The sequence below is a fragment of the Pelmatolapia mariae genome, linkage group LG6, assembly GCF_036321145.2.
Source record: "Pelmatolapia mariae isolate MD_Pm_ZW linkage group LG6, Pm_UMD_F_2, whole genome shotgun sequence".
In the NCBI taxonomy this organism is placed as follows: Eukaryota; Metazoa; Chordata; class Actinopteri; order Cichliformes; family Cichlidae; genus Pelmatolapia; species Pelmatolapia mariae.
The window spans coordinates 43,727,585-43,799,673 of NC_086232.1; the positions used below are offsets into that span (position 1 = coordinate 43,727,585).

A 72,089-nucleotide genomic window follows, 5' to 3' on the forward strand; every position below is an offset into this window, starting at 1 on the left:
CGCTTCCTCTCCTGCTGGGTGCTGTATTAGCTTGCTGCGCCATCATGTGATACAAAATGGTGTTACAGAAAAGTCTGGCTCTCATGCTCTGATGTTTTCACCTGAAGTTCTTTCACATTCTTGTTAAAGTTCAGCTCATGATGGAAGCTTTAAGTGAAACTGAAGCCTCACAAGTGTAAGACGTTTATTTTCTCTCCTCCTCCCAGCTGACCCTAACCATCGAAGCCAGGCGGCGCTGCGACTCCGGTCCTGGAGCGTTCATCTTTGAGACGCCGCAGGCTGAGAAGATATTCGCTCTGATTCAGAGCACCATCAAACTGAAGACCTCATCGACCAACCAAAACCCAGAGGGAGAGAAGGTTGTGGTAACCAACATACAGGCTCATTCGCCCCTCCCCAAAGTCCCCGATATGACCAACATGGCCGCCATCCTGGAGAACAAACTGAGGACAGAGGAGAGCAGAGAAGAGGGCGCACATGCTCGAGAAGATCACCCGCCTCCTATCACCCTCATGCCACTCCCACTGGTCCCTGACGGCTCCTCTGCAGGTAACCATGGAGACCAGTCAGAGGCCATATACGCTAATCCGACTGACTGCATCCGGCCTGTAACAAACCCCCCGCCTGTCAGAGCCACGTATATCGACCCTGCGAGCGTTCTTCCTCTCAAACCCCCATGTGCCGCTCCGCATCCCCCGCCTCGCGCGGACGACCCGGATTCGGTCTACTCGGAGGTGTACGACAAGATCGGCCATCACCAGAACAAAGACAACGTCCTCCAGAAAAAAGAAGAAACGAAGGTTTCAGCAGAGGGTGACGCGGTCTACGCCCAACCCAGCAGACGGAGCAACGTGTCTCTGAAAAGCGAAGCCAAGGCCGACCCCTTCGCTCATCTTTACGCTCACGTCTGTAAGAAAGCACCATCGTCCAGCCCCTCGTCATCCAATGAGAGCACCCCCTCCTCCTCCTCGTCTCCTATCGCCAACAGGAGAACAACAAAAGCCTCGGATTGTTCGCTTGATGATGTAATCTATGAAAACCTGGGCATCATTTAACTCTGATGTTTAGAAAACATCTGAAACCATCACTGACATTCTTCATAGCAAAATTGTTTGAAAACTCTGTTAAACTTGTTACCGCAGCACATGTGATGTAGACTGACCACAGACTGTAGAGCTTTGGGACGGGACGTCGGAGGAACTGTAAGGTCAGGGATCAGATGTTTGAGAAACTTCTTGCTTGCTTCCTAAAATATGAATATTTAATCATTAAGACAGGTAAATAAATAAACCTGCATGAATGTGATTTATGTTAATGTATATTCTGCATATTTATAAGTTTAGCACTCCTGTGTTGCAAATTCATACTCTGACTGATTTTTCCACATAGAAAACTTCTCATACGCGATTTTTTACATATAAAACTGTAAACACGCTTGTTTGGTTACGATGTACAAATGTATGCTGCAAAAATGTCCCCGAGTCATGTTACATACATGGGCCTTACTATGTTTCTGTGTAAATATAGGAGCTATGACAGGTATCGCCATCATCTGTTACCGTCAGTGTTATTGTGTTTTATTCTAATATTGTGCTTTAAATAAAACAAATATATGACATTTTTGTTCCACTGAATGAATCCTGGTGTTTTTAACACTACGTGATACAGATATAAGAACAGAAGATGTTACTGGACAGTTTGTCTTGTGTTCTGCTCACTGTTGTGTGGACAGATGATTTTACGTATTTGTACATTTGGGAAATTCACATAAACAATCGGGAAAGTTGGAGTGTTGGCGTCGTGTTCAAACACCTGATGAATCAGGGTAAATATTTACCACACTGCACCGCCCCTCCCCCACCCGTCACTTTCAGTCAAGACCAGGTTCAGAGACAAACGAGAAGCAGCAGACGGGGTGAGTCCCCATGTCCTCGAGACCCCCCATCTTTGTGGAGTCTTTCATAAACCGTTCATGTTGAGTCTGAGTCTGCAGAGGGTCCCAGTGCTGTGGAAGACATCACACCTCGTCCCTGTACCAAAGACGCCACGTCCCAGTGGCCCCCAGGATTACAGCCTGTGGCTCTGACCTCCCACGTCACAAAGATCCTGGAAAGACTCATCCTGGACCATCTCTGACCTATCAGACCCATCAGGACAGATCAGGATCCCCTTCAGTTTGCTTACAGAGCCTCAGAGCTGAGGACGCCATCATCTACCTGCTCGATTGTGTCCATGTCCACCTGGACCAGCCGGCGAGCGCTGTGAGGGTCATGTTTTTTTACTTTTCCAGTTCATTCACTGGAGAGGAGGATGTTGTCCAAGATGAGGACAATGATGGATAACACCTCCCGCCCACTCTGTAACATGCTGGACAATCACAGGTGCACGTTCAGTGAGAGACTGAGATTACCCATAATGCACCACTGAACGACACAGGAAATCATTCCTGCACAACTCCTCCATCTAATGCACAGCACACAGTGCAGGAGTTGCAGCCTGCAGCACGTCCTCCACAGTGGAAATAACAAAGTTTCTCTGCAATAATCTTTATAACTAACATATTTGTACATATTAGATATATTTCTTATATATTGTAAACTTTGTAATATATTGTATTATTTAATTAGTTCAGTGTGTTACTGTGTTTGTTGTTGTGACTGTGACCACAAAATTCTTTGGGGATTAATAAAATATGATTCTGATTTCATTGTTTTAAGTCACACGTTATACATTCATTTATTTCCTTTAAATTTAATCTACGTAACAACCTAAAGCAACAAAACCAGCAGCGTGAGGATGGGAGGGTGGAGACAGCCTGATGCACTGATGAACTTTGACCAGCATCTCTGTGCTCTGGTCTGGTCGCACACCTGAGGGCGTCGAGGGGAAACATAACCCTCTGTAACTTCAGCCTTTCTTTTATAAATCAAATGTTGGTCACATTGAGGTTATCGTGTGCAGACATGCTGCAGAGATGATCCGCTGACAGCTTTCTGTGACTGAAGCCGAACTAATGCGCAATAATCCTAAAAGAGGTTCTAGATGCAAAACCATCAGGTAATAATACGAAACGGAGGAAACATAAACGATGGTGCAGCTTTAGTCCTTGTTTCTTAGAAGACGTCAGCGCTCACTCAGAAACCTGCTGACTGCTCAACGGCAGCCAGTTTTTTTTGACGCTGTAATGCATAAATGTGACCACAAGACGGCGCTGTTACAGCCTTTATCAAGAAGGGCTTGGTCCTCGCGTTCAGTTAGGCCTTCAGAGTTTTCGTGTCCTCCCTGTGCCAGCTTGTTGTTTCCTTTCTTTGGATAAAGGCCTGCATGAAGCAGGTGAGATCACGTGACTTCTAGCTTTACCTTTGGTGTGAGGCCTTCGTGCATCCTTCATAACTCTGATCAGATTTATTGTATCTATCACCAAAAATATTAATCACAGCAGCTTCCATCGTGGATGATGATCCGGCCGCGTGTGATAAAGCGTCTTTTATTCATCCTCTGCGCCACACGTTGGTCTGTTGATGTTTCATCACTCAGCGTGAGGACGACGTAACATCCTCATTATCCTTTTTTCATTATTTCTAATGACTTTGTGAGAGAAATGAAGACACAAACTCAGGATGTTCCCTTATTAACAAGTACACAAGTGTATTATTTCATTTTATTTATATATGCAAGCAAGTTTATGTCTTTACAAATAAAAAAGCCACTGTCTGCCCAAGCTGTTGGCACACATATGTACAAAGATGGAGGAGTGAATCAGATGAAGCCTGCTACTAAGCAACCAGAGTGAAGTACAAAAAGTCTAGCACACTATAGAGAAACAGAAAAAAAACGACCTCCAACGTCCAAGATGTCCAACCTCACATAATGCATGAATCTGAAACACGTGATGATCAGTGGAAGGTCACGGACTGACATCATCAGCTTTTAGATCTGCAGCTCACTTCACGATGGACAAGAGGCACAGAGGGTCTGATCTCCCCCCCTGTGATTCAGAGCTGTGGGAACACGGCAAACCTCCTCACAGCGGGTTGGAACTCAGACGTCATGTCATTGAAATTCATGCTCGATCGCGCCGACGCGCTCGGGTTTCTGATCCCGCGCTCGGGATCCTGGAATGGTTCAGCCGCGGTCAGCGAGCAGACAGAGAGGACGCAGGATCAGTACGTGTCATCACACGCGTTCGTCTTTACATGTGGGTTAGACAGTAAGATGAGGAGACTTGAACGAATGGAGAGAGAGCTGCTCACGTCCTCCTCCACCCGACTACAACAGCGGGCTGAGCCTCTCGGGTCACCTGTCTCAGGTGTTTTGGTTTCATTTGGGCCAAATCTATTCTGTGCCACACTGACAGCAGTCGGGAGAAGCCGACAGTCTGGCTTCTTCCTTCTTCACCTTCAGACTGTGGACGACCAAAACTGCCATCATTCAGATTATTAAGTATTTCTGACAGTTTTGCATAAACTAACATTTGAGTTTGCATCTGTGTTTGTGCCCCGAACACAAGCCAAACTTAACACGACTGATTCGTTTGCCTTGCAGAGACCGACCCTGGTTCGGTGACCAGGAGGAGTCGGCACACCGTCGCTGACCCAGAGACGATTCAGCGGTGCGTTTGGTCACCTGGATGGCGACCGAAGGTAACACCCAGGTGAGCAGAATCAGCTCTCTGGGTCTTGTTTGCATAATGAAGCAGAAACACAGAAAGAACCAAAAGGGGAAATAAAGTAAACAGATGACTAATTCCAAAAACAATTAAGCTAAGAAACCCTATTTTGTATAAATATTATTTTTGCATTAAAGACGTGTTTGTTAATTTATTCACGTCCTTTTTAACCAGTGGCCGCTGTGGTCCTCCACACCCAGCAGCACTGGAAGTTTGAATTCTGCGTTTCCGATCATTCGTCTGAAATCCATCACGTGGGCTCTGAAAGCGTCCGAGCCGTGTGTTTGGAGGAGGACGAGGAGGAGGACGTGAGCAGAGCTGGGTGCAGGGAAACGGGTGGCCAGAGCAATACATTACACCACATCTGCAAATCCGCTTTATTAGGATAAACAATACAGAACACCATAATCATATCACTGAAGACTTGCAATCATAAATTCATGCACTTGTATGCCGTAAATTGAAGAGAATGGACTTGTTGTTTTTAACGTCTCGATTTTGTCAAACTGCTACAATATATTGCTCTGGTGGTAAACAACTGAGCAAGCAAGCTAGCTTAGCAACACCATTAGCAACAGGAACGGCAATACTGCACACGGAAAAGTGGAAAATAAAAACAGCAGAACAGCGCCAGTGGAAAAGAATGACTTTTTTTTGTCTTGTTTTAATCGTTAAAATTATGACCATTGAATGCATAACCATGCCACAAACAACAACTAGAGTCACTGTCTTTTTTATGTAGTATAAGATTATCTTCATTATTATGAATTCATTCGTTTTCATCATTGTTATTTCTTCAGGTTATAACCAATGCTGCAAGACTATACACGGGTCCCACAGTGGGGATCTCAATGCACTTACACACCAAGAATAAGAGAGAGAGCTCACGATGGTCAATAAGTGCACAAAAAACTATTTTTTCTTTTATCTGAGGTTAAAAACACTGACAAGACATCCATTGTCAGGCAATGAAATGATAGAATACTGTTACTGTAAAACTAGACCCTTAAAAATACTGACTGTGTGCAGCCGGGACACACCTGAACAGGACGCAAGTCCGGCGGAGGCGCCCCTCGATGACGCCGTAGTGGTTTTTGTACTTTGGTCAGCTGCAGTTACACGACACGAAGCAGCGAGCACGACTTCGACGCACAGACGCCAACTGGTCTTTATTTCTTCTGTAAACACAAATGCTCCCAACACGTCCTGATTGGATGGCGTCCTTGTTCCGAGGCCCGCGAATGCTTCAGCCAATCAGCATCTGTGCTGCCTAACATCAAAGCTTTTATCTGAGTTTAAACCAATCAGCTAGCACGCATTTTTTAAATAAGTGAAATTAGTTTTTTAGCATTATAAGGTCAGCGAGCACCACTTTATCTTTCATCGTTTTAAAGTATTTAAAACGCACGAGCAGGACGTCGAGCCACAAAGCTGGCGGCGAACAACGTTTTCCACGTGCTGATTGGCTGAGGCAGATGGCGACCCATCGTTGAATCAGTCAAAATAACTGTTTAGAGAGTCACAACAAATCAGGACGACCAACGTGTGAAGCCAGCTAATCTGGACTTTGGTCATCGTGGTTATTAGAGCCGAGGCGCCGATTTAAACCTTTCAAATCCAGCCGGCTTGGGAGCGTCGAGGTGTAAGTGCAGCTGTGTGCGGGGAGCAGAGGATCAGGACATTGGGACTGAACCGCCGCCCCCTCCGGACTCTGTAACCCATAGGAAATCCTCCTCCCGGCTGCTCACCTCGACTGTTTCACATATATGTATATCTTTATACAGAGTTAACGTCGGTGCAGCGCTTTAGCCCCGCCCACACGCGAAAGGAAAAGAGAAAAAAAAACACATTTCTTTTTTCTAATTAAATGATTTCACATTTAAAAAGTTTCAAAGATTAAAAGTTGATAATAAAATAGTGAAATGTCATCGTGAAAAGTAAAGAGTTATGGCTCAGAGTGATGGCGGTGGTGGAGTGTGTGTGTGTGTGTGTGTGTGTGTGTGTGTGTGTGTGTGTGCCGGTAGTCTCATCAAATCAAACCATCATGTCATCATCTTCATCTCGCTCTCAGTCATCTCTACTGGCAGATAGAGAGTCATCACCATCCTCACCTGCACGCTTCTTCTTCTTCTTCTCTTGCTGAACACAGAACAAAGACTGAACAGCGTTTGGATCTGAGCCCACTGCGTTAGAAGGACGTCGAGCTTATTAAATGTGTTGACTGCATTTTTATCTGCTGATAAAACCTCGCGTGGAGAACTGCGACTGTGGAGAACTGGGAAGCTCTGCTGGTCCAGAATAACCCAGCAACCCGAGGAGAGCGTTACAGGACACGAGAGCAGCCGGCAACCACAGTCCAGCAGGTCGGCCCTGAACCATTAGCTTATTCGCTGGAATATCATTCCTCTTCCTCGCCCTACAATCTGCTTCAGACACCACCACCTCCACCTCTGACGAACCACCTCCACCAACACACAAACACTACCCAGAATTCCTGCCGATCCTCCGCTGCCGTCAGCCTGCGGTTGGTGTCGCTGATTTTTCTGACTCAACTTACAAATAACGTTTTGGTCGCATCAGGGCGTCGCCAAAGAACGCAAAACAGGAAGCATGAAAACAACGAATCGCTCGAGATGACTGGTGTATACGCTAGTGTGTGTGTGTGTGTGTGTGTGTGTGTGTGTGTGTGCAGAATCGCTGAAATACTGAATCATCACCTGGTAATGTGACAGAACCCCCCCCCCCCCCCCCCGACCCCGGCCCCGTTTAAATACCCCGGTGCTAAAATCACACAGAAAGAATCCGAATAAAAATGTGGCAAAATCCCTGAAAAGTGAGAAAACGTTACGTAACAGACGGATGAGATGATGACTAAAAGACTTTGTGCTGCTAAGATGTGCTGTTTCTGAGGACGAATCACAAGTTTGTACAATCAGGGGACGAAGAGGGGAGGAGGAGGAGCCCCGTTTCACTAGCTGCACCCCGCTGCCACCGTACGTGCTGTCAGCCTCACAATAATAATAATAATAAAGATACGCAGAAATAGTGACGCATTGAGAGAATTTGGTCGTGTTCGTGACTTCGATTTTTCTGCGATCATCGGCGCTCCGTAATTAACGGGTAAAATCTCTCCTGCAAGTCGTCGTGATCGGCCCGTGGTTATGGTTGAAAACGTTATAACCAAAGCTCGAGCTCAACGCTAACCTCAGGCGGGTCTCCGACCACCAATCCAGTGCTTTTTGTTTCCAAAACCCCGCCCCACCCCCCACCGCTGCAAACGACCACACGGGTCAGCGAGCGCGACGAGAAACTACGAAACAACTAATGAAACTGGGCTCAACGTGAAGAGGTCAGAGGTCAGGGAGGGAGAAAGGAGGGGGTGGGGGGAGTTGGCAAAGCTACCCATTTGTACCCGGGAGGCACAAATTTCCTCGGGGACCTTATTTCTCTGTGACACCATCATCATAGCGTGGCGAACGACACAACACAGCATGACACCACCAAACAACACCGACCATTCAGTCACATCTACATGTCTCAGTGTGTGTGTGTGTGTGTGTGTGTGTGTGTGGGTTGATGATGAGCTCACGGACGCCGTCCTCATGCGTCTGCTGTAGATCGTTGCTGTTTGGAGTCTTTAGGCGATCAGATTGAAATAATTCTCCTTCTTTGGGTTCGTCCGTTGTGATTTTTGGCATTTCTCGTTACGCTGGTTTGTGTTATGCAGTGAGAACTTTTGTTTGTGCAGCATTTTACTCTGAAAGGCCTGAAAACTCACACCATCACATTCAGAAACCTTCAGACTAAAATGTCTGACCGGTTTAGGTTCGGTGAATCTGGACGATTTATCGTGTTAAACTTGGAGCAGACCAGCAACGATCGACTGCAGAGCTGAGGATGAGGAGGGCGTCGGTGATCTCATGGGTTTCTTATCCTCTAATTTCTGCCTACTCGTGTCTGTAAATTTGTTTGAATGAATCTTTTTCACCCGTGTGTGCGTGTGTGTCTGACAGGTAAGTGTGTGTGTGTCGTTCCTCGTGGCGGCGTGTTTATGTGTAGGCATTGAGGCGTTCTTTGGAGCGTGTAGAGTGGATGTCGTGCAGCTCCTGCTCCTCCTTCGACTTGATGTCCTCGTACTTCTGCATCCGACTGGCGTCCTTCAGGTAGCCCCAGTTAGCGGCTAGAGCCATCAGGAAGTGCACCTGAGGGGAAACGCAGGAGACTGATCAAACATCACCGACTCGTCCGCTGCACGCCGACGCTGCAGACAGACTGAGCGGCTTATCTGAGATCAGCTGGTTTGGACTGTTCCTACACCATCACATCAGTGCTGCAGGAAAAGGAGGGGGAGGCCAGATGAGGGGGTCACATCTCGCCTTTAAAGGCAGAAGGAAGACAGGATGTGTTTAGCTTGTTTCTGCTACTCAGGGCTAAAAACAGCCGCTGTATGTTTTTAACAGGTTTACTTGAATTTAATAGAGGAAGTGCACATGTAGTCACCTTCCTGGAGCAAACACAGGTACAGCCCACGAGCTGATACTGAACACGGGTCGAGTCTAATGCCGTTAATCCCACACTGTGCACACGAGCCGCTCCCTCTGGCGGCACCTAGTGTTAAAGCACGGCACAGCAACTCACTGCTGTTGCTGCGCCGTGTGTGTGATATACTCTTCATTTTAGCATTTCAGCATTCACATCCAGCACCACACGGTTTCATCCCCTTCAGTAAGTTAACAAATGAAACGTCCTTCACGCTGCTTCATGCCGCACAACAGATTTGTGTGTGTGAGTGTGTGGACGAGTGCCGGTGCTTTGGTTCTTGCACAGATCTGTGTCTGTGCACGGGAAAGATTGGAGATTATTCAGAAAGGCTCAGGTTTGTGAATGTGTGCTTGGAGTGAGGATGGAAGGACGTGAGCGTCTCCACGCCTCGGATCTGGAGACGCCGGTGACTCACCGTCTGTGTCACTGCAGACGTGCAGGACTGGATTTTACACTCTGACTCTTTTCTCTCCCTGTTTGCAGGGACGATGTCTGTTTCCTTCGTTTGCACCAATCATTAAAAACCATAATGGCAGAACAAATTATAACCAATCAGCTATGAGAATGATGGTTCTTACCATGGCGATGACAGCAGCTCCTGCTCCTGCTAGTGCGCACACGAACAGATGGAAGGTCAAGTCCAGCTGCAACACAACACACGCGTGATGCGGTGGATTTGTGCTGACAGGTTATCACTTGTACGTGTTTTTGCTGCGTTCTCACCTCGTTGGATTCGCACATCTTGACGAACTTCTCGGACTGCGTGCACAACTTCCTCTCCTCGGAGATGGTCACCGCTCCTGAGAAGCACAAACGCTCTGTTAGCCTCTCCTCGTCCTCTGTGGTTGATGAACAAACCGGGGAATCTCTGCCTATCGCAGCGCTCAGACGGTCCCTGCGTTTCTTTAATTAAGCTGACCGAGATCAAGGCTTCCCCGCTCCTGGACTGTCGGCCGCTGGGAACGGCCTTGAAGTAATCACAGTCCAGAGCGCAGCGCCTCATGAACCAGGAGTTCATCTTTAATGTTTTTCCTCCTGAGAAATCTTCATTAGTTTGCTGACTGAGGCCTGCTGCAGTCTAAATGTTGAACAGCAGATGGCAGCGCAGTGAGCGAGCGCACACAATGCCTCTGGTGGTGCCTTTTGTTTTATTGTAGGCATCCTGAGAACAACATGGTGGGCAGTGCTGTGACTGCATGTGTGCACGATTTGATATGAAGTGTTGGCCTCCACCATGGAACACGGCCGAGTGCGAGAGAGCAACAGAGACGCACATCACGACATTACCGTCACTCATTACCGAGTTTATTCTTATCTCCTGATAACTAATGAACTTCAGCAGACACGCAGTGGAACGTGAACACAAGCTCAGTCATTTCACGGCTCACGCCATAAAACTCACCCGCGTGAAGCCGTGCTCGTGTGAGAACAGACTCGTGCTGTGTGCTGGAGCAGCATCCACCAGCTGAAGTCTGTCTGTGTGAACATTTAAGGAGGTTTTGAGCTAAATCATGCTAACATGCTGTTTGGAAAGACAGGTGATGATAATCAGGCAGAAAAATAATCTGCACAAAGAACCCGGACAGCTGGCACCTCTGGGCCTAACCGGGCCAACGTCTGGCACCTTAAATGCCGAATGACATCTGACATTGTACTGATTTAAGGTGGAGCCGTGGCTCCTGAGTGAATGCAGGCAGAGACACGCTCGGCCCAGAGACAAACATGTCCCGTTACTGCTTCCTGACATTTCTGTGATGTGGATTTATTTCTGTGATCTGTTCTCAGGATGTCTGAAGAGAGCCAGACCGCCGTCGCTGCTGTTATTCAGTCACACCCACATTTCACACGGGCTCAGCTGTCTAACCCCTCAAACACGTTCAGGACTTCATCAAACACCAGAAACACCGACCGACAGGCTGAGCTTGGACGTTTTCTGTCATTAATGAATTTGCAGATATTTCAGCTCAATGTTTTTCCTCTCGAGCGTCCGATTCTCGGATGTCGTTGCAGCGCCTGGAAGGCTTTGGAGCTTTCTGCTGGTATTTGGCACTTCTTCTGCACACACACAGGTTTTTCCATGATATGTGCCAGTTTGGTGTTTTGGTGAGTCACCATTAACCTGCCTGCTCTAAGCAGCGATCGGGTGATCCAGGATCTTACTTTTAATCACAGAACAAAGAACAGGCTGAGTTAAAAATCTGAACAGCAGCGTATGAAGAACATTTCCAGTCTGTTAAATCCAACAAAGTGAAGGAAAAGATGTTTCACACATAAATTAGAGGTACACGGATCAATGGGAGGGGCAGGTCTGAGCTCGGAGCAGCAGCACGGAGAAATTACAGTCATTTGTTTAAAGGCAGCTGAGCTCATCAAGCTGAACTCGTCAGTCTCACATAAACTGCATCAAACTGGGAAAACCAATCCTCCTTGTTTAACTCAAACTCAGAAAATGCGTTGTGCAAAGCCTGCAGAGGTCTAACCACAAAGAAACGAAATTCTTTTGTAAATTAGAAATGTAGCTGTTCATGATTGGAAGTTCATTTAACATCAGGGTGCAAAAAGCAAAGGGTCCAAAGTCTGCGTACCAAACTGACGCAGGTCCAGGCAGAGGTTGGTTCCCTCCACCGAGCTGGTGTTCTGACACATGGACCAAACGTTGAAGTACATGAAGACCGGCAGGCTGGTGAATGCCGTCACCCCGAGCCACACCAGGAAGAACAGGTAGGCCAGGAACATCAGCTGCAAACACAGGCACACGTTAGTCTCGCACTGCTGTGCATCGCGTTCAGCAGAGCTCAAAGTCTTTATTCAGGTTGGACTAAAAAAGTGCAAAATGCACATTCATCTTCATCAGCCGCTGAGCTGAGTGGCTGCACTAACGCATGCACGCCACTCTAATATCTGTCACAGTTTCCATAGCTGACTAGACGAATACAAACCTCAGAAACCAACAGTACTTTTGTGATGCCCACGATGAACATGACTGTGCTGTTTACTGCAAACATTTATTTGCAGGAAACGTTAAAGTGCCACAACGACATCACTTAAGTTATAAGTTATAAAGTTATCCATTTGCAAATAAGTGTTTGATCCAGACAAAAGCAACTGTAGATGTTTAAAAAGGGCCGTAATCACTGTGTGTGTGTGTGTGTGTGTGTGTGTGTGTGTGTGTGTGTGCGTGTGTGTGTGTGTGTGTGTGTGTGTGCGTGTGTGTGTGTAAAACAACTTTAATGTTTGTGCAACACTTTATCTTCTGGTCTTAGACCTGGTCAATATGAATCATACTACTCTACACATCCAAGTAAATATCAGTGGTGCTGACCTTTTGTGGTCATTTATGGTCATGTGACATCAAGCTAATTATTGGCCCTCATTAGCAAAGTGGAGTTTGTATAAAATAGGAAAGGGTCACCACGTCTATCCGTTCAGCAGCTTCTTTGTTTAAATGAACACTAACTTAAACACAAATATGTCTTGATGAGTTTTAGGAGTTTTGACTCACGAATGCAGTAAGGCAGCGTCCGCAGGCAGTGATCTTGAACTCTCCGTAGAGATCGCGGATGGCTCCGGTGGTGAAAAAGCCCTCCACCAGCAGCAGCACTCCAAACACAAAGAATCCAGCTGCAAGGCCATAAATGATGTACTTCAGGATGTCGATGCTGCGGAGAGGACACACATCACAGCGTTGCTAATTAATGACTGCTTATTTATTTTCATGCTTCGAGTGCTCTTCAGACTTCTTAAGCATCTTCAGCTAAATCAACACGAGGAACTGCCAGAAACCAGAGAATCATGGAGGATTTATTCACATTAAAAATGTAAGTGGTGTAAATGTAGCCATTCCCAATTTTGTCTTTATTTTCTCGTTTGTCTGTTTACATTTTTTTTTTAAAACACTGAAGAGCCAAAAACTGCAGTTCCAGTAGTGTCCACTAGAAGCTCCAGCAGTGAGTCGGTCTCTACACTGTTAAAAGGTTACAGCAGAAATAATCATGTTTACAGCCGGCATGACTGCATGCACGGTTAGGGGCGTGGTCTCTTTGATTGACAGGTGGATGGCAACACAGGCAGTTGTAGCTGCTAACTGACTGCTAGCCCTCACCTCGGCTGACTGGAGTCTGGACGATGATGTGAATGAAACACTTTTAATAATAATGAAGCAACCGGCTAGCCCAGAGGCTACGAGCTAGCTCAAAGGCTGCAGGTTGGAGACCACGTAATAAAGGAAGAGGTGCGGGTTCCCGGGCCTGGAGGGGCGGGGTAAGAAACTAGAACAAACAACTGTGTGGGCCAACAAGGGATTTATAGATGTACAGCAGGAAGGGGCGTGGCCTGAACTTGAGATAAACTGTACCCAATAATACAGTTTCCTGTGCCATTAGTAGCCTACGCTTCATTTCTGGTGAGTGAAGTTTTAGAATTTTATATTGGATATTACTAGCGACGGGATGCACCAATTAGGACCCATTATCAATTTTTTAAAAAAAGAGAAAACACTGAAACCAATGGCTGCGTTCATCTTATATATACAGGGTATGGCTTTGCGCTTCAGTTGACTTCAGCTCGGTCTGTTTGGGGTTCGTGATTATTAAGAGTGATTATTAATACTCCGTACAGAGAAAAGATGAAACACTCACATGGTGAACACATCCAGAGTGTCTCCCGGGGCTCTGATGACTTCAAAGTAGTTCTGGAGGATGGTGACGGTGCCGCTCAAAGCCTCGTGGCCACACCCACAGAACAAGGCCACGCCCATGTAGAGGAGGATGGTGGCGATGAGCGACGCCCAGGGCAGGCTGCCCACACATCGCTCGCAGCACTCCTTACAGCCTGAGACAGAGACAGAAACTGTGAGTCTGACTGCAGTTCAACAAATTCTATATGACGATGATGAAAGCAAAGGAGAAGACACGGGGCGGGGTTATGAGTGGTGATGGTAAATTCGATTTTTTTTACTGAGTTTGAATGAGTCACTCACCAAAATGAATCGGGTTTTTGTTTGAGTCACTGAGTCAGTTGACCAGAGAGTGCAAAAAATGTACATTTTCACTCAAACTTAATTTGTTTCTATTTTCATGTAAATCCTACTGCTAAGATGAGTGATTGAAAAAGAAAAAGAACTATTTTTATAGAGCAAAAAAAAAATTAAGATTCTTAAAGGGAACATTTATTTTATTTATTTTTACTTTATTATATTAGTATTTTCCTCAAATGTGTCAAATATATATTTTCTCATCTAAATGTCCACTGAGCTGTGAGCTAGGGGGTGGTAATGCGCCTTAACATTGGTCGCCAACCAAGAAGAAGAAGAAGGAGCTGTGAGCCAGGAGGGAGGGGGTGAGTGAGTGAGTGGTTGTGTCCAAATTCATTGGCTGCATCCTCCTGAGGACGCATTTGTAGGCCGATTACATCACAGCGACGCAACGAAGGCTGTCTAAATTCGTAGACTCCTCCGAATGCGGCCGACAAATGCGTCCTCCTTTTCCCCAGATTTGAAGGATGGGTCGGGTGTATCGTTCGTGGCCCACCATATCCCAGAATTCATAGCGTGGCCCAGCCAATTCCAGTTTCCAACAATGGCGGCAGCTATTAAGTTTTTAATATTACTCTTATTAATCTTTCTGGGTCACAAAATAAACTTTTAACATATTTTCAGGCGAGAATGTAGCTGTGTAAACTTCAAATATCTGCTCGGTTTATCAAGACATCGCATATTTACAAAAGTGCTCCGACGTTTTTGGAGACGTCTGTTACCCACCAGCTCGATAGCTAGCCGGGAGGTCAAGGTTCACTAGAGCCGGCGAGAACAGCGAACTCCTGGCACATCGTTTTCAGATCACCGTAGTCTTTTGCTACTCAGGTTAAACGTAATATGTAAGTCACTTAGACAACCTAAAAATGTTATTGTTTGGCTTTTTTCAGTGTTTTATTTGTTCCTGAGTAAATGTCAAACAGAAAACTGATTAAACAGAAGTGTGAGATGGTCGAGAGTTTACTCCAGTGTCCTGTTATATTTTAGATAGCGAGGAGCAGACGGCTGAGTTTATTAAACTCCACCGAGACAGCGGTGATGCTAATCTGAAGGCTAGACCGTCTAATTTAACAGCCGTTTACTTCCGGACTACCCGACCTTCTGAGGACCTGGCCCACGTAGACCGCGAAGGACGGGTCCTCAGGAGGATGCAGCCCATGAATTTGGACACGAATAGTGAGTGAGTGAGTGATTTGTTCATGCTACGATTCAGCACAGGAAGGGAGGGGGTGAGTAACACAAATGTGCTGTTAGCATGTTAGCAGAGCGATGCTACTGTGAACTGAGGAGCTATCCGGTCTTTAAGTCTGACGTCATTAGCTGCGTCCGGGTTCTAAACTCCGCTGCAGGTCCCAAAGTCAAACGATCACTACAGCATTACTGAGAGTTGAAAAACTGTCTAAATTCTTTCATCTTTAATAAAATGATCAGCGTTGCTGCTTTACCAGGTGTAACGATTAAGTTTAACATCCAGGCATCCATGAAAACAGGATTTATTAAATTTAATGGAGTTAGAAGTTAGCAGGAAGTTAGCGGAAGTTAGCTCACTAGTTTCGCTAGTTACCTAAGCATGTTATAGCATGTTCTGACTGAGAGATTTATGAAAAAATTCAAATGTACAGCTCTGCTATCACTTCCAACATAAATGAAGACAGAAAACTAAACAGCAGTGACGTTTGTAGGGTTACTGAAGTTGGGCTAGCTGGTATATAATGATGTGCTACATGACCGCTAGCGACACAGCTATGTTAGCATAACATTAGCACAGTGAAGCTGGAGGATGAACCGCTAACTTTTTTCCACTCGATAAAAGTTAACGTGAGGGTTCCTGATGGTTAGAGACAAATGCAATCGCATGGCAGGATGCTGTAAACGGACCAAACTTCAGTTAGGAGAACAACTGAGATAATCCATCCACAATACGAGGTTAGTCATTAATATACTGCTGCATGGGCTGGGCTGGAGTTACAGCGTAAGGGTTTAAAAACTGAGCTTTAAAATGATTAGCAGTAATAAAAACCGAAAGAGGCCGAAAGTGATCACTGACTGTTTTTATGGGCTTGTTGAGATGAAATAGAACAAGATACAAAGCATTAAAACATGTTTAAAGCACAATAGCCCTATGAAACGCAAGGTAGTTTGGGCCCGGAAGCAGGATTCAGCACGTCATCACTTAAAGACCGGATTGTCTTGATGTGAGCTTCTACTCAGGGTTTTTTCTTCCAGTTCAGAGCAGAAATGTTTCTGTTAAGAAACTGGCTGTTGTTTTTTCCCCCACAATTTTAATTATAAGCTAGATATATTTCTACTAATGAAATTAGTTTGCTAACAGCAACAGGAATGAGTCAGTTGGGCTTGTGAATCATGATTCACGAGTCAGTAAAGTGATTCTCGAGTACTGAACGATTTGTTCATGATTCGCACATCACTAGTTATGAGCACACACACGGCGGTAAAACGAGCATGTGCACCCTAACCCACCATCGGTCATTACATGGAGCAGCACGTGCAAAGTCACAACATAAAGTTTTACATTTGAGTGCAGAAAGCAAAACTCCCAGTTTGCTCCGTGAATGTTGGCCTACAGGAAATAATGCGGCTGCAATAACTTTCATTTGACGTTCCTAAAAATGACTCCTTTAAATAGCTCGTGAAGAAGAGAAAACCGAGCAGAGATCAATGCAGCGACGGCCGCGGCTCTTCCTCCCCCGAGAGCAGGAGATGAAACGTGATGCCTAAATGCCTCCTGAAGGGTTTTATTAGCTGTGAGTGTTTTAATGACCAGTTTGATGTAGCTTTAAATGATCCGGTTGATTAGCAGCTCTTACCTCCTCATGGACAATAAGCCTCATCGACAGACAAACAATGTGTCACGCAATCAGTTAAACTGACACAATGCAAGAGCAGCTGCACATATAAACTGACATTCACTTGGCTTCTTACCCACAATCAGCTGAATTCAATGCAATACATTTTAAATATTGGCTCGGGATGCAGGTAGAAACAGCACGGGGCTCAAAATAACCTTCCTACAGCACAGGAGCAGACAGAGAGCTCCATTCATAAAGGAAATGCTCCCTTATTAAAAAACTGGATTAAATCTGAGCTAATTATACTTTTTCCTGTGAAAACGTCCTGAAGTACATTTATTTCAGTACTAACGGCACCACAAACATTCTCACTCCTGGTGTGAGGATTTTAAACACACATATGACTTTCTTGGTCTCCCATTGGACCTTTGGTTGGTTTCTTTGGGGAATCGTAGGTTATTCTTCAGTGAACTTTGCAATGAAAACCTGCAAAGTGAAGGTTGTAACCTCTTTGTGAATCATTTGGTCTTAGCAGCACACATTTCTAACTTGAATATTGTATTTGAGGAAAAAAGGCTGGAGCACTTTAACCCGCTCCTCCTCGTCCTCGTCCATGCTAACGCTCCTGCTGAGTCTTTTGCAGTGAGAGGTTACTTCTGATCACTCTGCCTGTTTTCCGGAGCCATTCTCCTGTGCTCGGAATGATTAATTAGAGCTCTCCACCTGCCACATTATGTAATTGTGCAGTAGCTGCGAATGATGCACCAACAATTCGGCTATTTTCAAATGACTCATTTGTGTGGCTGCCAGATAAACAGTGATCTTTCCTCTCTGAGAAGCTTTTCAGTGCAGAAATAATGGCACTAATGCAGCGACGGGAGGCAGCAGAACAACATCTTTCCCTGCTGGACTTCTTCCACAGTTTAACGCAAACATCTACATTTCCTCCCTGGCGTAGTTTAGCTCATCCGTCTTGCACACATGCAGAAGCAGGAGAGGAGTATTCGAGTACACGATGACTCACTGAGTTGTTGTCAGTGGTGACACTACAGCTAACGGGTGAAATCACTGTAGACGTGTTTTATGCTGCAGATCGCTTAAAGCTCGTCTGCACAGGAGGTGCAGCATAAGCAGCTCATTAGCAGGAGGTGTTCAGGCTCAGTAATCAGGATCCAGTGTTCAGTTCTGTCTTTCAGGAGCGACCCACGATCACATGATCACAGCAGGGGGACAGATTAAAAGCCAGTGATGGCTGCTTTATGTGCACAGAGAAGAGAAGACACTTCAGGAACTTCAAAATAAAATAATAATGCAAATAAATACATAAACAAAATAAAATTTCAGATTAAAACCAGTTTGTTTGAGATCAGATTTCAGATTGTAATGTAGACACACATTTAAAGGTTCTACAAAATGTTTCCAGGGTGGAACCAATGTTCAATCTGTTGTTTAGGGTTGACGATATTTTCAGTTACACGCCACAGTCAGTAGAGGGCAGCATTTCCCTTTCTCAGTGGGTGGCAGTTTTCCCAGTGTGTGGTTGAAGACGGGGTACTGCAAGGTGTGTTTTTATTAACCCCTTCAAGTTAATGCGATCAGTGAGATACGCAATTTGTACTTTATATGTTGGTGTGGAAATAAGATGTTTATTTGTGACAGAGCTGTCGAGTGTTGGTCACGTGCAGTGCAGAATGTGTCGGCATTTTGTACGGGTCTCGCAGCATAGTTGGCAGCACCTGCGTCCAATAAATGCCAGCAGGAATCAAGAACGCCATTTTTCAACCTGGAGGTAGTTACAGTTACCATCACAGAACACACACTGTGCTGTGCTCCAATCCCAGAAGTCTGAGCTGCAGTTTCAGGGTTTGTTTGTGTCTGAGCACCAGTGAGCAGGTCTGTGCGACAGTCTGAGGATCACCCAGTCAGCATGATCTGTACTCCATCCTCAGGTGGAGCACCAAGCATCCATCACGGTGACAACAAAATTTACACATGTGACGCTTCAGAGCGGAGCCTCACAACCCGGGGAAGTGGCTCCATCATTTATCTACAGTCTGTGGTAGCGGTGTGTTTTTCTTTGACTGACAGTTGTCTGACTGTGATGTCACAGCCTGCACGTCCTCCATCAGCCCCACCCAGTTACTTCACCCTCCACTCAGATTATGAGGACTTTCAATTCAAGCATACTTACTGGACAAAATCAGTCACACACACACACACACACACACACACACACACACACACACACACACACACACACACACACACCAACAGGGGGTGACAAAGAAAAGTGGTGTGTGTGTGTGTGAGTGAGTCATCGTGCTGCTCAGGTTTAATTGACCAGCCTTGTTGCCATGCCAACCGGGGTGTGGCAGGAGCCTGCTGACCCACTTTGCCTGTAGCGTTGTCATGGCAACAGCACAGCACTGTGAGGGCTACAGTCTCACTAATGCATACTTTCTCTCTCACACACACACAGCCTGTTTTTCATCACATCGTCGGAGTTTTGAGGAAAACGTTGACGTTCACTGCAGATTTTGCATGTTTCTCTGCAACAACGTGAGCCGCCAACGAAGGAACAAACATGGCGGCTCTGCCAGCAGGAAGGTACCATTTTGCAGCGCTGACTCCATTTAACAAAACGTCCCCGTGCAGCTGAGTCGGCTCGTGGCTCTGAGTCTCACACACACATTCATGCATGTTTGAGCTGTGAGGCAGATGGAGCTGCGCGTGCACACACGCACGCACACGCAAGCACGCACGCACGCACACACACGCACACACACACACACGCACACACACACACACACAGCTTGATAATATAAATGTGCTGTGAAGCTGTTTCTGCAGTATGTTGCTGTCTGAGTGTTTTCATTATCAGCACATATCTGTGTGTGTGAGGCTGAGTGTGTGTCCTGAATTTGAGCCATGTTATAATCCCGTCATATTTCCATATTTGGGCTTTAAACGCTGGAAAGACCCAGTGACCTGGTAAAAACTGGGACAGACTGTGTGCTGCATCTCTGTGTGTGTGTGTGTTTTCTTTGTTTAGGAGGAGCTTATTTTTTTAGATGATCGCAGGAATCCATTTGCTGTTCCACTGCAGATCAGTGCTGATCATCGGCCTCATAATCCTGCAGGACAAACACACACAGTACCTCTAACATGTTCACGATAGAAACAAAACAATCAGATCTGACTCTTTATTGAATTGATATTTGGACCTTAAACTGTGACCGTGTGACTGAATAAATCTTTTCCAGTACAACATATTTCCCTATAAATCTATTGAAGAACTTGCATTGGATTTGCCAAACTTGTAGGGATGTACTGAGTATAAGTTCTGGTTATGTTGCTGCTTTAGTGGTTTTGTGGCAGTTTAAAGTTAGATTTCGATCTATAGTGCATGAGGCTGAGAGATACCAACTAGATACAGTCGGGCCCACCTCAAAGAACTGCTTGGGCTCTGGAACCAGTCTCTTGGAGAGTTGGACTCTGTCCCAGTGTGGAGTTGCCCTCCGTGAGTGGCAGCGGGTGGGTATCTGGGTGCTGTATCTCCTCCACTGTCTGCCTGTATACTGGGGTGTTTCCTGGTGGACAAGAGCGTTCCTTCCCTTTGCCTTTGGGTCGGGGAACAGGTCCTGAGTTTCATCTGGACGCTGAATGATAGTTCAGAGTACCGAGCCTTCGTGGGATCCCTGAGTGGGGTCCCTGTGGATGCCTCATCTGGTGACACTGTCGTCTTACCGGGAGACTTCATTGCTTACTTTGGCAACCACAGTGAGACCTGGAGGGGCACGATTGGAAGGAACCACCTGCCTCATCTGAACCCGAGCTGTGGTCTGTTATTGGACTTCCACCATAATGAACACAATGTGTGTGTAAGTTTGATCAGGTGGCCATGAGGACATGGAATAAGAGTTTTGGTCTGCCTCAAAGCATTTCTGGTAAACCATCAGACAACTCAGGAGGGGAAAGTGGTGCTCTACCCTCACAGTGTGCAGTGGTGGTGGGGTGCTGCTGTTTTCAGCTGAAGATAATCCCACTGGCATGGCATCCGTACAGGAATCAGAATCTGGGGATGGGGGAGATGGCTCACCTATCTCTTTGGGTGAGGTCACTGAGGCAGTTAAACATCTCCTTGGTGGCAGGGCCCCTGAGTGGATAAGGTTTGCCCTGAGTTCCTAAAGGCTATGGATACTGTAGGGCTGTCTTGTTTGATGCGCTTCTGCAACATCGTTTGGAGATTTGGGGTGGTAGTTCTGGATTGGATGGGGTGTCACACTCCTCAGCCTCCCTGGGAAAGTCTACGCCAGGGTGCTGGAAAGGAAAGTTCATCCGTTAGTCGAACCTCGGATGCAGGAGGAGCAATGAGGTTTCGGTCCTGGTCGTGGAACACTGGACCAACTCTTTACTGTCTTGAGGATATTTCAGGGTGTGTGGGAGTTTGCCCAACCAGTCTACTTGTGTTTTATTGACTTTCACAAGGCATTCGACCGTGTCCCTCTGAGTGCCAGCAGTAAGTGTTGAACTCCACCAGGGGTTCTATGTGGTGGATGATGGCTTCCACTTGAGTGGTCTCAGAATCTCATCTCTGCTTATCACAGATGATGTGGTTCTGTTGGCTTCATCAGGTGACGGCGCCAGCTCACACTGGAGAATGTTCCCAGCCGAGTGTGAAGTGGTGGGAATGAGAATCAGCACCTTGAAGCCTGAGGCCATGGTCTTCAGCTGTTAAAGGGTGGAGTCCCCACTCAGAGATGAGTTCCTGCCCAAAGTGGAGGAGTTTAAGTATCTCGGGGTCTTGTTCATAGATCGACAGACGGATTATTGCTGTGATGTGGAGACTGTACCAGTCCATCGTGGTGAAGAGAGAGCTGAGAACAACAGCAAAGTTGATTGTTGATTTACCAGTAAATCCTCACCTAATGTCATGAGCTCTTCGTAGTGACAAAAAGAACAAGATCGCGGATAAAAGGGGCAGAATCAAGTTTCTCCGAAAGGTGGCTGACCTCTTTCTTAGAGATAGGGTGAGAAGTTCAGCCATCCGGGAGGGGCTCAGAGTAGAGCCACCGCTCCTCCACATCGGTAGGAGCCAGTTGAGGTGGTTCGGGCATCTGACAAGGATGCCTCCTGGGCGCCTCCCGGGTGAGGTGTTGTGGGTATTTCCCACCAGGAGGAGGCCCCGGGGCAGACCCGGGACACACTGGAGAGATTATGTCTGTCAGCTGGCCTTCTCTGCTTAGGCTGCTGCCCCCGCGATCCGGCCCCGGATAAACAGAAGAGGATGGATGGATGGCCTTATTGACATTAAGTTGATATCACCATCTTGATACTATGTGAACTTACATTTGCAGAAAAGCATGAACGTCCATAAATTAAATGACCAAAACTAATTTTTAATTATTCTTCGTTAATTTTTTTGTAGTTCTGTTTGTAATAAATGAGGTTATTTCCATGTTCAGTGTTTCCCTGGCCAATTTCAGCTCTGTTCAGTTCAATTTTGTTTATATAGCAGCACTCAGAGTTAACCCGAGGCTCATTTTAACGTAAGACTAGGGCTGGGTATCGTCACTGATTTCTAGAATCGATTCGTTTCCGATTCACAAGGTCCCGAATCGATTCAATCCACGATTCGATTCGATTCGATTTGAATCTGGGAAATTTTGACAGTCAGAAATATTATAATTCAGATCAGTACATTTACATATTTTTGTATCTATAAAAAGGAAGCTGACACACGCAAGACTTTATCAAAGGTGTGAGCGTCACAGCAGATGCCTTTGTGTCAAAGTAGCTGAAGATAAAACACAGAAAAACATGAAGGTGGTTTTCCTGGCCTGGGATTTTATAAAAATATTCTGCAGTACATCAAAAACGAAAGAAAACCATTAATCAACATATGAACGTTACCTCTGACATTACAGTGGTTTTATTAGAGACACGGCTAAGCGTTTTGCATTTTGCATAATTTTAAAAAATTAAAATTTGTTCAGTATTGAACGGCAGAAATTAGGTTTTCTTTTCGGAAGTATGTAAAACGAAAAAAAAAAACAGCGGCCGACAGCGCTGTAAGAACTGTAGACTTGTGCGTAACAAGGAAGCGAATAATGCAGAAAACAGATTTTTAGACGGGAAACTGTTCTTGAAGTACAGAGAGAGAGAGAGAGAGAGAGAGAGAGAGAGAGAGAGAGCGAGAGAGAGAGAGAGAGAGAGAGAGAGAGCGAGAGAGAGAGAGAGAGAGAGAGAGAGAGAGAGCGAGAGAGAGAGAGAGAGAGAGAGAGAGAGAGAGAGCGAGAGAGAGAGAGAGAGAGAGCGAGAGAGAGAGAGAGAGAGAGCGAGAGAGAGAGAGAGAGAGAGAGAGAGAGAGCTGTGCAGGAAGTGTGATCGTGGTGGCAGCAAAACAGTAAAAGTCAGAGTGAATTCATGACGATGTTTATGTGAAGCGTAGTTTGGATCTTCTTTTGCTGCTGGTTCGGTCAATATTGTTTGGAGAGAGATCAAACTAACAGCTTTAGAATCAGTGCAAAAAGGGCGTGAACACAAAGCGCGGACCCGCCAAAACATCGGAATCAGCGAGCTGTCGGCTTTCAGCCCCGACCGTGTCCGTGCCGTCGGTGAGAAAGGCGACATCTCACTGATTCTGATGCGTCGGCGGGTCCGCGCTTTGTGTTTACGTCCTTGTGCAGAATCCGTGTTCCTGCTCTCATTTACTGTTTTAGCTGTTTGGTGGTTGTTGAAATTTTGTGAGGTTTAAGCTGAGATTCTGGCTTTTCGGGCAAAATAAATTTATATTAAAAAATCGATTCAGGATTTTAATGAATCGATTTCACGTTATCCAAGCCAGAATCGATTTTAATCGATAAATTGATTATAAAAACCCAGCCCTACGTAAGACCCTAAAAAGACTAAATTGGGGCCAAGTATGTGTTATTGTAATATTCTTGAAGATAACTAAATATTAATCAAACTATGAATGCATTTTAACTGCGTTGTTACAGTTTTTCACTGATTATTAGTTTAATGAAATTAGTTTCATTCATTTTATAAAAGCAAAAACCAAAAGCATTTGCTGCTTCCATGTTCTTAAATGTGTGATTTTATTATTTGATTTTATTTATTTTTTAATGCTACATCCAGATGAACAGAATCCACTTTTTGGGACTTCCATGGGGTGGCTGTAGCTCAGGCGGTAGAGCAGGTCATCTACTGATCGGAAGGTTGGTGGTTTCCCCTAGTCTGCATGCCAAATATCCTTGGGCAAGATACTAACCCCAAATTGCTCTCCGATGCATCCGTTGGAGCATGAGTGTGTGTGAATTTTACTTAGAAAAATGTGCCTGGGTGAATGCACAAGTTGTGTAAAGCGCTTTGAGTGCTCAGAAGAGTAGAAAAGCGTTGCATAAGAACCAGTCCATTTACCATTTACCTTACCTGGATGATTGAGCGTGCATCAACACATTCATGTTTAAAATAAGCAGCATTTGTAGAAAAGAGACAAACATTATGGTGCCAAAAGATTCCAGTGAAATAATAATATTGTATTATTGTAGGGTCTACCTTACAATATGAAGCGCCTCGAGGCAACAGAGTTTGTGATTTGGTGCTGTACAAATAACATTGAATTGAAAAAATGATCTATTGCTGGATGGTGAAGCTCATGTTACTCTTCATATGTCAAGTTTATCAGTTCATCGTGACCTCCCATGTTTAAAGCTGCATTACCTGAGTTGCAAAGGTGACCCGAGGAGGTGCGTCTTGCTTTCTATTGAGATGCATTAGCTTCAGGGTTATGGTAAATGGACTGATTCTTATGTAGCGCTCTACACAACATGCCACATTCACCCAATCACACAAGCACTTTCTTCTAAGTCTTTTAGTGCTTCCTAGCTAACATTCATACTCCGTGCAGAGGGGTTAGTATCTAGTAAGGATACTTGGCATGCAGACTGGAGGAGCCAGGGATCGAACCACAACCTTCAGATCAGTAGATGACCTGACTCTACCTCCTGAGCTACACCCACTTCATCCCTTTTTAAAATGTTTCTGAACAAGTTGTGGCCATACTCCCGAAATAACTTTACACATGACAATTAAAGACCTCACCTCAGGATGGTGGATCCTGAGGTGAGATGTATACACGGAGGTACACATCTAATTGACATAACCATAACCCTAACCATAACTGTAACCCTGACACTAAAACCACATTTTGAGTTTCAAAAATGTCTTCAAATTTGTGGGAACTGGGATTTTGGTCCCCATAAGTGACTGTTGGTCTCCACAATTATAGTAGCATGCCAATTTTCTGTTCTCATAACGATGTCTAAACATGTACACACACACACACACACACACACACACACACACACACACACACACACACACACACACACACACTCTTTCACATTGGGTCTTGGTGCTCATTAGGCTGTATTTTGTGCTGTTTTGCCTGATTGTCTAACAGACCAACAAACACCACTGCTGTGTGTGTGTGTGTGTGTGTGTGTGTGTGTGTGTGTGTGTGTGTGTGTGTGTGTGTGTGTGTGTGTGTGTGTGTGTATGTGTGCTGTAAGAGAGGATCACTGAGCTCTCACACAGACACACAAACACAGAGAGAGAGAAGCGCACAGAGTGGCCTGAAGATGCACTCAGGAGTCAGGACTGGGTTCTAATGGAAATGACAAACCCAGCCCAACGACACCATTAAGACTGAGCGGCCGTGCAGCCCAGTGGAGGGTAACCCAGATAAATATAACCGTATGCATGTGCATGCACCGCCGTCGTCTGCATGTGAAGCTTTTCTCTTTTAAATGTTTAAGGTGTTTTTTTGTCTTTGATTCACAAAAACTAAATTTTCATATACATGGATATCTTTTTTGTGACACACACACACGCACGCGCACACACACACACACACACCGCCTCCTGAAAAGATTTTCCAATCTGCCAATCAAATTCTCTGTTGATCCACAAACCCCTCCCTCCCTGCCTCCCCATCACCGTGACAACCGTTCACAGCTGTGTGATAGAGGCAGGCGCTCTAACTTTATCTCCGATGACAGTGGCTCACAAGCAGCTGTGCTCACAGAGTTTGGGGAGATCCGTTTTACCAGCCGTCTCATCATTAACGACGCAGTAACGGGAGATTATCTGGCCTTCGTTAGCTGGACATAGGCAGCTACGCCTACCTGTGGGATGATCGGGGGATCGGAGGAGAAGCGCTGACTCGTTAGATTCATCCACGTGTCTGTGAAATCGCATCACAGCGGAGCGAGTCAAAAAGCCAGCATGAAGGCACAGTCCTGGTTTATTTGTCTGCGTGAGTGTGCGGGCAGCACTAAGCTTTAGTTGGCGTTGTGAGGGCGGCGACCAGATGATCAGTGATCCACTCTGTGACAAACTGGAGGAAAGTGACAGCAGGGACCAGCAGCTCGTACCTTAAGAATCGAAAGTTTTAACCATCAGCCTTTGGTGCTGCAGATATCCTCACACAGGTGGAGGTTAACGTGGTTCCTTCGACTGAAACTCTGTGAGATTTTACCAAGTTTAACGCCTCGTTTACCATCTTGCCAGCAACCCCTAAAACCTGGAAACAGATGCACGATTGACGGGCTTTCACATTTTATTCTTCAACATAAAACACTTCCATAAATGCACCACTTTGCCTTTTGTTTCCCTGCAGAGGTTAAATATCGCCTGTGTTTGCAGGAATGCTGTCTGCCACAGAACCACACGCTGATGGAGACCAATAAATCAGGCCAGCAATAACCGGGAGAAGATGAGGGGGGAGACCCAGTGAGACCAATCAGTTTCAGTGATGGATGACTGTCAGACAGCCAGACAGAACTCATTATGAAATATTACGAAGGCGAATACGGTGCAATCATCATATTTGCCTTCAGAAATCAGAGTTAAAGAGGAGCGCTGAGAGTTCAGTGAACGTGTAACGCTTTACGGGGAAAGCTGCTCTGAATACGTTCGTGCTGGGCTCGAAGAATATTAACTTACATTCTGCATTTCAGTTACAGCTTCATTCAAAAGGATCCATCAGGGAGAATCAGACTATCCTCAGCTCACGGCTGCTGTTTGGGAGGGGTTTGTGGCCGATCACAGATCAGTGTGGTGGAAATGCCGCTGAGTGAGATGGGAGATGTTCATCCAAGAAAAGCACACATTGGACTGGATAGACTGGAAAATGAATCAGGAAGAAGGTTGTGGACTGGAATTATCTGCAGCTGCTCTGCAGACACGACCCTCGATCAGCTGTGCACACATCTAGGGTCCAAACACCGACCGGCTGAACATGCTGGGGTTTGATATCTCTGCAGCTCTGTGCAGACTTTCATGCTCACACAGAAACAACATTCAGAGCGCCACTCTTGCCACGAGACAAGCCTCTGAAACGCCATTTTTAGACCTGCACCGGAAGCTGAGCCCCCCACACTAATGAGATATCTGCACCAGCTCTTCCACCCCCCCGGTTCCACCCACAAACAGAAAATCAGAAAAACACAAAGCTTTTGGACTAACTGCACAATAATGCCACAAATAAACAAGACGTTGATGCTGTGGAGGCATCGTTTCTGCTCGTGTCGATGTGTAGATGCAGAATATGAACCACTCCCTCCTCCCGAGGAGCTGCACACACGCAGACTGTGGTGGTGATGTCATGCACAAACCGAGGCTGGAGCTGCTCCACGAAACGGTGAAAAGTGGAAGCGCTGCCAGCGCTCGCTGACTTTACAGTGATACAGGAGGATTTTCTGAATCGCAGCTGGAAACGTGATGCTCGACACGACAACACAGAAAACACAAAAATATTTACACGTCGCCAAACATCACCAAACCACAGGAGGGCGTTGGTGTGGACGGCGAAGCGCCGAAGGAGAAACTGCAGTGTAAATGTGAAACGTTGTGTCCATATCCCGCTTACATGAAACAAGCCCTCACAGCTCGGACTGCTGCCACCAGCATTTAGACAAACAGATCTCGGAGGGTTCTTTAGAAGTAACGAGCTTCATCCCGCTGGGAGGATGAGGAGCTCGGAAAATTTCACGGCCATCTCCAGATATCTCAAAGACGCTCAAGGAAGGCTCACAGCATTCAGGGGACAGTTCAAGCTAAGATAACAGTAAGGGATCTCTGCCTGTGGTGCCAAAAAAATAGGGACAGTTTTGTGAAGGCTCCACTTTCCAACCAAACGTATCACTGTGCAGGAAGACGATGCAGAGAAAAAGTAGATCCTGCGTGAAACGGCTCAGACCAGCGAGAAGGCTGCTGAGGGTTTTAGGAGCGCGTTCTTCGATCTTTTCACACCACACGGCCAGCAGCACTTAGTCCCATCATATTTTCAAGATGGCAGACACACCTCATAAACTGGGCGACTCACACAATGGCTGCTACGTGGAGCTGCTCACAGAAAGGTTGGAGTTTTACTTTTATGTATTTAATGACGCTTTGAGCGTCTTCTAATTCACCAACTGTACAGCAGGGCCTCCAAGCAGCGCCCAGCACTAAAGCACGTCTCTCCAACGGAGTCATAACAATCTGCTCATTTTCATGTTTCTCATGTAAAAGTAGAAATTTGGGGTTGTGATGCTACAAAAAACTTTCCTGGCATTCGGTCAGGAAGCTGCCCATATCCGGATCCGAGAGGTGACCGGACACACCGAGCCGCGGGTGTTACGGCGAGGGCCGGGGTTAACCTCCTTCCTCTGAGGTCGTCCAGCCAGCTGCACACAGTGTGTGAGGCTGAAACGCTCACAGGCAGCAGAGCAGAGCTGCTTTTCATTTCATGTGTCAATGGACAGTAATGAAATTACCTCCACAGACAGAGAGAGATAAAGCAGAAACATCCCATATGCCATCCTCCTCGGCTGCTTTATCGCTCCAGCATCTCACCCTCCCCTCTCTGGGCCTGTAAGTCAGTTTGTATTGACTCACTGCACTCTCCATGAAGTACCTTTCTATTAGTGGCCGTGATAATGAAATGGATATGAGGCAAATACACACAGTCCGCTCTCAGCTTTCTCACTGAGATCTACAAAACCTCAAACCTCTTTCTACGATGTCCTCTGGACCGCAGCAGCGTGAGAACAAACCTCAGTCCGCCCTGCTTTGCCAGACAGAAATTATTTGTAATTATGCTCCTTAATGCTAATAAAAGGCTCATGCTAATTTGTAGAGACACGTTGCCTTTTAAAATGAAGCCGGTGTTTCCTGAGAAAGACCCTCGGTGCTCCTTTTATATCAGCAGAGACCGACTGAAGCACCAAACCCAAGAACGTGAAGGAGGAACGGTTCAAACAGGAAGAGATGAAACGGCAGCAGCTCACAGACCGCAGCGGGGTTTTGTTTTGGTGTATTTGTCATGTGAGGATATGATGTCTGGCACCACGTAACCACAAATGATCGCTCCTCCTTCTCTTCCTGTCTCAGTTAATAACTTTGATTTTCTGTTTTCTTAGAGAGACACTTAAAATGTTGACGTGAAAGCATCACGTGCACAACCTGTGCTCACACCTACTGAGTGTCTGAGGACGCAGTGAGAAATGATCTGCACCTAACCTCAGCTGGGACTGGACGTGTGTCAGAGAACGAGCTCAGCTGATCGATAACGGAGACTGTCAGTGTGAAGACACAGTGATATCCCACTGTTTACAACATTGTCAGAGTTGTATTACACAAAGAAATGGATGATGCAAAAACATGACACTAAGTCGAGGTGTCATAAAGGTGAAAGTATGATTAATACGTATTTCTGCCATTGATCTGTCATGCTCACTGAGCGTGACTGCATTTGAGTTTTTGTGAGAATCTCTGGACGGTGTCGTTCCATCAAACATCGGCTTACAGGACTGAAAAACGAAGCCAACACAGGGGCACCAAAGCCTGCAGTTCCTCTAACATCCACTAGAGGCTGCAGCATTAAGAAATAAACATGTTTACTGCCTGCATGACTGCATGCACAATTAGAGGCATGGCTTAGTTGACTGACAGGTGGATGGTGACACAGGCGGCTGTAGCTGCTAGCCGTCTGCCTGAACTGGACCTCCGGACGTGTTTGTGGCGTGCAGCTACCATTAAAACTGCTCACAGGTCCTTTCAGGTGCATCATTATCAGCTCGAAAAAGTCTTCTACCCAGACGACTTCATGTCACACAATCATAACACAATCATCGGCCACTTCTCCAAACTATTGTACTATTACTATTGTAACATGAGCAGTTACTGTTTTAACCGAGCCAAATAAAGGACCGAGGCATGCAGTAGAGCTCTAAATGACCTTAGCTATCCAGCTGCTCCCAGAGGTGCACGTGAGCAAACAAACAGCCTGAGACGTGTTTAATGAACCAGAGATTTTCAATTAAACCTGCAAGTCTCTAAAATCGGTCCTCAGCAGGAAGGGAAAATGATCAAAACCTTTCAGAGTGTTGCTGCTACGCTTTCAGACTTTCAGGTTAGAATACATGAAACTTTAATTAACTCTGTGGAGAATCTGGGGTCGGTTACCACAGCAGGAAGTGCTTATATAAGATGATGAAGGGATTTTGTAGACAAATGTCCATTAATATAACCCCAGAAAGAGAAAGGAGTGGGAACAGCTGTTTAAAGATTGTTTTTTACTACACTGAGTTATTATTGTCAAGCTTAATAGTTTTCTTTCAGCCTGAAAGCAGCATGTTCGTGCTAACAGCTGATGGACGAGCACAGACGATTTACAAGTACAACCCGAGGAGTCTGTGGTCATGATGAGCTTTCCTTCAATAAGTAAGACTTCTACACAATAACACTGTTTCTGCAGCCAGAGGAGTCGCCCCCTGCTGGTCGTCGGAAAGATTACAAGTTTATTACAAAGGCTCCCTTTTCATGTCTGAATGAGAGTCGAGTGTTTGGATACAGTCTGTGATGAGAACAGTAATGAAATCAAACAAAATGCTGAATCCAAACGCACCTTCAGATCGGTGAGACTTTTGTTCTGATATGAAATATTAAACCGTCTCTGGATGACGGAGAACTGGAATTTTAACTAAACACCATGCCTGCAAACACGATGGGAAAGTCACAAATTTCAGAACCTTCACTGTAAAGACTTACAGAGATTATATTTAATGCACTCTTCAGCCACATATCTGCATCAAATCCATTTGAACCTTTATTGAAACACCATTGATGTAAAAGTAAATCGATTCCTTTGAAAACAACTCTACGTCATACTTATACAGCCGCTCTGTCTCACCTGTGCCGCCTCATTTCATCTCACACCTGTGTTTTGTGTGGTGCAGGGGAAGAGATGAGGCCTGTAATGGCTGAACTAAAGACAGGGATGAAGATGGAGTGTGACACGGATGTAGGATGGGAACTAGTTAGAGAATGGACAGAAGGAGAGGGGGTGAGGCTTAAAAAAAAGAGAAGTGGCAGGAATGAAAAATCATGTTTGTTTGAACACCACCCGCGTCTCTGATTGGCTAAAACAGGTTGCTTCCAGAAAAAACACACAAATGCGCCTATCACACAACAGAAGACGATGTCAGGACGGCTTTTCCATAGATACAGCGAGAATAAACATTCATTTGGTCTTGTATATAAATATTTCTTTTTTTTTTAAACCGCCTCCTTTATTGGTTGCATTTGTGAATCTGTGCAAGCAGCAGTAGATGTCTCATTTGGCTCTGAAGGTGTGATGAAGAAAATGGACACGCCCATTTTTACTGCCAACATCAACAACAACAAGAATCATTTGGGGGGAAAAATGAAAAATAACACTCTCTGCAAACCACCCCGAGGTGGTCAGAGCGATGGACGCATGTGGAAAGATTCAGATTAGAAATAGAATTTGAAAAATGGACGGCGGAAGAAAAACGGGAATGAAGGAGTGAGAGGGAGTCAACCGAGAGAGTGAGATGGTGGCGAGTGGGAGATCAGCCAAAATATCCTCTTCTAGAGAGAGAGACAGAAACAGGTAGACGGGAAAACAAGATACAGACAGAAAGATGGAAAAAATCCAGCCTGGAATACACCAAGGCTGAACGAGTGAGGGAAAAAGGGGTAAGGGCCAGAGATGGAGAGATATGAAGAAAATGGAGGGAAAAGGAAGGGAGCGACACAGACGGAAAAAAGGGGGGGGGGATGCAGAGAGCGAGGGAGAGTGGAGAGGAAAAGGCGTTCAGACAAGCGTGAAGCATCAACAATGAGGGCTAACAAAGAAAATCCCAATGGAGGCATCAATCACTGCCCCACTTATCCCTCCTCCCTCTGATTTTTAGTCTTTATTCCAAGGTTTTGCCCCACGCACCCTCCTTCTATCACCCTCTTCTTCCCCTTTTCCTCCCCCAGCCACTCCCACCTCCATCCATCCATCCATCCATCCATCCATGCATCCATCCATCTGTCCGTCCATCTGTCCGTCCAGCCTCCAAAACAACACCAAGCCTCCAGTGTCTGTCATTTCCGTGCACCCTCAGCCCAAACAATCTGCGTATTTAAGCTCCCGTTCATGGAAGCGCACGACGGCACACGGCTCATGTACGATCCCGTGTTTTTATCCGGAGCAGACAGCCTCCTGAGGAGGATCCATTACAATCCACAGCCTTTTTCCATTTCTGCCGAGATGACTGATGGGGAAAACGGGGAATGTGAACCGTGCTGAGAAAAGTTGCAAATTAAATAAACAGCCTAAAGTCTAAGCTTCTTTTTCCCTTTTTTCCCTCCAGGACGTGTATGCCGTCCTCCTTCTCTCTGCCCACAACACACAAAGGAATCCCATGATACAGGGAGGGAAGGATGAACAGAACAATGGCATAAAGGAACGAGTGATGGAAGATAAAAAGGAATCAATTGCTCGTCCTTTCCTACCTTTCTGGCTTTGCGATTCATCCATGTTTTCTTCCATTGTGGCAGGTTACAGTCCCTTTGTCTCGGTTATGTGTGAAGCTGTTTAAAGCCCCTTGCTAGCTCTCAGCAGAGTGTGCGTGTGTGTGTGTGGGAGGCAGTGTGTGTGTGAGTGTTTTTTTCCCTCCCTGCAGATGATGGAGGCTCAGGGAAGTCCCTGTTCCAACGCTCTCTCTCCTCACTCTGCCTATCTGGACCTGTCCAGCATCCTGTCTCTGGATCCATCCACAGCTTTCGCTTTCAGTACAGAAACAGAAAAACATGAAACCTCCTTAACAAAGAAATATTAACACTAATATTTTTTTAGTCTTAGAAAATTAAAGAAAAGAAACAACATGTGCAGGATTTCTTATGACCAACGACAGAGTAAAAGCATCTGTCTATATTTACTCCGAATGACAAAGTCATTAACAGAGAGATGTGAAAAAAGCACAGACAGGTTAAACAGAGCAGCATGAAAACATCCTCAAACACGGTTTCAAGGAAAAAAAAGAAAGTCGAGGGGAAACAACAAACGAGGCAGCTCTGAAGTGACAAAGATTTAAAATGACATTAGCTCGTTACCAGGCCTCTGGAGAACTACAAGACATGTTGAGTAGGTTTTTTATCCATTTAAATCAGCTGTTTTGGATCAAGGACACATCTAAAACCTGCAGGCCCTCGAGGCCTGGAGTTGGACACCCCTGGTCTAGCACATCCCACAGATGCTCGATTGGAATGAACTCATTGCTGTGCTCCTCAAACTGTTCCTGAACCGTTATCCTGCTGAAAGAGGCCACAGCCATCAGGGAGTACTGTTTCCATGAAACGGTGTAGATGGTCTGCAACAATGCCTAGGTAGGTGGTATGTGTTATAGCAACGGCCACATGTATGGGAGAACCCAAAGTTTCCCAGCAGAACATTATCACACCGCCTCTTCCCTTACCTGGTGTTTCCCAGGTGAGCAACACACCTGGCCATTCACATGATGTAAAACATGATTCATCACACCAGGACGCCTTCTTACATTGGTGCGTGGTCCAGTTCTGATGCTCAGGTGCCCATTGTTGGTGCTTGGACGGGGGTCAGCATGAGCACCTTGACTGGTCTGTGGCTGTGCAGCCCCACACATCAGACTGTGATGCTCTGTGGCTCTGACACCTTTCTATCAGAACCAGCACAAAGGTGAGCCTTGGCTGCCCATGACCCTGTCGCTGGTTCACCACTACTCCTTTTTGGACCACTTCTGATAGATATTGACTCCTGCACACTGGGAACACCACACAGGAGCAGCAGTTGTGGAGAAGCTCCGATCCAGTCGTCTACCCATCATAGTTTTGGCGTTTTGTAAAAAAAATCCTCAAATCCTCACACTTGCCACATCAGCTTTAAGGACAAAACCTTCACTTGCTCCTGATGAATCCCATCCACTAACCTTTGATCAAACTGCCTGGACATGTCGCCAGTCCACCACAGAGCTAACACAGAGAGAAAGATGAGCACTACACCACACAGTTTATGGTCACATGCATGCTTTTGGTCTGTGGAAGGAATCAGCAACACTCTGAAGAACAAGCTTCTTGAAATGAGGCAACAGTGCTAACCACAGCACCACCATGCCAGTGACAAATCCACAAAACCCACAAAAATAATTTTACTTGTAAAAGTATTCAGTCTACGGTTGTGGCTCTGCGTTCTGATCAGATAGTCAGTTTGCACTGTACTGACTGAGCAGATGTTGAAAACCCCTGCATATCCCAGCGTATGAAAGGTCTAACAAAGGAGCTTTCTGCAGTCCTCAGGCAAACCTGCGGTGAAGCACAAACTGGGGGTGGGCGGTATAAATGGTACACAGTAGAAACGATATGAATTTGGCCAACGGTAGAGATTTTGACTATACTGCTCTCCCGCGATAGCCCATGTTGATGGTGTCATCAAGCTGCGCCTGTTTTTGGTCGAAAGCATCGCAACGGCTGCAAGCAATATCATCTGCATACTATGCCGGGCGACAGTAATAGCGAAGAGACAAAGCACATTTTGGAATATGAGGGAAGCCAAAAACTGTGCTTCCTCCACTTCTGTACCATTGATTCATTAATGTTGAATTCTCTGGCAGCTGCTCTATTCCCATGTTGTTGCAGTATATTAATGACTAACCTCGTATTGTGGATGGATTATCTCAGTTGTTCTCCTGACTGAAGTTTGGTCCGTTTACAGCATCCTGCCATGCAATTGCATTTGTCTCTAACCATCAGGAACCCTCACGTTATTTTTTATCAGTGGAAAAAAGTTAGCATTCATCCTCCAGCTTCACTGTGTTTATGTTATGCTAACATAGCTGTGTCACTAGCGATCACGTAGCACATCATTATATACCACCTAGCCCAACTTCAGTAACCTTACAAACGTCACTGCTGTTTAGTTTTCTGTCTTCATTTATGTTGGAAGTGATAGCAGAGCTGTACATTTGAATTTTTCAGAAATCTCTCAGTCAGAACATGCTATATCATGTTTAGGTGGAAGCTAGCGAGCTAACTTCCGCTAACTTCTAACTCTGTTAAATGTAATAAATCCTGTTTTCATGGATGCCTGGATGTTAAACTTAATTGTTACACCTGGTAAAGCATTAACGCCGATCGTTTTATTAAAGATGAAAGAATTTAGACAGTTTTTAACTCTCAGTGATGCCGCAGTGTTCGTTTGACTTTGGGACCTGAAGCCGACGGAGTTTAGGACCCAGATTACTCCGTGAGGCTCCTGACTACGGCAGCCGTAATGCTCCGTCCATCAAGCGGTGCGGCTTCGTAGCTTACCAAAGTTGTACTAAAACATTTTTCACAGATTTCTGCGCGGCGTGTAGCACATAAAATCAGTTCAAGGTCAGTAAGCACAACCAGAATTCATGCATAAGGCGCACTGTCGATTTTTGAGAAAATAAAGGATTTTAAGTGCGCCTTATAGTGCGGAAAATATGTTATACAGGAGAAAAGAATACATCGCGATATATATCGTTACTGCACATGCTTCAAATTATACCTCGATATAGATTTTAGGCCAGCCCTAGAACAAACTTATTTAAAACTGGTTTATATGGGTGCAAACCAGTTTTAAATTTCTGCCAGGCACAAATAGACCTCAGAGAAATGCAAAATAGATGAAGCGCCTTAAACCAGCATTCTATCTTAAGGCCATCAGATGGCGAAAGCATTGTCATGCTATAGAAGACTGTGGGCCAACAGCTTTCTGTCTTGACCCCTGTGAACACCTTTGTGTTGAGTTTATGAGCTCAGTCACTCAAGTTGGATCATACTGAAATATACTGGTGCCTGCCAATGCTACAGAGTCCACAGAAGAGGGGCCTGAAAACTGAAGGCTCTGCCTCCCATTCTACTTTTAACCCTGGAGAACCCATGGGGTCAGAGCCGACCCCATTGGTTTTCTAATTTGACCCCATGGTTCCCCATGGTTGTGTGGCCACCCACGGCTCCAACACCATTGTGAAGTTTGCTGACGACACAGTGGTGTTGGGTGCCATCTCCAACAGCGATGAGGCGGCCTACATGGACGAAGTGAAGAATCTGGCATCGTGGTGCCAGGACAACCACCTCCAGCTGAACGTCGGCAAGACCAAGGAGCTGGTGGTGGACTTCAGAAGGAGTCAGCACAGAGACTACAAGCCCATTATCATTAATGGAGCTCCAGTAGAGAGGGTGCAGTCCTTTAAGTATCTTGGCGTCCACATCTCCTCAGACCTGACATGGGCTGCCCACATTCAGGCCCACACCAAAAAGGCTAGGCAGCGCCTGTATCACCTACGACAAGTGAGGAAGTTCAGGGTCTCTCCAAAGATCCTCAGGATCTTCTATACAGGCGCTGTGGAGAGCATCCTCACACAGAACATGACATCGTGGTTTGGAAACAGCTGTGTGAAGGACCAAAAAGCTCTCCAGAGAGTGATCCGTACAGCGGAACGCTGCTGCAGGATTGCTCTCCCCCCGCTTCAGGACACCTACACCAGGAGATGCCGGACTAGAGCAACGCAGATACTGAAGGACCCGTCCCATCCTGGCAACAAACTGTTCCAACCTCTACAATCTGGTAGAAGGTTCCGCATCATCCGGGCAAGGACAGAGAGACTCAAGAGGAGCTTCTATCCCCAAGCCATCCGGGCCCTAAACCAACCCCCCCCCCCCCCCCCCCCCCCCACACACACACACACACACACACACCCGCCCTCTCACATCATCTATAATTGACTGAGACTCTCCTCCAGACACTCAATTCCTTTAACTTTAAATATGTTTATATTGTCCATTCTGTAAAATAGTCAGATGTCTATTCACCTGCTTGCTGCTACTACTGCACATTCACCCAATGTATATACTATATATATATATATATTTATAATGTTATTCCTCTACCCCTCCCCCCCCCCCTTTTTTTTTGCACATGTTGAGGAGCGTGTCAGGATACATTTCACTGTGTGTTATACTTGTATAACTATGCATGTCACAAATAAAGAACCTTGAACCTTGAACCTTGGTTTCTCCAGGGTTAAATACTCTAGGAACAACAAGTAAGCCTGCAGTGTGAGAGCGAAGTGCTCTAATAGGGTGATATGGTACTACAAGGTCATTAAGATAAGATGGGGCCTGATTATTTAAGACCTTGTATGTGAGGAGCAGGACTTTGAATTCTGGATTTAACAGGAAGCCAATGAAGGGAAGCCAATACAGGAGAAATATGCTCTCTCTTTCTAGTCCCTGTCAGGACTCTTGCTGCAGCATTTTGGATTAACTGAAGGCTTTTCAGCGAGTTTTTAGGACTTCCTGATAATAATGAATTACAGTCGTCCAGCCTGGAAGTAATAAATGCATGAACTAGTTTTTCAGCGTCACTCTGAGACAGGATATTTCTAATTTTAGAGATGTTGCACAAATGGAAGAAAGCAGTCTTACATATTTGTTTAATATGTGCGTTGAAGGACATGTCCTGGTCAAAAATGACTCCAAGGTTCCTCACAGTGTTACTGGAGGCCAAGGTAATGCCATCCAGAGTAAGAATCTGGTTAGATACCATATTTCTAAGATTTTCAGGGCCGAGTACAATAACCTCAGTTTGATCTGAATTTAGGAGCAAAAAATTAGAAGCCATACAGGTCTTTATGTCTTTAAGGCATTCCTTAAAAGTAATGGCATTACTAATGCCGTTAACATCCATCCAATTTCTTCTGCTTATCCGGGGCCGGGTCGTGGGGGCAGAAGCCTAAGCAGAGAAGCCCAGACCTCTATCTCCCCTCCAGCTTGTCTGGGGGAACACCAAGGCATTTCCAGGCCAACCGAGAGGTATAATCTCTCCAGCATGTCCAGGAGGCATCCTTGTCAGATACCCAAACCACCTCAGCTGGCTCCTTTTGATTTGGAGGATCAGCGGCTCTACTCTGAGCCCCTCCCGGATGGCTGAACTTCTCACCCTATCTCTAATTGAGAGGTCAGCCACCCTTCGGAGGAAGCCCATTTCTGACGCTTGTATTCGCGATCTCGTTCTTTCGGTCACTACCCACAGCTCGTGATCATAGATGAGAATAGGGACATAGATTGACCGGTAAATTGAGAGCTTCGCTTTAACACTCAGCTCTCTCTTCACCACAACAGACCAGTGCAGCATCGCCATCACTGCGGCCGCAGCACCAATCCGTCTGTCGATCCCCCGCTCCCTTCTCCTGTCACTCGTGAACAAGACCCCAAGATACTTAAACTCCTCCACTTGGGGCAGGAACTTGTCCCTGACCCGGAGTGGGCTTCACACTCGGCTGTGAACCGTTCCAAGGCGAGCTGGAGGCCATCACCAGATGAAGTCAACAGAACCACATCATCTGCAAAAAGCAGAGATGAGATTCTGAGGCCACCAAAGTGAAAGCCCTCCACCACTTGGCTACGCCTAGAAATTCTGTCCATAAAAATTATGAACACAATCTGTGACAAAGGGCAGCCCTGGCGGAGCCCATCACCCACCGGGAACGAGTCCGACTTATTGCCGGCTATGCAGACCAAGCTCTTGCAACGATCGTATATGGACTGAATGGCCCGTAGCAATGGGTCAGACACTCCATACTCCCAGAGCACCCCCCACAGGACCCCCCAAGGGACATGGTCGAATGCCTTCTCCAAGTCCACAAAACACATGTAGACTGGTCTCCATGTAGACTCCCATGCACCCTCAAGCTCTTGAGAGGATAAAGAGCTGGTCCAGTGTTCCACGACCAGGACGAAAACCGCATTGTTCCTCGTGTATCCGAGGTTCGACTAATGGACAGACTCTCCTCTCCAGCACCCTGGCATAGACTTTCCCAGGGAGGCTGAGGAGTGTGATCCCCCTGTAGTTGGAACACACCCTCCAGTCCCCTTTCTTAAAGATGGGGACCACCACCCCGGTCTGCCAATCCAGGGGCACTGCCCCTGATCTCCATGCAACATTGTAGAGACGTATCAACCAAGACAGCCCTACAACATCCAGAGCCTTCAGGAACTCAGGGCGGACCTCATCCACCACAGGTAACTGCCTCGGTATCCCCCAGAGATAGGTGAGTTGTCCCCTTCGTCCCCAGACTCTGTTTCCTCCACGGAAGACGTGCCAGTGGGATTGAGGAGGTCCTTGAAGTATTCCTTCCACTGCCTGACAATTTTCTCAGTCGAAGTCAGCAGCGCTCCGCTAGCACTATACACAGTGCAGGTAGAGCATTGCTTTCCCCTCCTGAGTCGCCTGACGGTTTGCCAGAATCACTTTGAGGCAGTTTGAAAGTCTTTTTTCATAGCTGGTATTTTTTGGGGGGTAATTAGTAATCTAATGAATTACAATTTCTATTGTTACAACACCATTACTGTTACTAACAAGAAAATGCAGTCCGGACACGTTACTATTTTTCAACACGCACAAGTGCTGCTGATTGGCTGAGGAAGAATAAAGTTGTCATGGTAAACCAATCACATGACCAATTGATTGCAATGCTATGTCAACCCAGGAGAAACCCGAGTCTCCCTTTTTGTGTTAAAAGTGTGGATTTCAAACTGCATACCAGTTTTTAAATTGTGTTGATCGGTCACGTAAACCAGAGTCATGATAAAAACCATACGCAATGTTTTTTTCCTGAATACTGTCATCGTGTTTACTGCAGGAAGAAACGGTAAAAACTGCATTTTCTAAGGAAAGCGCTCTCCGCTTGTGAGCAAAAGCAAAACAAAAAAACACCATTTCCCACTGCAGGAAAAATGTATCATGTCGACCAATCAAAAAATGATATGGCAACATGACGTTTGGTTGTTTAGGAAGAGGGGGAAGTTTTAGGAGTGACGGCAGCGAGAGAGAGAAAGAGTGTGTCAGAACAATGAGGCGACTGCTGAACGTCACAGTTCTGTCAAAAAGCCACCAAAAGCAGGTTACAGTGTAAACGCTGTCTGCAGGTGGGAAACAGGAGCAGTGACACACCTGCTGCTGTCAGGCTGCAGGTATCAGGCTGTGATGTTCTCCTTCATCTTATAACAGACAGAAACTATATTTTGGAGTGGCACAAATAATTTCTGTGGCATCTTATTTGATGCAGAACACCTGATTGTTCTGTAAATAGTTATAGAAAAAAACGCCTGGGCTGCATTTTTAGGTAAATAGATGCAAATAACTTTGTTGTTTGCAAAACTTGTGCATGGGTTTTTAAAATTTACAATTTCTATTTGTATTTCAAGCTATGAAAATGAGTTGTTAATGTTTGTGGTTGTTACAGTAAAAAATATAACTTTTATCTGCTGTGATTTTGTTACAGTTCAATGTTGGGACTCAAGCGCAGAACTCCAGAATCAGCTGAACACAAGAATTTATTTACAGAGTTCACCAGGTGTATATACAGGAAGTGCAGGGCAGTGCTACATACAACAATGTGGGGGACGGGGCTCCAGGGAAATCCAAAGGGGATAATCACTCATTCTCTAACTCTCCACACTCATGACCACAGTTCCTTTCTCCACACTTGACACCAAGATTCACACAGGGAAGGTATCCAGGAGGTCTGTAGGCGAGGAAACGAGAATGAGTTACACCGTTCACAACAGACACTTGACTTAGCTTGAGCTGTAGCTTGACTCTCACTGACGCGTGGCAGACAACGATCCAGCGAAGACCAGGAGACTCCTCCTGGCTTAAATGCCGAGCGCCTTGATGGGCATCAGGTGTGTTCCCCTTCAGTGGGCGTGGGCTGAGGGCGTGAACCCGCAATGAGTTCCGCCCCGGCGACAGAGAGGAGGAGAGAGAGCGAGAGAGAGAAAGGTAGAAATGGCCGATCAGCATCTTGCTGATCCCCCAGGCCGTGACAGATTTTATGGTTTTTGATCAATTGTCTCCAAAAGTTGATTCTGTTCATCTGGACGTAGCGTTTTATGGGAGAAACGTTTCGTTTTCGTCACTCACTTGGATGAGTGACGAAAACAAAACGCTACGTCCAGATGAACAGAATCAACTTTTGGAGATTTACTTTCCTGGATGATTGAGAATGCATCAAGACGTTAGATCAATTGTGTTAATACATTATGTCAAAATGAAACAAATAACAGTAAATTCAAACATGTGAGGTTGTGCTGAAAAGAATGACCCCAAACAAGGCAAGTAAATAGTTTTTAAAGGTGAATGTGGAGGAAAAAGCAAAATTAGTCAAAAATAGCCAATTATGCCCCAGAGGGTTAAACTTTTTTTTTTTTAAGTAATGCAATAGTTACTTTTCCTAGAAATTAGTTACTTTTATAATACTGTTACTAACTCAATTACCTTTTGAAAAAGTAACTAGTAACTATTAATTAGTTTTTTAAAGTAACTTGCCCAACAGTGGTGAAGAAGTTCATGAAGTCATTACTAGTTAACGTTAAAGGGATGGTTGGCTCAACAGAGCTCTGACTGTTTGTCAGCCTGGCTACAGTGCTGAAGAGAAACCTGGGGTTGTTCTTATTTTCTTCAATCAGTGATGAATAGTAAGATGTTCTGGCTTTGCGGAGGGCTTTCTTATAAAGCAGCAAACTATTTCTCCAGGCTAAATGATGATCCTCTAAATTTGTGACACGCCATTTCCTCTCCAGCTTACGAGTTATCTGCTTTAGGCTACGTGTTTGAGAATTATACCACGGAGTCAGGGACTTCTGATTTGAGGCCTTAGTTTTCACTGGAGCTACAGTATCCAGAGTCGTACGTAGTGAGGAGGTAAAATTTTTAACAAGATGATCGACCTCTGTTGGAGTACAATGTAGGTAAGTTTGTAACAAATGAGCAAGTGGTTTGACAGTCAGACCCGGCCCTCCTCGTCACATCTGTGTTTTTGTTTTGTTTTTATTTGTAAACAAATATAGTGACAGTGCAAATGTCAGGGCCTGGAATTCTGGAAACCACCTTTCTATTGTCTGTGGGTATGGATCATTTAGACCTCAAGGTTTAATTAAAATATAAAGTTTTAGTTTTTAAACTAAATAAAAAATATTTTTTACATTCATCCTGTATTTGTGTGGTATCACAGGTTTGAGCACTGTCACCTTACACCTTACTTTATTTGCTCTGTGATGAGTTTTCTTCTTGAAGTCTAGTTTATCCCCAGTGTTTATAGACATGAATGATAAGAACCTTTATTTTTTTAATCTAAGTGGGGTTATAAATACAGTACAATACGATGCAGTCATGATTATTTTCCCACCTACTTCTGTACATCTGCACCATTTTAAAGGTCTGTCTTGTACAGTTACAGTAAAGCAAAACCAGTGTACAAAATTGTCACCAGAGGTTTCGGACTGGTCTCCATAAGACCACCTGAGGAGCCCTCATTCATCAGGCCTTCACGAGCAGCTACATTAAAAACACAGAGTAAGCGAGAGATAGAAAGAAGCTCAGAGCTCAGTGAACAAGGAAAACGCTTTTCTGATTTGATAATCTCATCACCCGCTGACACCCCTACAGTGAAGCATGCTGTGGAGATGATTTTCAGAACAGAGAACGATGAATGCAGCCAAACATCCAGAGGTTCCTCACAAAATCTGCTCCAGACCTCAGAGACGGGAAATTTAGAAGATGCACAGAATAAGAATACTTTATTAATCCCGAAGGAAATTATGTGAGTTACAGTTGCTCCAATACATTAACAGACTAAACTAATTAAATAATACAATATGTTATGAGCCAAAGCAAACATTCAAGTAAATACTGGAGTGGTTTTTATGAGACTGATGATCTAACTCTACTCTGGGCAGAGCGTTTGCTAGACTGGAAGGAAAAATGGCAGTTTTATAATTTAAAGTCAAACTTCTATAACATATAAACAGTTTTCCCTAAGACCCAACCTCTGGGTTTAAAAATGAAGCCAACATGCAAATGCCAACAAAACTTGCCCACTTCAGACTGGCTCTGGCACCGAGTCAGTCCCCATAGACTGCTTTGGTAAATTGTGTAACAACACAGAGAATTATGTTCATGGTAATATTTGTGAACGCAAATGATTTGGTTCTCTGTGATGAAGTTTTGGTGCGTGAAAAGCTAAAGTGTAGTGTGCTGTTTATTTATTCTAGCTATCTTAAGACTCAACCCTCTTACTGAAATACAAACAGCTCAAATGTTAAATTTTGAAAGTGAGGCATTAAAATTAAACTTTAAAAACAAAGAGGTGACACCGCGATGGCAGCGTCAGTCTTTTATGTAGAGCCAAAGCCTCTCTGCAGTTTTCTGCACTAGCCTCCTTGTGCACGCACCAGCAGCGCCTGTAGTTTGGATAGTCCTGGTTTACAAGGTAAATGTTTTAAATACTTTTCTGGGGGCTGAAAGCAGAGAGGGCAGTGAGCTACACCTACTAAATACAGGCAATTCTGCACAGAAATAATATAAATGTGCAAAGACAGTTAAATGAAAGCTGATCGTTCCTTTTACTTCACTCTCACTTTCAGTTAAAACATGAAATTTCACTTTATACTATGGATGAAAACCTGTTTCAGTTTGAAATCATTGCTTCAACTCAAAATAATACTGCAAGATGAGCGAGTCATAACAGCCTAAAACTGAACAAGCTCAAGAAAAATACAAGAGTGAGTGAAGACAGCTAGGGATAAGTGGGAAGATGAGTAGATCTTCCTCATCAACAAACTAATCCTGAAGTAATCTCCAGCGTCACTAGCAGTATCTCATTTGATATGTTGGAGCGCCCCCAAATGGAGACTCATAGTAATGACATTTAGCAGTGCTCTGAGCTTTCTAAAACATGAGACAGGACTTGTGCCTGTTTATGTTGAAAAGAAAAGGCCACCAAATAATTGAAACTTTAACAATCTAATGAGCTTTGCTTCAGATTGGAGCAAAACTTTTCTAGTTGATCGTGCATAGTCTAAAGAAGATTTACCCCAGTGGTCAACATCTGTCAGCGTTTCTTAATGTTAACAAATGCAACTTCCTCCTTGCTGTAGCTCTGGAGGTAGAGAAGGTCACTTGTTAATTGAAAGGTTGGTGGTTTGGTTCCTGCCTGGTCCATTCTGCATGATATTAACACCATGTTGCTCTCCGATGCAGTCATTAGAGTGTGAATGTTTGAATTTATTTAAGCATAGAAAAAAGTCCCTGAATGGATGGGTGAATGATGCATGTTGTATAAAGTGCTTTGAGTTCACAGGTGGAGTAGAAAAGCTTGTCCTGGTGAACACCAAGGAGTTCCCAGGCCAGCTGAGATAATCTCTAAATCTGGGTCTGCCCTGGGGCCTCCTCCTGGTGGAACATGTCTGGAACACCTGACCCAGGAGGCATCCTTGTCAGATACCCAAACCACCTCAAGTGGTTTCTTTGGATGTGGCCAAACTCCTTACCCTATCTCTAAGTGAGAGACCAGCCATGCTTTGGAGGAAGCTCATTTCTGCCGCCTGTACCCACGATCTCGTTCTTTCAGTCACTACCCAGAGCTCATATGTGTGTGTAGGGACGTAGATCAACCGGTAAATAGTTTACATAATTTCTTTAAGGATTATTAAAGTATTCTGATTCTGAAAGCGAGAGCTTTACTTTCATGCTTAGCTCCCTTTTCACCACGATGGACCGGTACAGCATCACTGCAGCTGCAGCACCAATCCATCTATCCTTCTCCCGGTCCCCTCCCCCCTCACTCATGAAAAAGACCTGTTTTGTTCCAGTGCAAGCTCGAGGCCACCACCTGATGAAGCCAACAAAACGTCATCCTCTGCGAAAAGCAGAGACTAGATCCTGAGACCACCCAAGTGGAAACTGTCCGCCACTTGGCTGCGCCCAGAAATTCTGTCCGTAAAAATTATGAACAGAATCGGTGACAAAGGGGATGAGTATGACTTGTTGTAGGCAATGCAAACCAGGCTCTTGCAACAGTTGAAAGGGATGTTGCTAGCAAAGGTTGCCAACATCTACCCTTCTTGAAAAACTGAACCAGGAACATAGAAATGGAAAGGACACAGCACTGATCAGGCCAGAAAAGGTTAAGGCGTCAGCTGTGCCAGAAATAGAAGGGGTGTCAGACTCAACAAACTGGTTGGAAGCCTGATTGCTGGGCAGCAGTGCCACCCTTTGGAGGCTCACAGACTAGAGACTGTCCAGCTCGTCATTTTCAGGCTGAACTGGAGACTGAGAGCTATACGGCTAAAGTCAGCAGGAGCGAACAAGGCCACTGGACTCAGTGAAGCTGGCTGGTGATCCCATCGTTGTCCGGGACCTCATGTTCTGGTAAACTACTGTTGTCACCTTGGAAGGAAAGAAGGCAGAGTTGGGGAAGACAGACGCTGAAATTCAGCAGACAAATGTTTTGTAAAAAATTAAAGATTTAAAGGTAAGTTTTCAGAATTTATCATCAAAATGTTTAGTTTTACATGACGCCATGGACCTCCCCGCTCTGGCTCAGAGACAAAAGGCTGCCCAGGCAGTAAAAACTTTTTTATGTGTGAAAAACAAGACACTACGGTGATTGGTCTAAACATCTTAGGGTGGCCTTAGGTCAGACGTTGGCTCAGGTTTCTTCTTCTGCAGCTTTCTGGGCATCTCCTTATTTGGAGACGCCGCCTCACCCATCACCATGGCAACCACCTCTTACCCTCTGTCAGACCTACATTAAGAGATAGACAGCTTCTCCATGCCCAGAAATTTATGACCATGTTTAAGGTAAACATGGTTTAAGGTAAACATGGTCTGGTGAGGCAACCCTCCCTCTCAAATTCCTTAGAGGGGGGGACTCCTCTCTGTTTAGTCAAATAATATCAGAGCAACAGTCCACCTCCAAAGACACAAAATGATAAAACACAAATATGTGCTGCTAGTTATGAGATATTAGCCTTACAGATGAACATAAATCCCAACACCACATTCACTCGTCTCTCGTAATAAAAGGAAATGTGTGTGCAAGCACACTTCCTCTCTCTTTAAACAGCCGTCAGTCGTGCTGCTCTCCTCGTAAACACTCAGGAGATTCGACTGACACTTCAGCTCCTGTTTCTCTGTAAGTCTCAAAAACACTCTTCTGCTTCCTGATCACAAAGCTAAAGATTGTTGATTATTTAACCGCCCTATCTGGATGTCATCTGGACAGTTTATTAGGCTCGTAGCTTCAAAATAATCAGCATCATTTAATAAAAGCAAAGGGTTGTTTATTAATTCAGTCTCTCTTTATTATAGCCACGCATTCAACTTAACCTGATGAGCCCCCTTTGTGGCTCATCAGTTTTACTTTTTTAATGTTTTTACATTTATTTTTTACATATTTATTTTTATATAAATATGGTTCTTGAAGTATAAATCAGGCTGTGAGGCAGCACGCAGCTAATCAGGAAAATCTGAAGTTTTGACAGAACTATTGCACAATACTGAATTATTGCATAGTGAGAACAAGAAGAGGGAAGTTCTTTGTTCTGCTTTAGTCATATTTATAAGCTGCAGGAAGAACAGCAGTACAACAGGCTATAGTTTTACAAACTATTATACAGAGACTTTACTCCAAAAAAAAAGGCAGCAGGATGTTTTGGGAAAAAAAATTGAGAAATCTTTTAGGTTCAGAACACGGCTGGATTCAGTCAAACGAACATGCATAACAGGGCGATCGTGGCTCAAGAGTTGGCAGTTTGTCTTGTAATCAGAAGGTTGCCAGTTCGAGCCCCGGCTCTGACAGTCTCGGTCGTTGTGTCCTTGGCCAAGACACTTCACCTACCGCCTACTGGTGTTGGCCAGAGGGGCCGACGGCGCGATATGGCAGCCTCACTTCTGTCAGTCTGTCCCAGGGCAGCTGTGGCTACAACTGTAGCTGCCTCCACCAGAGTGTGAGAGTGAATGAATAGTGGAATTGTAAAGTGCTTTGGGTGTCTCGAAAAGCGCTATATAAATGCAATCCATTCTTATTATAACAGTATTATGTATTATCCTGTTTCTGGTGTCACTGATTATGAAGTTTGTATAAATGCTGTAAAACATTTGAGACTGAAAGGCTGTGCTTTGAGGTAAACTGAATAAAACTAAAATCTAAGACCGCGTGACTTGTACAGTATTATTGTAGATAGGGGGCAGGGTTTAATAAGAATATTTTCTTCTTCCTGCTCCTTTTCACACATGGTTGTAGTGCTTTATTGATAGAAAGTGTGGTTGGTTTGTTTGAACTGTTGTACCAAGAGTGAAATGAAATTATAGGGTTCAAGCATCATTTCCTGCAATGTTACCGAGTCCCGCTTAGAAAGGATTTAAACAGCAGCAGCCAGAAAAACAAGAGCTGAAGCTTCTCCACAACTGATGTTTGGTATAGAATATATATATAAACAGTGTAAAGATGGGAAAGAGAACAAACCAGCTGTTCTCCACAGAACCAGCCAAGGTGTACTCTCAGTGGCAGGGGAACAATATGAGAACAGCACCTCCAAGGCTGGAGATGCAACACTAGAAGAGCACTTGGTACCAATCTCGGGTGGGGTGATGATATCTTCCTCCTGACCTGTCGTCATGGCTCCTCCTTGGTGTAGCATGTGTGTTGTGCCTCGTCAATCTTTAGCCATGAGAGCAGTCCCATCTTCCAAATGTTGGAACACTGAGCTACTAGTCGTTTTACCATCACTGTGGATGTTGGGTATGGAAGAGTCCATAGTCTCTCATCCTATTCATGTAACCCCTTCCACTGGGGTTGCTTGCGTTGAAGCATTCCAACAGCACCCTATTTTAATCTCTTGCCCACTGATGCCTTCTTCTTCCAGTAGCCCAGTTCTCATCAGGGTGTCCTGGTTCCTCAACACCTGACGTGGACCTTGTTGATCGGGGTGACGTCCGAGCCAGTATGGGTTCATATTTATCTCTCTCGCTCATGTCTGCGGTAGGCTTGTTTAGGATAGGGGGGTCTAGCCTAGGACCCTTAACATGTTAATATTTGATCATGTTTATAAGCTGGACAGAAAAGCTGAAACTTAAAATACATCTGGTAAATAAATGGCAATATTCTCTGTTATCAGGGAGCAGTGATGACGTCAGAGGACCTCTTAAACACTCTGGAAGATTTGGGAGATGAAGAGTTTAATAAATTCAAGTGGTTCCTGCAGCAGGAAGAGATCCTTGAAGACCTCCCGACCATCAAAAAGAGCCGACTTCAGGCAACAAGCAGGTGGGACACCATAGACCTGATGGTGCAGACATACAGACTTCCTGGAGCTGTTGAGGTGACCAGGAAGGTTTTAGAGAGGATCCACAGGAATGATCTGCTGGAGAGTTTGTCTGCCATCTCTGGAGCAGAAGGTCAGTCACAGGACGAGACAAACATGTTGTTTCTGCAGTCTGACCTAGTTTCACGTTCATTATCTCTGTCTGTCAGTGGATGTCAGTGATGGTGGAGAGACATCAGAGAAAAGAGCATCTTCCTCCTCTCAGACTCGGGATTCTTTTTCTCAGACCAATGAGAATACTGGTAATACTTTACTTTCCAGACATACAGTAATATGTTTGAAATAATATTGATTATTATTTTCATTGTGATGTCTCTAACTGAGCACACGAGGTGCAGTGTTGGGAAGGTTACTCTTAAAATGTATTCCACTACAGATTACAGATTACAGATTACATGCCCCAAAATGCATTCTGTAACGTATTCCATTACTTTACTCAATGAGAGTAATGTATTCTGAATACTTTGGATTACTTAATATATTATCATGCTTTTTACAACTACATGAATGTACTATTGCTGTGTGATTTATTACTATTACTGAAGGTTACTCTCCATACCAATACCAACTAGATGTTAAAATCTTAATATAAATGAGTAACAGTAGGTGGACATTAGGTAAGGCTGCACTTTTTGCAGCGATCTCGTATAGAAAACTATTTGGCGCGTAAATAAAACAGGTCCGCGGCTCCGAACCGTAGTAAAGGGACCTCTGGCTAATACGTCGGGTTCGTGTCGGGCTCGTAGCTGAAAACTAGCTTTACTTTGTTGTCTGGGTCAACTTTGCTAGCGAGAGACAGAGAGAGGCGTTGAAAGGCTGCTCCAACGGAACTTATTGTTTCGGAGGAAAACACGAACACAGCGTACAGTCGAGTCTTAATAGCTTACTTACAGCTGGGCTCGTCAGGCACTCTTCTTGGCTGCAGTGGTTATTATTATATTTACATGCTTCCAGCTCCCGTTTCTGCTCCGTGACAGCTCGCACTTTTCCTTTTTGTCCCTCCCTCGCTCACAGACACATCACGGGTATGGCAGTCCATTCTCCCTGCAGCACGGACTACACTGCCCATGAGGCTACATTCTTTAGGGCCATGCCTGTAACACTCTGCCTGTTGCCTTCATAATAAATAATTTTTTGAATAATAATTTTTTAGAATATATTTTCACGTCATTATGCTGGCTTCGAGATTGAGACACAGGCATTAGAGCCTCTTAATGCGTGTTTTGTTTGGGTTTCCACCGGCGTGGAATTACCAAAAATAGAGAGGACATAGCCTAACATATGAAACAGGAAAAGACCGCCGTGTAATCCATTTATTTCAACAAAGTAACTGTATTCTGAATACCACCTTTTACGGTAACTGTAACAGAATACAGTTACTCATATTTTGTCATTTTAAATACGTAACGCCGGTACATGTATTCCGTTACTCTCCAACACTGATGCGGTGGTCTTTATTACAACCACATTCACCCATTCAAAGGACAAATTTCACAAATTAAAACAGCACACACTGATATTCTGTGCGTTTTAAGAACTTTCTAACTATGATGCACACACTCACTGTCCAGTGGAATCACAGAGAACAATTTGGGTTCACTGTCTTGCACAAGTTTTATTGACATGCAAACTGCAGGAATGAACCCACTGACATTTCATTTAGTAGATGACCTGGTCTATGGCCTAAGCCACAGCCACCCTGCTTCTAAACAATTTATATTGATCAAAGCCAGGAGTCCAGACATTTCTATTAGCCAAAGCAAGTTTTAGTTATTTCATTAACCTTATTCCCAAAGTTCGGCATAGATGTCCTGCACGGACAGGCACTGAGTTTGGGTTCAATGTGAGCTGGGAAGGAGCTCGATCTCTTGAACCCATTGCAGATTGTTCTGAAGGCCAGAGAATGTCGCAGATCTAGTGTAGAAGGAATTGGACCTGCTGTGAGAATTAGAATAGTGCCAGCCTAGAATAACTGGGCTCACCTCCAAAGATAGGTAAGGCTCGGGACCAATGTTCCCTCTAAGCTGTGCGTGTGCGCAATTGCGCACTGCTGGCACGGTCTCTGTGCACAGAAAATCTGCGCTGCGCACAAAAAAAAAATCTAACCTGAATTGAAATTAAAATTAAAACTTTAACAATTCTGCTTTGCAGTGTTAGTCAGTAAGTGACTGGCTGCTCCCGTATGGGATTAGAACGATTCCACCTTATCCCATAGTCCAGCCAATAATGCGATTCACATTCATATATACGCAGCTAATCAACGTGGTTGACAGGCTATGACAGCGTCCTTATGTGCCGACACTGGTGTTTTAGCGAGCAAAGCGGCGTGGCTGATGTGGAGTGAAGCCACGTTAATAACAACGTGTACAACCATTGGAGATGTGAGCAGGACAGACGGAACAACTGACGGAAAAAGTGTGGACTTTATACCAGTTTTTAAATTGTGTTGATAGGCCACGTAAAACCAGAGTTATGATAAAAATATCTGCAATGTTTGGTTTTCTTCCTGAATACTATCGTTGTTTATATTTACTGCGGGAAGAAACGGTAAAAACAGCGTTTTATAAGGAAAACGCTCGAAAGCGCTCTCCACCTGTGAGCAAAAACAACACCAAAAACCCCACCCTTTCCTATTGGTGGAAAAATGTACCATGTCGACCAATCAAAACATGATATGGCAACATGGCATTTAGTTGTTTAGGAACAACTCCTAAGAGTGACGGCGGTGTTTTGAGACGTGAGAGATTTGCGACGTTTAGCGCAAATCTTGTGTAGTTAGTGTGTAGTTAGTGTGTAGTGTAGTCAATAGTTTTGTTGTGTGAGTCAGAACAATGAGGCGACTGCTGAATGTTACAGGTGTTACAGCAGTGATACATCTCCTGCTGTCAGGCCTGCAGGTATCAGGCTGTTGTTCTCCTTTATCTCATAGTGGACAGAAATTATTTTTTGGAGTGGCACAAATAATTTGTGTGGCATCAAATTTGATGCAGAACAGCTGATTGTTCTGTAAATAGTTTGAAATGTTTATTTAAAAAAACGCCTTGGCTGCATTTTTAGGTAAACAGCTGCAAAAAACTTTGTTGTTTGCAAAACTCAGTTACTTTTTTGAAAAGTAACTATATAATTAATTGCCCAACATTGGTCATTATTTACTGTATTTTGCAGACAGAGTTACAGGACTCTCTCCCAGACCACAGACTCATAATACAAGTCAGAGCTTTATAAAAAAAAAAAAAAGAAGAAGAAGAAGAAAGTTGTGTTTTCAAAATTGGAGTTCAAGTTATTTTTACTTCCAATAGTGTTAACATACTACACAGGTCATGAACAAGATTCTTTTTAATTTTCATTGTAAGTGGGCTAAAGCAGTTACTTAAAAGTTGTCTAACATAAATTTAAATGCTGTAATTTGATTATTTTAATAAACCATGTAACTTGGATGGATTCGATGCTGGCGTGACCACAGTGCACACGTCTGCTGTTGTTCACAGTGGTCCAAGGGACCGCTCAGGGAGTTTGTGTGTTCGCTCAGACACATGAAAAATTAGAGGGAACATTGATCAGGATCCAAACTCTTCCAGCTCTGCTGTGCTGGAGTTTCCAACAAAGAACAAGAGGGTAATTTCTGTGCAACTTTGATTCAGTGCAGGTACATCTCTGATTGTTTTGTGTCCTTTCAGTTGGTGATGATTAATGGCAAGGTCTGCCAGATGGTCATCTAGATAGGCATCTATGCACAAAAGCCTCACACTTTCTTTCTTTTCATTCATATTTGACACAGATGTGGTGGTTCCAGTACCAGAGCCTCACCCCATCATATCTTACCAACAGATGCTTCAATCAAACTTCCAGGACAAGTTTATGTGTGCACAAGAAGGTTGGGCAGAAGATAAACAGCGTCTGGTTGATATGTACACAGAGCTGTACATCACAGCTGGGTATGATGTACATATCAACACACAGCATGAGGTCCGGCATATTGAAAAGGCATGGAAGCCAGCAGAATCAGAGAAACCTATTAGACCCACAGACATGTTCAAACATCCTTCAGGAGACTACAGACCCATCAAAACAGTGATGACCAATGGAATCGCAGGAATTGGAAAAACCTTCCTTGTTCACAAGTTTGTTTTGGACTGGGCTGAACAAAGATCCAATCAAGATGTGCATCTGATTTTCCCCTTCACCTTCCGTCAGCTGAATCCTCTGAAGGGAGAAAAGTTCAGTTTGGCAGAGCTCATTCATGAATGCATCCCAGAAACTGTAGGCATCCCACAGGAGGCTCTGAATTACATCTTTACAGATGTTCAGTCATCAGGAATCACCAACTATGACAAGAGTAAATTCAAACTTCTGTTTGTGTTTGATGGGCTGGATGAGAGCCGCCTTCATCTCGACCTTCATTCTGAAGACATTCGCTCTGTCGATGTAACAAAGGCAACTAAAACAGATGTCCTGCTGAGGAAACTCATCAATGGGAAACTGCTACGCTCTGCTCGCATCTGGGTAACCACACGGCCTGCTGCAGCCAATCAGATCCCTCGAGAGTTTATCAGCAGTACAACTGAGGTCAGGGGGTTCACAGACCCACAGAAAGAGGAGTACTTCAAAAAGAGATTCAAATGTAAGGAGCAAGCTGACAAACTCATCTCCCATATCAAAATGACAGCAAGCCTCCACATCATGTGCCACATCCCAGTCTTCTGCTGGATCACTGCAACAGTTCTGGAAGATGTGTTGAAAACCAGAGAGGGAGGAGAGCTGCCCAAGACTCTGACTGAGATGTACGCAGAGTTCCTGGTGTTTCAGATTGATCGGACAAAAGAAAAGTATGGCCCAGAGAAGAGCATTCAATACATTAAGTCATTAGCAAAACTGGGCTTTGAGCAGCTGGAAAAGGGCAACCTGATCTTCTATGAGAAAGATCTGAGAGAGAGCGGCATTGATTTCAGTGAAGCCTCGGTGTGCTCAGGAGTGTTCACAGAGATCTTCAGAGAAGATCGAGGAAGGAAAGGGAAAGACAAGATGTTCAGCTTCGTCCATCTGAGCGTACAGGAGTTTCTGGCTGCTCTTTATGTGAGGATGTTGCTTAACAACAGTAACATAAATGTGATGCCATTGCCACAACCATCACTGAAAAACCTTCGGCTGTTTTTCAGTAAAACACCTTCAAAGAAAATCCACAGGAATTTCATTAACAGGGCCTTACAGAGTCCAAATGGTCACCTGGACTTGTTCCTTCGCTTCCTTCTGGGTCTTTCACTGCAGACCAATCAGGACAAACTACAGGACTTGCTGAGAAAAATAGACAGTAGTTCAGAGACCACTCAGAAAACAGTTCAATACATCAAGAAGAAAATCAGTGAGAATCTGTCTCCAGAGAGAAACATCAATTTGTTTCACTGTCTGAATGAACTAAATGATCGTTCATTAGTGGAGGAGATCCAACAGTACCTGAGTTCAGGATGCCTCTGCGCTCATGAACTGACTCCAGCTCAGTGGTCAGCTCTGGTCTTCATCTTAGTGTCATCAGAAGAACATCTTAATATTTTTGAACTGAAGAAATACTCTGCTTCTGAGGAAGCTCTTCTAAGACTATTGCCTGCGGTCAAAGCTTCCAACACAATAATGTAAGTGCACAAAACTACCACCCATCTAATAATGTAACTGTAATAATGTGTTTCTCGACCATTCAGCATAATCCCTGATTCTTAGCAATTACCCAGATCTATTTGTGGGAGTAAGAGTGATCAACGAAATACTGTTTGGTGTAAGAAATTAAGTTATTTGATTTTATTTGCCTAAAAGTTATCATGACATCACTATTCAGCTCAGTCTTTTATGCTAATAGTAAAGAATACCTTCACATATTTGAAGTTCAGTTCAATTCAATTTTATATAGCACCTAACTGCAACTACAATTGCCTCAAGTAACTTTATATTGAAAGGTAAAGACCCTACAATAATTAAGAGAAAACAGAAGACCCCCAAAATATGAAATATAACTAATGATTAAATCCAGAGAGGTGTATAAACACAGTGAACAAAACTTTATTTGTGAAGAAGTTCATAAAGTCATTACTAGTTAACGTTAAAGGGATGGTTGGTTCAACAGAGCTCTGACTTTTTGTCAGCCTGGCTACAGTGCTGAAGAGAAACCTAGGGTTGTTCTTCTTTTCTTCAATCAGTGATGAATAGTAAGATGTTCTGGCTTTACGGAGGGCTTTCTTATGACTATTTCTATTTCTAACTATTTCTCCAGGCTAAATGACGATTTTCTAAATTTGTGACACGGCATTTCTTCTCCAGCTTACGAGTTATCTGCTTTAGGCTACGTGATTGAGAATTATACCAGGGATCAAATACTTCTGATTTAAAGCTTTATTTTTCACAGGAGCTACAGTATGTCATTGATTGAAGTACGCTCTGAAAGTTTGACTGTTTTACATTGTACACCAGTGTTAGTGTTTGTCTGTGTGGGTTTTTTTTTTTTTTTTAAATTGCATCCAGACTGAGTGGCTGCAACCTGACAGAGGAAAGCTGTAAAGTACTGTCATCACTTCTCAGCTCCAAGTCCTCCACTTTGAGAGAGCTCGACATGAGTAACAATGACCTGCAGGATTCAGGGGTGACCTTGCTGGCGGCAGGACTGGAGAATCCACACTGTAAACTGGAGATTCTCAGGTCAGAGTTCAGAACAATGACAACAAACAGGACAAAGTGAAAATACAAAGTTAACAATCTCATGTAGTTACATACACACACCCCCACAACCACCTACACATACAATGGACAAAAACAAACAAATGGCCAACTGTACCCTCATACACACAATAATAACATGGACTGAACCACCACTCACTACCACTAGCACTTTATATTGCCTCTATAGAAATTATCCACATATCTCACTGATCTTAACTGCACTACTGTAAATGCTGTATAGACAATCATACTGTACAATACGGTAATTATAATTCTACAGCTGTTTACAACTGTTTATAACTTGCATAGTTCATATCCCTGTATAGCTTTATATTTCATATTTCTGTATAGCTTTCATATTTATATCCTGTTCATAGCCTGTACATAGCTTGTACACTCACTACAGCCTGTACATACTTATAGTCATAGCATATTCATAACATACCTGCATACCGTGTACACTGTAACATAGCCATAATAGACCCATATTTTGTACCCTCATACCTATAACAGACCCATTTCTGTAATATATCTATATTATGGCTAAAGCACTTCTGGATGGATGCAAACTGCATTTCGTTGCCTTGTACTTGTGACATGTGCAATGACATAAAGTAGAATTCTATTCTATTCTATTCTATTCTAGTAAGATATATATATATATCTGTTCAGTCTCATCACTTAATTTTGTCATCAAAGCATGTGTGTGCTGGTCAGCAGCCACTGAGAGACTGAAAATACAGCAGTAGGCCTAACTAACTTCAGACTGGCTGACTGATGTAAGAGGATTACTTGTTTCCATGTGTACTTCACAAGATAAGATCTGCATATTATTATTTATTGACTAACTATTTTCTACAAACTCATCACTGCTGTTGGGCAAAATCTGAACAAAATAAACTAAAATTTGAAAGCTTTGAGTGATACGGATTAGTCCTTAAAGATACCGAAAACGAAGGTGATGGTTATGATCTATAAAGTGTTTTTTTTTTAATTGCTTCCAGACTGAGTGGCTGCAACCTTTCAGAGGGAAGCTGTAAAGCACTGTCATCAGTTCTCAGCTCCAAGCCCTCCACTTTGAGAGTGATCGACATGAGTAACAATGACCTGCAGGATTCAGGCCTGACTTTGCTGGCCACAGGACTGGAGAATCCACACTGCAAACTGGAGATTCTCAGGTCAGAGTTCAGTTTCAGTTCAACAGATAACCATATAAATGTTAATTAGCTTGATTCAAAGCTTGTAGTAACAGTGATCAATTCTTGCAGAGACCATAAACAGCGGACAATTCAACAGGGATAAACTGCTGTTTTTCTGAACCTGGCCTTTGATACGGTTAATCACTCAGTGCTCTCCTCTAAGTTATCTGAATTCTAATCTGCAATGTACTAAACTTGATTCAGTGTTTTTCTCTGACCACTGTTAGTGTGTCAGGATAAAATTAGAAATACCACCACTAAGGGGTCTCGGCATTACAGTAGTGCAACAGGGTTCGATCTTTGAGCCATTGCTGTTTACTGTATACAGTGGGGGAAATAAATATTTGATCCCCTGATGAATTTCGAGAAAGAGAAAGAATATTGACCAAAAATCCATATGTATGTATGTATATATATATATATATATATATATATAGATATATATAGATATATATATATATATATATATATATAGATATATATATAGATAGATAGATATATAGATAGATAGATAGATAGATAGATAGATAGATAGAGATATAGATATATATACACACACCTTAGGAGGGATTTTGGCACATCCTGGCATTATCTTTAGAGAAAATCACTAAACCATTTATGTTTCTTGGCTGCTGCTCTGTAAGTCGAAGCTTCAGCTCCTGGCAATGCCAATTCATGGCCTTAATGTTCTTCTTCTTTAGCCACTCCTTTGTTGTCTTGGACATATATCTTGGGTTACTGTTGTGCTGGAAGACCCATCTTCTTTAGCTTACAATATAAAGCACCGTGAGGCAACTGTTGCTGTGATTTGGTGTATGGGGTTAAAACGATACCAGCTTAAACTTGTAACTGAAAAAAATATTGAAAAATAATATTGTAACTGAAAATATTAATACTTGAGAGGTGGGGCCTCAGACCCGCATACATTTGCATTCATTACAGTTGCGGACACTAATGCTGACCAATGACTGTAGGAACACAGTCATTGCTTTGGAGAGGAGAAAAGTGATTTCTCCCCTTTTTTGGTAAAAAAACAATCCTGGAAATGACCTTAATGTGAGAAACAGAAATACATTTATTAATTAATAATCAATAAACAGATTTTGTTTAACCAAAGTAATTTTAAAAAAGTAATTAATTAAAAAAGTAATCAAAGTAATTAAGAGTATAATTGTTCCATACAATTACTAACCTTGGCATGTCCTCCTGAACTTTCTGTTTGGGGTCTGGGCTTGTCCATCTCATGAGACTGCTCTGCATTTTGTTGCAGTGGGGTATGAGGTTGCTTTGTGCTAACCTGGTGATGAGATCTTATGCCACACAGTGATACACAGGTATCACTAAATTTAGCAAATATTAACTGGAATCCAGCTTGCTACAACGAAAAGTTATAAGTTGAAAAAGTTTTTGAATTTTACCACAACTTCACCAAATGTAGCTAATAAGAACTTAACTTATGTCCATTCCAGTGGAATAGCAAAAAAGATGATGAAAAATAATTATGTACCTGCGGTTTAGAGGGGCAGCTGAACTTGAAGCATTATTATTTTTAGCCGGGGAAAGAGTGAAAGATGGCAGCTTGGTCAGCACTAGTGTGGGCCTCTATTTTTGTTTCATTTTAGGCTAGCATCATTTTAACTCCATAATTTGGGCTAAATAAATAAAAGTGAATTAAATTGAATGGAAAATAGTTTAAAAATGTTGAAGAGTTTAAATAATAAACATATTACCTTAGAGTCCACTCTTGGATTTAATGAGCATGTTAAAGATTTGTGCCATATACTGAAATACTACATAACTACATATTAGGAAGTCAGTTACAGTTGATGCATCTAAGACACTTGTATTCCATATTTTCTCTTGTGATGTTTAAACATTGATTTTGAGAAGTCAGACTTGTAAGCATTGTGATAATTGTTTCTTCATTTTTATACAATCTGTATATTTTATCCTGTCTTCCTTCTCTCATCCCAACCAATCACAGCAGATGGCCCCGCCCCTCCCTGAGCCTGGTTCTGCTGGAGGTTTCTTCCTGTTAAAAGGGAGTTTTTCCTTCCCACTGTCACCAAAGTGCTTGCTCATAGGGGGTCATATGATTGTTGGGTTTTTCTCTGTATGTATTATTGTAGGGTCTACCTGACAGCATAAATCGCCTTGAGGCAACTGTTGTTGTGATTTGGTGCTGTGTAAATAAAATTGAATTGAATTGTATATTTGTGTTGTTTTCCAGTTGTTATGTGCCAGTGTGTAAGTAAGTCAATTACACATAATTCCTTGTGTTTGTCTCCAGGTTGTCAGGCTGTCTAATCACAGAGGAAGGCTGCACTTCCTTGTCCTCTACTCTGAGGTCCCACCCCTCACACTTGAGAGAGCTAGACCTGAGCTACAATCATCCAGGAGACTCAGGAATTAAGCTTTTGTCTGCTGTACTGGAGGAGCCAAGCTGCAGACTGGACACTCTCAGGTGTGACCCACAGATGACATTGATTCGTGCTAGACAGATAACCAGCCTTAACATAGATGAAAAGGAGCGTTGAACCCCCAGTTTGCTTAATCTATAAACAGATCGGACAACACAAAGGAGTATTTTACAAAAGGATTTGCCAAAATCAGATGCGCTACAATACCCAAAGTATTCGCTTGTCTCCTTTCACACACATAACAGCTTCAATTCTGTTGGAAAGGTTTTCCACAAGTGTGTTTATGGGAATTTTTGACCATTTTTCTAGAAGTGCATTTGTGAAGTCAGACACTGGTGTTGGCTCATAGTCTCTGCTCTAATTACTCCCAAAGGTGTTCTTTCAGGTTGAGGTCAGGACTCTGTGCAGGCCAGTCAGGTTCTTCCACACCAAACTCGCTCATCCACGTCTTTGTGGACCTTGGTTTGTGCACTGGTGTTCAATCATTTGGAAACTGAAAGGAGCCATGCCCAAACTACCTTTGTGATCAGCCGTAGCCTGAAAAACTCAGAGGCACTTTCATTTGTTATCATCTATCGTCCACCTGGGCCTTAATTTTAACCATTAGACAAAAAATTACTCATAATCGACTCACAGATGTAACATTATCTACAGCTACTTTCAGTACCTTTGATATTTTTCACCAGTTGATCTCTCTGAGTTAACTTCAGTAATTTACTCTCTCAGCTTGCTGCACACCTTCCCATGACCAGAGGTGGGAAATAATGAAGTACAAGTACTTCGCTACTGTACTTAACTAGAATATTCAGGTATTTGTACTTTACTTGAGTATTTATTTTTCTGGCAGCTTTTACTTTTACTCGCTACGTTTTAACAAAAATATCTGTAGGTTTTGCTCCTTACATTTTCAAAACAGGCTCATTACTTTTGGTTTGACGCACTTTATTATTTCACGTCACTGCGAGCCTTCAGACATCAAACCAATCTGAGCCTAAACAGGAACTCATGTTTGAGTATTAATCACCAGAGAATGTGGCATAAAAGAGATAGAGCCAAAACTGTGCGCTATAGTCAGTGGTAAAAGTGTTTTCTACTAAATTAGTTAATAACTGCTTTTTCATACTTTATCACACATGTTGGCCTAGGTGTCTATTTTTGGATTTGACAAGGCTAACACTACTTGCCTTAGTTGTCCTGACTGGAACTAAGAAGCTGATCACACCTGAACCCCCTCCCACCATAAGCCCCCTCCAAACTTTACACTTGACACAATACAGTTAGAAATCTACCCTCTTAATTAATCATCTTTTATTAACCCCGTAGGGATAGTGTCCTATAGACTTGTTTATGGTTTTAATGAAATAATAATTCAGGTTTGCTCAGATTAATCTGAAATATCACAGTTACTGAAGTTTCTGTACTTGCTGACATATCTTCTGTGAAAAAGCTTCGGTTGTAACATGAAATTTAATAGCTTTGTGATGGTCACCTGGCTAATGGGCAGAGAGGCACGTCATTGTTAGCACTGCACATAACCAGCAAAGCAGCTGGTTAAACGTATTGCACGCAGACATTCTCATAGAGGCTAATAAGTAAGTGCTGCTCAGCCTGCACCTGCTCAACATGATCTGCATTCCCCTCTCCATCATTTCCAGAAATGGGAAGAGTGTTCAAAAGCCTCTCCTGGGTGCTGACGTGCTAAAGCTGTTATTGGACATTAAGCAAAAGACTGTGCATGTCCCTAAGTGTCGCCTGTGGGAATGGAAACAGTAGCAATATATTTTTTAGCTTCATGATGAGTTTTTCTGAGTGTTTTTAATGATTTTGTTTCTTCATCCAGGCTGGAATATTGTGGAAAGCAGAGACTGAAACCCAGACTGAAGAAGTGTGAGTGTTTGTTCACTTTGATCATGCTGAAAAAAACTGTTAGTTCATCCGTCATCCGTCTTCTTCTGGGGTGTGATTGCAGCGGTCAGCAGCCTGAGCAGAGGAGTCCAGACACCCCTCTCTACCTCCTAATCAGGCCCCATCTTATCTTAATGACCTTGTAGTACCATATCACCCTATTAGAGCACTTCGCTCTCACACTGCAGGCTTACTTGTTGTTCCTAGAGTATTTAAAAGTAGAATGGGAGGCAGAGCCTTCAGTTTTCAATTTAAATTAAATTAAACATTCATTGTCAGGTGAATGGTGGCACAGGAGGCTGTGCCTGCGTGAGCTTTGCTTCACCTTCATAACTCCAGCAGCTGAGCTGGAACGTTTTGTTTTTTGTTTTTTGACAAACTCCTAAAATAAACGGAGCTTTCATCGATCATTTATTTCGAGAATATGCGTACATATATAGAAGATAGAGCATATATAAAGGAAGGAAAATATTGTCTTCTAGTACATCAGGTGTTTGAAAAGGAGTGGGAAGAAGTAATACTTATATACCCTACACATATTCATAGCTCAGTCATGTAGTTGTGCAGCTTCTTCCTGAGTGTATGTAATATGTTTTATTACAGTGATAACTGTTCAAATCATATTAGACATATCTATACGGAAAACACCTCTTGTAGCTTAATGCTGTTCTCATCCCTGTACAGCATGAAAACCACATCTTTATTCATTGATTTAATGTATTATAATGTAATGTATTGTATTGATTTTATTGCATCTTTTCCATTAGTACCTACGACTCAGTACTTTAGGTCGGCGGGCTTCCAAGCGAGCCGAGCAGGTACTAAAATGTGAAATCATTAGACTCTGTGCCACTGATTGGCTGGTCAATAATGTCACTCAATGAGTCATGAGAGCGTCTCGTTCATGAAAATAAAACCACAATATCTGAAACCTGACAGCAAGGGAAATGGCCCCAAAAAACAACACTGTGATCAGCGAGTCTGACGAAAGCCACAGCCCGAGCAGTAAATATATTCGCTTTGACGTCTACCTTTGTTGTAGTGTTCGTGTCGCAAAATAATGATGTCACGGGACGCGCAGACGCATCGCTATGACAACAAGCACTTACACTGAGTTGTAATGGAAACCCATGTGTGTTTCGAAGGCAAAAAAAAAAGAAGATGTATACTTTATAATAAATTTGTTAGTTATCTTAGCTAAATTTTATTTCCACAAATGCAAATACAGTAACCAAAAGCCTAATTTTAAACACTATTATAATGATAATCTTACATAAGAACTGATCAGTGGATCACTTAATAAAAAGGCTATAAAAACAATTACTATTTGCAATAATTACAAATTATTTGAATAAATGTAACTTTTTATATTGCTCCCCCTGGTATATATTAATTATGTTCCATATTGTATGCATTCTCTGTATACTGTTGCTCAATAAAGTTTTTGTACTACTGCTGTGTTTTTTCTCTCCATCAGATTTCTGTGAGCTCACACTGGACACAAACACGATGAACAGGAATGTCGTGGTGTATTACAACACGGTGATGAAAGGGCTGAGGCTGAAGCAACCATACCGTGATCATCCAGAGAGGTTTGACTGCTGTCAGCTGCTGTGCACAAATGGTCTGACTGGTCGCTGTTACTGGGAGGTCGAGTGGAGAGGAGGGGTTTATGTAGCAGTGAGTTACAAAGGAATCGGAAGGAGAGGAAAGGGTGCCGAATGCTGGTTTGGATGGAATAATCAGTCGTGGAGTATCTTCTGCTCTCCTGTTGATGGTTACTCTGTCTGGCACAACAGGAGAAGAACTGTGCTCTCCTCAGTCCCCTTCTCCTTCATCTTTAACAGAATAGCAGTATACTTGGACTGGCCTGCAGGCACTCTGTCCTTCTACAAAGTAACCTCTGACTCACTGTTCCACCTCCACACCTTCACCACCACATTCACCGAGCCGGTGTATCCTGGATTTGGGTTCTGGCTTGCCGGTTCCACAGTGTCTCTGTGGTAACTGTGGAATAAAATCTCCTCGTTTCCCCAAACCGGAGATGTTTGACCTGTGGCTGCTGTGTAGACAGATTTCCATGAGCAGTTTGTACATGTTTGTATCACATGTGTTTTATATAGATAGAGTGATATGAGCAGCCTTGCAGGTACATGCATGCCTTTAGACCAGGGCTCTAGACTGCGACCAATATGGTCGCAAATGCGACCAAATTTTTCCGTGGTGCGACTAAAAAAAACATTTGGTCGCACTGGTGCGACCAACTGTTACCAACATTTGGTCGCACCTGTTTGGGTAACAAAAAAAAATCTCTGCAACTCTCCATGTTGTCAACAGCAGACACACATTATGCCCCTATCGTGGACTAAACCAATCAGAGATAGTCAGGGGCGGGACCTCTCTGATTGGCCGTGGTCCAGTGGAAAGTGCAGGTAGAAGAGGGAGGTGAGTAGCTTTAATAAGGCGATATCAATTCATTAACGGATTCCACACAAAGACGTAAACACAGAGCGACCCGACGCATCAGAATCAGCTTTGTCTTTCTCGGCTTTCTCACCGGACGGCCCGCAGACGGACACGCTGTCGGAGCTTAGCGATTCTGATGCGTCGCGTCCGCGCTGTGTTTCCGTCTTTTTGCGCTGATTCTGAGCTGCAGGTTTTGTCTCTCCAACCAAAATTCGCCGAGCCAAAAAGAAGCAGCAAACTGCGCTTCACATTTGATCAATGTCGTCATGAATTCCCTCTGACTTTTGCTGTTTTGCTTCCCCACGATAAAAATTACACTTCCTACACAGCTCCCTGTGTGTACTTCAAGAACAGTTTCCCGTCTCAAATCTCTGTTTTCTGGATTATTCATTCGCTTATTACCCACCAGTCTACCGTTGTTTACAGCGCTGTCTTTTTCTTTTTTCATGTAAATGACGTCCGACAAGAAAGCCTAATTTCTGCTGTTCAATACTGAAGAAATTTAAACTTCTTAAAATTATGCAAAATTGCAGAATATTTTTAAGGTTATCTGTTATAAAAAGCCAGACCAGGAAAATCTCCTTCATGTTTTTCTGTGTTTTATTCTCAGTTACTTTTACACAAAGGCATCTGCTGTGATGTTCACAATTCTGATAAAGTCTCACAAGTGTCAGTACTGATAAATGATCAGAATTATAATATTTCTGACTGTCTGAGGCTAAATTGAATCGAATCAGGACTTTGAGAACCGGAATCGAATGGATTATAGAAATCAGTGATGATACCCAGCCCTAGTGAGCAGCCTAGGCCTGACAGAAGTGGATGTAGCTGTGGGTAATAAGAAAAGATGAAAAGAACTATTGATAACTTTTTTGTTAAGTTAAGGCCTGATCCGTCTGAAATTCATAGCCAGTGCTCTGACACAGCGCCATCAATCTTTGAATGCTGAAAAAGCAGCAGTGTATCCAGAAAACACACTTCATGCTGCAATAAATGCACTGCCCAAGTGTCCTCTCTCCCCACTGCCTTTCAGCAGCATGCAACAGCAAACAGGTCGTCAGAGGAGGCCAAGATGATGATTAAGTTTAACATTTTCTACAATATTGACAAAGCACTTTAAGCACAACATTGTTAGTTAATAATTTAGAAATGAATATTGTCTGTATGGACCTCCCCCCAAAGAAGGTGCACATGTAAAACTGCGGTGTTAAGCGAAGCGGTTGAAAAATTTGAGTGCGCCTAACTTTTGTGCCGGTACGCCTAAATTTTTAAGTTAGGCGTACCGGTGCGCCCATGTCAAATAGTTAGTCTAGAGCCCTGCTTTAGACAGTGATTGAAACCAGAGTACAGACAGAATGCCCCCTGGGGCCCGTTCTTCGTACCTCGCTAAGTAAGTTAGCCGGATTTGAATGTTGACGATTTCGCGTGATCTTGGATCGTTCGGTTCTCTGAAGCTCATCTGGGACTTGCTGTCATAGCAACAGATCCGTAAGCGTAAACCTGCTTGGGAGCAGGCTTACTTTATGTAAACAGGATTAGATCGCGGCCACTCAGGTATGTCCGCTGCAGTTATATGAAAGCAACAGCGATATTTCTCCACTGTTTTACCATAAATAAATATTATCAATGTGACCAAAGATAATGCAGCATTTGATTCTTTTATTGATTTCATACAGATACATACAGGTCATTTCCAAAAAAAAGGGAAATGTACTATTAATCATTCTATGTCATGTAGTAGATTATGTCAGATGTAATTCATATTTTAGGGTAGTAATAGTAAATTACTACTGTGCAATCAAGATGAGAGACCACGGCTATAAAAGTGAAGGTGGATTTGGGAAGTCTGTCGCAGCCATGTCCTGTCCGTTTGTACGCGAGCAGCCCATTGTGGAAGGTGCAAGATTGATAAGGAGAGTTTTCAGCATTCAGCGTATATTGCGGGATAGACGATATATATATATATATATATATATATATATATATATATACATATATATATATCTCAACTTACTGTGCATGCTTCAGTCACCCCTTGCATGGGAACAGGTAGAAGTGATGGAGTGTTATGTAAAACTACACATAAAAACCCCACAATGTCAATAAATGTCACAGTACAAAAAGCATTTTAATTAAGGCAACAACCAAATATTTTACATTGTACAAATAGCACCAGTTATGAAGGTGCTGCTACTGCACCCCGGCTGCTGGTCTAAGGAAGAGCTGCCCCCAGGGATGCCCTCAACAATGGGTCTGGTGGCATTCAACCCTAGGGCCAGCTCCTCTGCCGGGGTGTGACGAGGGGGTGCAGGACCACCACCTGTCTTTATTTGCTCTGCCCTTTTCTTGGTTGCTGTTATAAACAAACAAACAGATTATTGCAGGGTCTCTTTTCAAGAGACTAAAAGCAATATAAGTGATAAATATTACCATTCTGTAGAATATTCTTATATTTCACTTTTACTTGTTCCCATGTTCTAGTGGGTCCTGTTGTGGCTCTAATGTGAAAGAGGATATAATGTAATATAATATAATATGATATCATGTAATATAATATGATAAATTACTTACGAGTTTAATTTGTCAGCAACTTTCTGCCAGCCCTCTCTCCTTGCTTTTGCAGCCTTTGCAGTGTTCCCTTGCGTTTTAATTAAACTCTGAAACTCCTGAAATCCCTCAATCAAGAGTTCTTGCTCTGCTGCCGTAAAATACTGAGCGCGCTCCTTCGACATCTTCGCCGACCAATCACAGGGTTGCCGATCAATGTTTCTACTATCGATGCGTAGCCCCTTTTAAGCCACCCAGTGATCTCACATTACTTCATCCAGCTATACTAATCGTCAACAACAGGTGTGTTCGGAGAACCGGATTAGCGAGCTCAAAGTTAGCGCGATGATTTGATCTTGGATGTAGTAAGCGAGGTACGAAGAACGGGCCCCTGGTCATCAAACACCTGGTCATCAAACCTGCTTTTTAAAAATATATATTTTTAAACTCCTCAGATCCTTTTGGTGGTTAACCTTGAACATTTTGTATGAAAGCCAAAAGCAGCACATACTATCTGTAAAAAAACAAAAACAAAAAAAACAATGTAAAGCTAGTTACTTTATCCTTATTAAACACATCGAGCTATGTGTACCTGGATATGATATTTTCTCCTTCAGCAGCTGCATCATCTGTTCCTGCTCGATCTGCTGATTTAGAAAGTGTTTCACCTGTTTCTTCACCAGAGCTACTTTAGTTAGTTGACTCAATGACATCCTCCTGGTCTCTCCTCACTGCTCTCTGGTCGAGTCCCTGCTTATTCTAAGAATGTTGTCATCCACCCTCTTAAAGAAAAAACCCAGCTTGACCTTTCTCTTCTTAGGAATTACAGACCAATATCAAAATTGTGATTTATTGCTAACATATTAGAAAAGGTTGTGGCTATGCAGCTTACAGCTGTCTTGGATAAACACAGTGTACTTGACAAATCTCAGTCTGGTTTTCATGGAGCTCATTCTACTGAAACTGCGCTAAAATGGAAGTCCTTGTCTGTGTCCCGGGCAGATTTTTGCCCAGTGTAATGAAAGCTCTTGGCCACCTTTCATTTATTAAAATCACCTGTCAGGAGTCTTGGGGTAAACCTTGACTCTGCATTCACTTTGGATTCTCATGTCAAATCTTTGGTTTGATCTTGTTTTTATCACTTAAGAAATATTGTTAAGTTAAGCAGACTGTGTGACGCTCTGGACTGGGAATCATTATTCGTGCATTTATTTCATCACATTTGGTTTATTGTTAGTCCTGGTACCTCTGCAGGTTGTTCAGAACGCTGCTGCGAGGCTTTGGAACAAATCTTCTAAGTACTCAGACACCGCTGCTGATCCAGCTGATCCCCCACACTCTCTCACTTTGAGTTTGAGATTCGTGGACTCAGTGGTTTCTTTTAAGAAACAAATAAAAACTATTCTTTTAACACTTACATTCAGTTAATTAGGAAAAAAATTATGCTCTGTTATTCTGTTGAAACACTTTACGATCCTTGTCTTGGTGCTATATAAATAAAAGTTTACTTACTTCTTTCCACTTTGCAATAATACCTGTTAAAGTTGATCGTGGATTACCTGAAAGGGATTACATTTCCTAAACTGACTTGTGTCATCCTGTTACAGAAAACTGTTTGGATTTCGTGAGCTTGACCCATTCTTTTACAGGTGTTTGTAAAGGCAGACTAGACAGACCTGTGGCAATGGGATGGAAATCACCTGAATTCAAAGATTAAGAGATGTAGTAACTGTGTCTGTACACATGTCCCAGCCTAATGTGGAAAATAAATTAATCTTAAGGGAAAAAAACAACATGAAAAAGTAAGCCGTCATGTGACAAAAGGCCTGACTTCAACAATCTGACCTCTGACACTTTCACCTTGTTTTGATTTCATCAGTTTCACTTTCAGTTTCCAAACGTCAGAAATGGTCAGCTGCAAATCTGAGGCACGGTCATATTTCTAAAAGGTAAACATTGACTGCAGGCGTGTCCAAAGCCAGACCCGGGGTCTTATCATGGCTCAAGGTCAGATGTTTTATGACCCCTCACTCCCATCTTAAAATATATTATTTATGGCGCACCACACAAACAGAATTAATTAATGAAAGTGTAAAGTAAAAGCTACAGATATTTATGTTAAAATGTAGGGAGTAAAAGCAAAAAGTAGTCAGAAAAATACTCAATGTAAAAATACCTGAAAATTATACTTACGTACTTCAGACCCAGCCACACACTCAGACTTAACAATGTAGTGTAGCTGTGCAGCGAGGAATGCCCAGACCTCTACATTGCAGAGACCAAACAGCCACTTCATGAACGCACAACATAGCAGAGCCACCTCCACAGGACAAGACTCAGTGGTCCATCTGCATCTAAAGGTCAAAGGTCACTCTTTCGAGGATGCCAATGTTCACATTTTGGACAGAGAGGACAGATGGTTTGAAAGAGGAGTAAAAGAAGCATCTACGTCCACTGTGAACGGCCATCTTTGAACAGAGGGCGGGGCTTACGACACCAACTGTCTGCCATCTATAATCCAGTTTTGAGTTCCCTCCCAGACGCCTTAACGCCCACTCACATGCTGGGATATCTGATCTCAGGAAATCACATGATAGGATGGGGCCAGGTTTCACAATGGGTTCTTGGCTGATTGTGACCCACACCTGTTGTCACACCTTGGCTCGTGTGATTAGGTAGAGGATCAACAGGGGGTCCATGACCCTCTTAGGGGACACTCCCATAGGCCTTTAAATCTGGGACTCTCCACCAGTTGTTCTTAGAACTCAAGAAGCTTCTTGGATGAAACATATTCAAGCAACTTAAAGAAGTCCAGATGCTTTTCTTTCCAAGCTCCTTAGACTGTACTTAAGTAAATTTCCCACCTCTGCATGAAACCCATAAAAAACAGCCAAGTTTCCCCAGTAGAGATGGAAATTTCAATGTTTTTCACTGAAAACTGAAAGCTGGGTAAAAACCGATTCCCAGGGAACATTTGCAAACAAATTGCTGAGGTTGTTTGGTTCTGCTAATCTGGATGAGGAGACATTCCCTGTTATGAGCTTAAACAGCTTCAGGTCACGACATGACATTTCACCCATCTAAACCATGGCTCTGAAACCAGACCTGCACCGTGCACTAAAATTAGTTCTGCTGCAATTTAAATGGACTGATTCTTATACAGCGCTTTTCTACTCTCCCAGAGTACTCAAAGCACTCTGTACAACATGCCACATTCACCAAATCATACTCACTTTCTCTGTACTTAGTGCTTTCTTAATTACATTCAGACTCCGATGGATGCATCGGAGAGCAACTTGGGGTTAGTATCTTGCCCAAGGATACTTGACATGCAGACTGGACCTTCCGATTAGTAGGCGACCTGCTCTACCTCCTGAGCTACAGCCACCCAACTTACTTTAACTTACTCCAGTGTGAAGTTCTTAGTTTGTCCTACTGTGGCGGACCACCAGATGGCTCCACTCACACCCAAGTTGAAGGGAAGAGCTGGGTGGAGATTTTGGCGCTTACTGTATCTTAAGTTCTGAGAGACAGTGTGTGAATAAACAGTTGGAGTGAGACACAGGAACCTCTCGTGTCGTTATTACATACCTCCACATTGGTGACCCCGGTAGCGAACATGCTAAGGCTCAACGACGAAGCCAGCTCCGGCCTGGAAGCATCGGCTGCCGCCGGATTTGCACCTCCGCCGATGGCTGCGTTTGCTGTGGCGCTTAAATTGCCGGATTTTTGGCTTCACGATCCCCCTTCATGGTTCGTGCACGTAGAAGCTCAGTTTGCTCTTCGTGGAGTTTCAGCCGACGATACTAAATACCACCATGTGGTGGCCTCTCTTGACCCGCTGTCAACCCGCCGCGTGATGACTCTCCTCCGGGACCCCCCAGCCCAAGGCAAGTACACCGCTCTCAAGGCGCTGCTGCTGCGGCGTTACTCCCTCTCTGATGCTGACCGAGCCGAGAAACTCCTTTCCCTCGCGGGCCTGGGCGACGGCACCGCCCTCGAGCTCATGGAGAGCATGCTGTCCTTGTTGGGCGCGGATGATGGAGGATTTCTCTTCACCCACCTCTTTCTCCGACAGTTGCCGGATGTATGACGGCCCATTCAGGGTTATCGAACCGGGCCAGAAACATTTTGTTTTGGATTTTGGGGGTCGCAGGGAGACTGTGTGTGTTGACAGACTTAAGCCTGCACATGTTCTTCCGGACAGTAATGTAGTGCCGGCCCAGGCCCCTCGCCGTGGCTGCCCTCCTTCAATGGGGTTGACAGACTCTGGTTTCCCCCGCAGGACTACCCCCGGACCACCAACGTTTGAGCCCCCTTCTGCCTTTCCTGCTCGCCTTCACCAGCCTCGTTCACAGGATGGACCTTCCTCTGCCTGTTCTCTCCCTCCCAGGTTCAGTCGTTCGGGTCGTTTGCTTAGGCCCAGGGTCCTGGACTGAATAGAGACCTCACTGTGTGTTCACGGGGGGGTATGTGTGGCGGACCACCAGATGGCTCCACTCACACCCAAGTTGAAGGGAAGAGCTGGGTGGAGATTTTGGCGCTTACTGTATCTTAAGTTCTGAGAGACAGTGTGTGAATAAACAGTTGGAGTGAGACACAGGAACCTCTCGTGTCGTTATTACATACCTCCACACTACTATATTTTCAAAGATGTTATCAGTACTTGTTATGTAACTATAATGAAGTCTGAACCTTCAGAAAAAACACAGAAATACGTGCATTCAGAGGCGGAGCGAGAAAAATGAGACTCAGCTGAACAGTTTGAGCTGCAGTTAAGTCAAATCTGTGCTTCTGTCTAAAGAAAATCAACCTGAATTATTTGTTCCTTACTCCGGTGAGTACAGCTGATAACATTTGCTTTAAAGTAACAGAATTAACTGATTAAACTTAAACTAGTTTTAAATCAATTTAACTCTGTCTGGCACTCAAAGCATTTAGGGTTAGGGTTAGCTTATGTAAACTCAGGACTAACCCTAACCCTTATAATGTGCATTATATTGTAAAGTTAAAACTCAGAAAATACTGACTTATAATATCAACTAGTTTTTATTCATTTTATTGTCACCTCTAGCATGAACCACTGCCACATACCACAGCATTTATACCCTAAGACAATTTTCCTGACTTGGCTCTATAAAATCTAACTATCTGATAATTCAAATCCAAACTAGCAGATCAGGAAGTAACCGGCTTTTTACATTTGTTTCTTTTTTACCTCAGTGAGCTCATGTAAACTCTTTGCCCTTTGGGGATTTGAATCTGTTAATATCTGCTATGCACTTTCACCTTAACACCAAAATCAAAATCTCGTGTTTCATATTCTCAAATATTACAGCCTTGGAAAGAAGAAGCTTTGTCAGATTTATATTTCTACATGTGAATGCAACACCAGGATTCACAGATGACTGATTTTAATTCTTTTAGTGCTACAGCGGGTCGTTTACCACTTTCAGTATAATTTAGTGTTGGTGTTTCATTTCTCTGAGACCTGATTTTTGACAGAGAAATGAAACCAAAGAATTCCTGTGAAGAGAAACTCTTGAAAATAAACCGCTCCACATTCCTTACATTTCATATGTCTCTGGAATGTAAACAGGAAGCAGAACTAGAGGACTGATTGGATAGTCAGTGTCAGATTAATGTGTTTCAGCTGGCAGCAGTTGAGGAGCAGGATTTTGAATTCTGGATTTAACAGGGAGCCAATGAAGGGAAGCCAATACAGGAGAAATCTGCTCTCTCTTTCTAGTCCCTGTCAGGACTCTTGCTGCAGCATTTTGGATTAACTGAAGGCTTTTCAGGGAGTTTTTAGGACTTCCTGATAATAATGAATTACAGTAGTCCAGCCTGGAAGTAATAAATGCATGAACTAGTTTTTCAGCGTCACTCTGAGACAGGATATTTCTAACTTTAGAGATGTTGCACAAATGGAAGAAAGCAGTCTTACATATTTGTTTAATATGTGCGTTGAAGGACATGTCCTGGTCAAAAATGACTCCAAGGTTCCTCACAGTGTTACTGGAGGCCAAGGTAATGCCATCCAGAGTAAGAATCTGGTTAGATACCATATTTCTAAGATTTTCAGGGCCGAGTACAATAACCTCAGTTTGATCTGAATTAAGAAGCAGAAAGTTAGCGGCCATCCAGGTCTTTATGTCTTTAAGACATTCCTGCAGTTTAACTAATTGGTGTGTGTTATCTGGCTTCATGGACAGATAGAGC

General features: G+C 43.8%; 2 protein-coding genes across 2 annotated transcripts; one reads left to right on the forward strand and one right to left on the reverse strand.

Annotated features, from left to right (window-relative positions):
* Nucleotides 1–7,429: 7,429 nt before the first annotated feature.
* LOC134629618 (neuronal membrane glycoprotein M6-a-like) lies at nucleotides 7,430–33,108 on the reverse strand. The gene is made up of 7 exons (XM_063477113.1): nucleotides 32,912–33,108; nucleotides 13,849–14,041; nucleotides 12,714–12,870; nucleotides 11,797–11,950; nucleotides 9,935–10,011; nucleotides 9,790–9,855; nucleotides 7,430–8,871 (listed from the first exon to the last, which is right to left on the reverse strand). Exons 1-7 carry the CDS (start codon nucleotides 32,946–32,948, stop codon nucleotides 8,719–8,721), a joined length of 837 nt encoding a protein of 278 aa, XP_063333183.1. The 5' UTR covers nucleotides 32,949–33,108; the 3' UTR covers nucleotides 7,430–8,718.
* A 15,322-nt stretch (nucleotides 33,109–48,430) lies between these two features.
* LOC134629848 (NACHT, LRR and PYD domains-containing protein 12-like) lies at nucleotides 48,431–62,861 on the forward strand. The gene is made up of 8 exons (XM_063477357.1): nucleotides 48,431–48,701; nucleotides 48,778–48,837; nucleotides 52,389–54,255; nucleotides 55,136–55,309; nucleotides 56,335–56,508; nucleotides 58,820–58,993; nucleotides 60,790–60,836; nucleotides 62,332–62,861. Exons 1-8 carry the CDS (start codon nucleotides 48,431–48,433, stop codon nucleotides 62,859–62,861), a joined length of 3,297 nt encoding a protein of 1,098 aa, XP_063333427.1.
* Nucleotides 62,862–72,089: the final 9,228 nt, after the last annotated feature.

Bases quoted from the DNA above. Each gene is read 5' to 3' on its own strand.
- LOC134629618 (XM_063477113.1), bottom strand. From the start codon at position 32,948: ATGGAAGAAAACATGGATGAATCGCAAAGCCAGAAAG. The intron at 12,871-13,848 runs GTGAGTGTTTCA...TCCTCTCCGCAG, and splicing joins ACTCTGGATGTGTTCACCAT to CATCGACATCCTGAAGTACA. The intron at 8,872-9,789 runs GTAAGAACCATC...GTTTCCCCTCAG, and splicing joins GAGCTGCTGTCATCGCCATG to GTGCACTTCCTGATGGCTCT.
- LOC134629848 (XM_063477357.1), top strand. From the start codon at position 48,431: ATGACGTCAGAGGACCTCTTAAACACTCTGGAAGATTTGGGAGATGAA. The intron at 48,702-48,777 runs GTCAGTCACAGG...TCTGTCTGTCAG, and splicing joins TGCCATCTCTGGAGCAGAAG to TGGATGTCAGTGATGGTGGA. The intron at 56,509-58,819 runs GTCAGAGTTCAG...GTTTGTCTCCAG, and splicing joins TGCAAACTGGAGATTCTCAG to GTTGTCAGGCTGTCTAATCA.